Below are 54,820 nucleotides of genomic sequence, written 5' to 3' on the forward strand. Positions count from 1 at the left end.
TCTAACCGCTCCACTCTTCCATTCTGACACACACCCATGTCCACAACTCACACTTGTGCACTGACACAATTCCTTGTCACTTAAGCAGCACACTCAGTTTATAAGTCAGTTTCACATCCTTTATATATTTAAGCCTTATGAAAATCCTATAAGGCCCTAGCCAGTTTGGCTCAGTGGATAGAGCGTCAGCCTGCGGACTAAAGGGTCCCAGGTTTGATTCCAGCCAAAGGCACAAGCCCGGGTTGTGGGCTCGATCCCCGATGGGGGGCGTGCGGGGGGCAGCCGATCAATGGTTCTCTCCCATCATTGTGTTTCTGTCTCTCTCTCCCTTCCTCTCTGAAATCAATAAAGAAATATATTAAAAAAAAAAAGAAAGAAAGAAAGAAAAAGAAAATCCTACAGGGCTGGTATGACAGGATCAAGATGAGCATTTCCGGTTTATAGACCAGAAATGGAATTCACAGAGGTCATATTGGTTGCCCAAGGTTGTAAGTGCTGGGGTCCAGACTGGCCCAGACTGCTTGACCCCTAGTTCTATGGCTGTTCCTTGAACACAGAACAAATACCACACATATCTCTGCAGCTGGCTAGTCACAGATGCTCAGTATGCACCTGAGGATTCACAGGAGCACCTCGGGGAGGGCCTGCCTCAGAGAGGTCAGAACAGGGAGGAGGGCCGTCCTGCCCAAAATCCTTCATCACCTGCTGGAGGCAGAATCCTGTTACCAGAGGACAAGGCCTTCAGCTCTCCTAGTCAGAGCGCAGGCTGGGAGCAGAGTACCCAGTGACCCACCACGCACCCTGTGCAGAACCTTCTGGAAGGTGAGCCTTGCCAGGGGGGGGCAGGCACTGGGGAGGAGTGAACCCACTGAGAGGACTTCCTGGGAAGGGTGATAGTGCTGGGCTTCAGTCCCCCTGCCTTACATGGCTCAGCTCCTTCATCCTCCCGCCCCAAACCATTCAGGATACAGGAGAATTAAGGTGACACGAATTCTTCCTCTTCTTAATTCAGTTCTCTCAGGATCCCTAGCCTGCTCTGCCTCTCCGTCCAGTCTTTTCTCACCATCTCCCTCGGTCCCTATGCCCTTCCCTTTCCCCTTCCCTTCCAGCCTGCCTCTTCCAAGAAGCACACCTAGTTGCTGCCAGAGCTCCCATTGCTTGCTTTGTATTCCTGCCCATTCCCCATCCCTACCTCCCTGAGCTGACAGAAAACACAGTAAACGTACTGTAAAGAAGATGCTCTTCTTCATTTGTGTGTGTGTGTGTGTGTGTGTGTGTGAGAGAGAGAGAGAGAGAGAGAGAGAGAGAGAGAGAGAGAGAGAGAGAGAGGTGAACTCAGGAGACCCAGAATCTGCTGATCTGTGGGGTCAGACCCAGAGCAGAGGCTGGCAGGCTTGCCCCATAGATGAGGTTTCTCCTGGCAGGGACAAATTATTTGGAGACTGGTTACCACCTACCCACCCTCAAACGGGGCCTGCATGTGTGTGTGCGGCTCAGACTTTGTAGTCACGCGTGTGTGATGGATGCACTGAGGGGGAGAGTCTGCAAGGGTGTGTGTGTGTGCGTTCCTTCCACACATGCATGTGTGTGTGGTGGAGAGCAAGGGCCATGAGAAACTGGAATGTGTGCCTGCAAATTGTGTGTATCCCACAAGGCGTGTGAGCGTGTGTTCCAGGAGGGGTGTGTGTGTGTGTGTGTGTGTCTCCCTGCATCCTTTTAGACCTGTGCACCCCCACCCCACGAGCAGCCCAGCTTCAGCACCGCCACCCTCACCGCCCCCAGCCCCCAGCACATGCCCGCTGAGCTGCAGCCCTCACACGGATACACAGTGACACACGGTGACACACGCTTCCTGCTCCCGGAACAGCCCGCTCCTCAGCCCCGAACACCACCAGCTGCCTCCTGGAGCTGGTGTTCGTGTGGAAACCGGGATGGGGTGGGGGTAGGACACGAACCGTTTCACCAATGGAGTCGGTTCCCCTCCATCCTCCTCGCCCCCTCCCTCCCGGCGCCTTCCTCGCCCCTCCTCCCGCAAGTCACCGCCGTCCAGCTCCCCGCCCCACACTTGTTCCCCTTCCCCCGAAAAGCTCTCCCTCGGTCCTCAACGTGGGGCTCCCCGGCTGGAGGACTCGGGGACACTGGGGCTGGGGGAGCCCCCGGGGGCAGAGACCAGTGCGCGGCCGGCCGAGCGGAGAGGCTGGGGCCGGGGGAGGAGGGAGGCCAGGAGGGGGTGGGGGAGGGAGGAGGGCGGGCGAGCGGGAGCGGGCGGGCCGCGGGAGCCCGGCGAGCGGTGCCGGGAGTGCGGTCTCCATGGCAGTGCTGGGCGCAGCCGGAGGTAAGCCGACCCCTGCCCCGTCCCCCGCGGTCTCCTCCCCTCCCTCCCCCGCCCCCCAGCAGCTTCCTCTCCCCTCCGGCCCGCCCCTCCTCCCCAGCCACCTGCTGTGTCTGCCCTGGAGAACCTGGTGGGCGGCGGGAGGGAGGAGCCGCGTGACCTTACCCCTTCACCCCGAAGGGCGAGGGGCCCCGTATCCCCCACTGGAGTCCCCAGATCTCCCGTCCCACCTTCCTCTCTGATTTTTCTCTGCCCTTCACCTCCCTCTCTGTCCTTCAGATCCTTCCTGTCTTCCTCCCTCTCTGACTTCCCATCTCTTTTCTTCCTGAGCCCACCGGCTGGGCCTGGGCGGGCGTGGGTGGGTAAGGGGTCCGAGGTTGTCCGAGAGGAAAATCGGGGAGGCGCTCCTGACCAATTCTCCCCACCTCCCTCTGGCTGGCCATTGCCATAGCAACTAGGGTGTACCGGGCTCCAGAGAGAAGACAAAGGTTGGTGGACTAGGACCTCTTGAGAAGGGCAAGGGTCTGAGGTTCTTCCATAGGAATGGACCCTCCCACTGCTGTGCCCCCTTTTCCTCCCATTTACCCCAAAGCCATTATGCCCATCCTTCCTGCCTCCACTCCGTTTGGGGTTGCACCTGATTTACTCTTAGCCCCCTCCCCGGGGCTTACGGAAGCTCAGTGTTGAGCGTCATGAAATTCAGAACTCTCCTCCCTCCCATCAGAAGGAAACCGAGGCCGGGGCAGGGGAGGAAAGACTCGGTGTCTGCTGGAGGGAATCAGCACCTTGGCACATTGAGCTTTTCTTCCCAGCCTCTCCATTCCCTGTGGCCTCCCTCCCTCCCTCCAGCCCTCCCTCCTCCAGCCTCCTCTCCAGGGGTCTCTGGGCTTTTCCTTCTATTTTCAGATACTATCACTTTGCCCCTCCTTTCTCTTCTGCTGAAACTCTCCTCCTTCCCCCTAGTTCCCCCTCTTTCCATTTCTGGATGCTTCTGATGTCAGTGGTTTCCCCGCCTTCAGGTTCCCTAGGCCCCCCCTCGGTCCCAGCCTCCTTTCTCCCATCTTCCCAGACTCCTGGTGAGCTGGAGGGTGATCATGCAGACGTGGGGAAATGGGGCTGAGCACCAAGACCATGGGCCCGGGAGCCTGGATGGTGGGGGGCGGGGGGCGGGCTGTAATACCATATCCCAGTTTACCGTGAACCCTCAGGAAGTCATGCATCTGCCATCAGCAGCTCTAAAGAGAGACTCTGGGGCATGAAGATAGTGGTTGAGGCATACTGAGCAGGGGATATGAGAAGAAGGAACCAGGGAGTGCCAGAGGGAGGAAAGGGGGCTGAAAAGGGGGTGGGACACAGGAGGTCAGAATACCTTCTTTTCTGGAGGTCTGAAACAGGGCTCTTATCTGTGTGGGGTGGTTGAACAGCTGTCTGATGTAAGACAGCAGAGTGACCCCTAGCAATCAGGCATTTCTGTGGTTGCCTGAGAAGGGGAGCACAAGAAGCCAGTGGGGGACCAGCCTGGGCCTGACCTTTGCCCTCCCCCCTTCCACATCGCATCTCTCCCTTGCAGTTTGTGCAGGTGGCTGAGCCTCACCCCCACACGCCTTGGGGCATCCAGAAGATCCCCGACGGGTCAAGAACCAGAGGAAGAAGAGATCTGCAAGTCTGGGCATGGGGGCCAGAGCTCCCCAGCCAACCTCATAGTTGGCAAAGCAGCCAGCTTGCCTCCCCAAGTCAACGACAGGGGTACTTCAGGAAGGGCCCCACTCAGTATGGAGGTTGAGGACCACTTCTGCTGAGCCCCAACCTCTTCCCCTGCCCTCCACACCTGACCTTAGCTGGGTCAGTTATGCAATGCTGAGCCTCAGGGTGGGCCGAGGGGCTGCCTGCCTCGCTACAGGGCAAGGACTGTGGGCATCATGGCGGTGTGTGTGAGTGGGGCTCCTGGGTGAGGCCCAGCCCCCACCCCCAGGAGTTCAAAGGGGGTGGGGGGCTGAGAACAGGATGGCTCGGGGCGGGGCGGGGGCAGAAGAAGCCTCCCTGCGCTCCAATGCGCTGTCCTGGCTGGCCTGTGGGCTCCTGGCCCTGCTGGCCAACGCCTGGATAATCCTCAGCATCTCTGCCAAGCAGCAGAAGCACAAGCCACTGGAGTTGCTGCTCTGCTTCCTGGCGGGCACGCACATACTCATGGCGGCTGTGCCCCTCACCACCTTCGCTGTGGTGCAGCTCAGGCGCCAGGCTTCCTCTGACTATGACTGGAATGAGAGCATCTGCAAGGTCTTTGTGTCCACCTACTACACCCTGGCCCTGGCCACCTGCTTCACAGTTGCCTCCCTCTCCTACCATCGCATGTGGATGGTGCGTTGGCCTGTCAACTACCGCCTCAGCAATGCCAAGAAGCAGGCGCTGCATGCTGTCATGGGCATCTGGATGGTCAGCTTCATCCTCTCCACACTGCCCTCCATTGGCTGGCACAACAACGGTGAGCGCTACTACGCCCGAGGCTGCCAGTTCATAGTCTCCAAGATTGGCCTCGGCTTTGGCGTCTGCTTCAGCCTCTTGCTACTTGGGGGCATTGTCATGGGGTTGGTCTGTGTGGCCATTACCTTCTACCAGACGCTGTGGGCCAGGCCCCGGAGGGCAAGGCAGGCCCGGAGAGCAGGGGGTATTGGTGGGGCCAAGGGGAGTGGGCCAGGGGGCTTGGTGACACGGCCAGCCTTTGAGGTGCCAGCCATTGTGGTGGAAGATGCCCAAGGGAAGCGGCGGTCCTCGCTGGATGGCTCCGAATCGGCCAAGACATCCCTGCAGGTCACCAACTTGGTCAGCGCCATCGTCTTTCTCTATGACTCACTCACAGGGGTGCCCATCTTGGTGAGATTGGGGTCCCCCCCCCTGTTCTCCCCAAACCAGCCCCAGCACGATCACCTGACCTCCAACTCCATCATCCATCTTCCTCTCCTCTATCCATCCCCACTCCATCATCCATCTCTATCATCCATCTTCCAGTTCCCATTACCCCCAGCTCCATCATGTTTTCCAGTTCCCACTACTGAACTCCATCATCCATCCATCCTTCAGCCCCACTACCTATCCTCCTGCTCCATCATCTGTCCCGAGGCCCCACTACTCAGCCCCCCAGACCTATTATCCAGCAGCTGAGCTCCGTTTTCCATTCCCTAATTCCTTCTGGATATCACAGGGTCTCTGAATACTCCTGGGTGGAAACCCCAGAGAGCTCACCCCATCACCCCAACCTTCTGCATCCCCATCTGGTCCCTACTCCTGAAAGTTCCTCTGTCTTCAGGTTTCCTGTACCACCACCTCTGCTCCTCTCCCTCTGGACCCAGGGCTTTGCTCTGGAACTCTCCCCTGACCTTCCTCTGAGTCAGTCCCTTCCCCTCTATCCATTCTGTCTCCACCTCCAACTTTGCTTCTGTCACGATCCGGTGTGACCCCGGCCATCCCTTCCTGACCCTGACTTCTTTCCCACCAGCTGCACTAGGATATCGGATCTGGGGTGAAGTGGGCCCCCTGGGCTCTGGGCCCTGACCCGGCGCCGTTCCCCATCCTCCCACCAGGTGGTGAGCTTCTTCTCCCTGAAGTCGGACTCGGCTCCGCCGTGGATGGTGCTGGCCGTGCTGTGGTGCTCCATGGCACAGACGCTGCTGCTGCCCTCCTTCATCTGGTCCTGCGAGCGCTACCGCGCGGACGTGCGCACGGTGTGGGAGCAGTGCGTGGCTATCATGTCCGAGGAGGATGGCGAAGACGGTCAGAAGAGGGACAGGGCTTTTTCCCTGGGCGTCGGCTCCCTTTTCTGCTCCTTTCTACCAGCTCTTCTCCGTGCGGGGACGGGCTGCCTGGAGGGCCCCCTGCTGGACGGAATCTGCCCTGCCCCTGGGCTGACTCCACGCTCCCCTTTCCCCAACCATACACCGTGACCACGGCCACCGCTTCGCTTTGCGCTAAGGGCTCCCTCCACGGGGCGCCGGTTCCCCTCTGGAGGCCCACCTATCCAGCTGTGCCTCCGCGGGGCAGAGGGCCTGAGAAACAGCCCAGAGCCCTAACCACCGTAAAGGGAGGGTGTGGAACTAAAGGGAGGCTAAGCTTCCTAAAAGGGACCCCAGCTATAGGGACAGCTTTTTTTTTTTTTTTTTTTTTTTTGGGGGGGGGACGTACCCTTGTTTCAATAAGCATGTGTATATGTTTGACGCACTAGGGATTCAGCATTGAACCAATCTGAACTATCCAGCCACAAACCGATCTCACCTCCCTCTTGGAGCTTACAGAGTAGTGGGAACAGAGAGCTTCTCTGGGGAACTTAACAAAAGGGGGTGGGAGGTTTTCAAGGGGAGCCGGGCATTCCCTGCCTGTAACCACTCTGCCCCTTTTCTTTCCTAGATGGGGGCTGTGATGACTATGCAGATGGCCGAGTGTGCAAAGTTCGATTTGATGCTAATGGGGCCACAGGACCAGGGGACCCCACCCAGGTGAAGTTGCTGCCTGGGAGGCACATGCTCTTTCCCCCTCTTGAGAGGGTCCACTACTTACAGGTATGGGACTAGGGAATATACCTCCTATTCTGGGTGTCCCCTAATTACTTTTCTCCAGTCTCTGTTACCCATCCCCAACCCCCCATTCCCTAGCCCTGCAGGGCGCATAAAGAGTAGGGGAAAGAAAGGTATGGCAAGAGAAGCTCCCCTTCAGACCTCTCAGAGCCAGGTTTGCCCATCAGAGGATGTTTTCCGTTTAAGGGGGGGGGCGGTGTAGAGCCATCTTGCAGAGTCCCCACTTTGGCCCCTTCAGCACCTCTGGGTCTACTTGCTCCTCTCCCCAGGTCCCTCTGTCCCGCCGTCTGTCCCACGACGAGACCAATATCTTCTCTACTCCGCGGGCACCGGGTTCCTTCCTGCACAAGTGGTCATCCTCGGATGACATCCGGATCCTCCCAGCCCACAGCCATGCCCTGGGAGGCCCTCCTGTGTACCTGGGACAAAGACAAAGGCTGGAGGATGAGGAGGACGAGGAGGAGGCTGACGGTGGAGGGCTAGCCAGCCTTCGACAGTTCCTGGAGGGTGGCATTCTGGGGTCAGGTGGGGGACCCCCACAGGGGCCTGGCTTCTTCCGGGAGGAGATCACCACCTTCATTGATGAGACACCTCTGCCTTCTCCCACTGCCTCTCCTCCCTGGCCTCGGCCACTGAGCCTCTCACCCCGCCGACTCTCCCTTGGGTCCCCTGATAATAGAGCCATTGGACTTCCTTTGGGGCTGAGTGCGGGGAGACGCTGCTCCCTGACAGGAGGGGAGGAGAGTGGAAGAGCTTGGGGAGGCTCCTGGGGTCCAGGTAACCCCATCTTCCCCCAGCTGACCCTGTGAGCCCAAGTGGGCCTGTTGGACTCAAGAGGAGGGGGCCTGGGTAGGTAACGCCTCCTTCCTGCCCTGAGCCTAGGGCAGCTGCCTCCAGACTCCAGGGAGATGGGCACTGGATCTGGGGTCCTGGGGCCCCTGCTGTCTCCCATCCAGGTAACCAGATGCCCTACTCACCTTCTATCACCCCTAGTGAAATCTATTAAAGTCTGAAGTGTTACCATGGAAACCTCTGTGTGCCGTGTACTGTGGTGGTAAAGGGTATGGCCAGTGGTTTGGGGGGTGGAGCGGCTTATAGAGGACAAAATAGAACAGGGGGAGTGGACAGAGGCACAGAAATACCCATGGAGAAAGACAAACAAATCTAAACATGAAAACATACACAGAGAAGGGCTTATAAGAGCATCTCATACTGGGGGGCATGGGGAGTCACTGGTTTGGGGAGTGAAGGATCTTTGTTCAGATCTGTGGAGGTGTTTTAGAATGTCATCCTGTCCTCCATGCCTCTTTCCCCGAAATCCATGGAGGGGCCCAGTTACTGGGCAGGAAAGGGTTTGGGCCTGACTTGTGCAACAGGCCTGGAGTTTCCCCTCCTCCGGGCTGCACTCTGAAGCTCTTTTCCCGGGAGCTGGGTGGGGAGGGCTTGGGACTCCCTTGCCTGGCCCCAAGAGTGGAAGGGACCCATGGGCCTCAGGTTCTGGCGTCAGTGGTCCTAGTTCTGGCCCTCACCTTCTTCTGTCCATGACTTGTTTCTTGGTCTCTCATCCCACACTACCCAACTCTTCTTTTAAAAAAAATATTTTTATTAATTTCAGAGAGGAAGGGAGAGGATGAGATAGAAAATCAATGAGAGAGAATCAATGATCAGCTGCCTCCTGCCTCACTTTGGAGATTGAGACCGGAACCCAGGCATGTGCCCTGACTGGGAAATGAACCGTCCTCTTGGTTCATAGGATGCTGGACTACCCAACTCTTCTTTTTTAAAAAAATATTTTGTATTGATTTCAGAGAGGAAGAGATAGAAACATCAATGAGAGAGAACTCTTCTTTTTAATATATTTTTATTGATTTCAGAGAGGAAAGGAGAGGGAGAAATAGAAACATCCATATGAGAGAGAATCTCTGATTGGCTGCCTCCTGCGCGCCCCCTACTGGGAATTCCGGGCATGTGCCCTTGATCAGAATTGAACCCGGGACCCTTCAGTCCGCAGGCCTCTGCTCTATCCACTGAGCCAAACCGGTGAGGGCTACCCAATTCTTCTAAAGACTGCTTTCTCCACTTATCTTTTAAAAATTTTGATTGCTTTTAGAGACAGAGAGGAAGGTTAAGGGAGAGAGAAACATGGATCTGTTGTTCCACCTATTCATGCACTCATTGGTTGTTTCTTGTATGTGCCCTGACCCAGGATGGAGCCTCTAAACCATGGAGTATCCGGGATACTCTAACCAACCGAACTGCCAGGACTTTCTCCACTTTCTGCCAGGCTCCCTCTGACTTCTCTCTCTCTCACACTGGGCTCTCCAGGTCTCCTTGGCTCCGCTCATTCATTCCTTCTCCCTTCCTCCCCTCCTCTCTATCTCTCCTTCCTTTCCCCTCCCTCTTCCTGCCCCCTTTCCTCTCTCTCCTCCGCTCCCGCATTTCCCTTAGGCAGCCGCCGGAGGCTCGGGCACCATGCTCCGGCTCCTCCACTTGCTGCTGCTCCTGCTCCTGCTGCCTCCCCCGGGGTCCCCCGAGCCCCCGGGCCTGGCCACGCTGTCCCCCGGGGCGCCCCCCCAGGCTCCCGACTTGCTCTACGCCGACGGGCTACGCGCCTACTCGGCGGGGGCCTGGGCACCGGCCGTGGCGCTACTGCGGGAGGCGCTGCGGAGCCTCGAAGAGCTGGGCCGCACGCGGCGGGACTGCGGGGCGCGCTGTGCGGCCGAGGCTGCGCTCCCCGACGCCCCGGGCCCCGACTCCCCGGGCCCCGACTCCCCGCCCGGCCCGGCTCCCGGGGCCTGGGAGCGGCTGCTGCTCCGCGCCGCGCTGCGCCGCGCCGAGTGCCTGAGCCAGTGCGCGGCGCGGAGGCTGGGGCCCGGGGGCGCGGCGCGGCTCCGCGTGGGGGGCGCCCTGCGGGACGCCTTCCGCCGCCGGGAGCCCTACAACTACCTGCAGAGGGCCTACTACCAGGTGCGCCCGCCGCCCCGGCGGGTGGCGGGGTCCGGCCCGACCCACGCCGCTGTCCTGCGGGCACTCGCCAGGAGAGGGCGGGCTCCGAGCGCCGGGGCTCGGGTGGGGCTGCAGGGGGCGGGCTGATGGACCTCCGACCTCTGAAGGGGTCCTTCACCGTCGCACCCCGGACCCGCTCAGGGGGCAGCCTAAGGGAGAGTGCGAGCAAAGTTGGCGTGGGGCGGGGTCGTGAAGCGGGTGCAAGGAGATCGAAGGTGGAGGGAAGGGGCCTGAAATCTTAGGAGGTCTTTGACCTCCGTGGGGGTGAGCGCTGCTTCTTCCTGGGGGTGCGGCGGAGAGGGTTGGGGCGAAAGCCGCCGCTGGGTGGGAAGTGAGGGGAGGAGGGTGAGAGTGAGCCTTCCCTTGAGGCAGGAGGGAGCTTCGGGGAGGTCAGAGGAGAGGGGCCGGGCTGGGGGCCCGTGAGGACGGACGTCTAGGGGTGCGGTGAGTGTGTGTGTGTGTGTGTTAGGGGGGCGGGGGGAGGGGGGGCGTGGACACTGCGCAGCTCCTGGACGGTAGCTGTAGTCTACGTGGCTCGGGGGAGAGAGGGGGCTGGTCACATACCTCAGCTCAGGGTCCTAGAGACCTCCGGGTTTCGCTGGTCCATCAGGTCTCTGCCCCTTACCACTGTATTTAGCCCTCACTTACACCTTGTCTCCCAAACTGAGGCCCCTCTGCCCATAGCTCACCGGCTCCAAAGTGTTTAGTCCCCTTTCCTTAGCTGCCAGACTCCTGAGAGGGCCAACATACTGATGTCCCGGGGCCTGGAGCTTGGGGGTGGGCAGTTCGCACTGACAAGTTTCCCGAAGGCTCTGGGGCAGCCCAGGTGTGTGTCTGGGATGGGGAGGCTGGTGAGAGGCGGAGGTCTGACACCCGCCCCTCAGGGCACTGACTCCCTCTTCCTCCCCAATTCAGCTGAAGAAGCTGGACCTGGCAGCAGCCGCAGCTCACACCTTCTTTGTAGCAAACCCCACGCACCTGCAGATGCGGGAGGACATGGCTAAGTACAGACGGATGTCTGGGGTTCGGCCGCAGAGCTTCCGGGACCTGGAGACGCCCCCACACTGGGTGAGACCCTCAGCAGGACGCCTGTCCCTCCCCCAGCCCTTGACTAACAGGATACACAAGGCTCCCTGGACTGTGCCCCCGTGTGTCTTGGGCATCAGGAGATCCGAGTACCGTTCTCAGTGACCTTGGGCGGGGAGTCCTTATCTGGGACTTCATTTTCTTCCTGAGGATCACTAAAGCCCATGTTCTAACGCTCCAATCCTGAGGCCAAGGCGAGGTGGGACCTGGAGTCCATGCCCCCAAGGAGAGCAACACCCCTCCCCTTCTTTCTACCTCCCAATCTCATTGGGGCACCCCCTCCCCCAGGGTCTCAGGTGACTGACCACTCCCCTCTCCAACAGGCAGCCTACGACTCGGGCCTAGAGCTCCTGGGGCGCCAGGAGGCCGGACTGGCACTGCCCAGGCTCGAGGAGGCCCTGCAGGAGAGCCTGGCTCAGATGGAGAGCTGCCGGGCTGGCTGCGAGGGGCCTGAGGAACACCAGAGAGAGGAAGAGGAGGAAGGAACTGGGAGCCAGGGGGGTCTCTATGAGGCCATTGCCGGTAAGGCGCTGGGAGGATGGCGGAGCCGCAGCGCCAGGGGGAGAAGCATGCCAAGCTGAATAGCTTGTGTGCGTGTCCTCCGCAGGGCACTGGATTCGGGTCCTGCAGTGCCGGCAGCGCTGTGTGGAGGAAACAGCCACCCGCCCTGGTCGGAGCTTCCCTGTCCCCGACTTCCTTCCCAGCCAGCTGAGGCGGCTGCATGAGGCCCATGCTCAGGGTCAGCGGGGGAAGGGAGCCCCGGGGGTGATGGATGGGAAACAGGTCTAGGGAAGGCTGGTCTTCGATGGTGTCCTGAGCCCTGTCTCTTCATCCCTCCCATCTGTCTCTGGGTCTGTCGTCGGTCAGGGCTCCGCGGGGACCGTCACCTCTGGAGGACTCTAACTGGCTTTGCTTTGGCGCCAAGGTCCCAGGGCCCCTCCTGCCCTTGCTGCTTCTCACCTTCCTTTATTCTCTCCTCTCTTCCTCCCCTTGAATTCTGCCCCTTCAGCTCAGGTAGGTTTGAGTTAGGCTTTGACAAGAAGCAGTGGAGGAGCATGTGGGAGGGGGTGGGGCCTCGGCGTTGGTTGGCCTTGGATCACCTTTCTGTGCACCTGTCGTCGCTGCCTCTGCCCGGGATCATGGCCATCCTCAGTCTGTGTGCCCACCCCACCCTGTTGCTCTCTCTCTCCAGTGGGGAATCTGTCCCAGGCTGTGGAAAATGTCCTGAGTGTCCTGCTCTTTTATCCGGAGGATGAGGCTGCCAAGGAAGCTCTGAACCAGTACCAGACGCAGCTGGGAGAGCCGAGACCCGGCCTGGGGCCCAGACAGGTACCTCCCCACCCCCCCTTACCCTGTGAGGCTCTAAATCACACATGCCTGAGCAGTTACCTGCACTCTGCCCCCTTCTCCCATCCTGGCCCAAGCACTCTAGTCCCCAGAGGCAACCCCACATCCAGCACTGACTTGTCTCCATGCCCTGCTCCCAACACTTCAGATTCCAAGTCCAAGTGCCAGCCCATCTCTCTTCCCTTAACCTCACCCCTGCCTGCCCCCACCCTATACACAGACTTCTCCCCCAGTTTGAGTCCAGGTGTCCTGAAGCGGCTGAGGGAGGAAAGCTGAGCGAGAGGCATGGTGAAGTGTTTATGGAGCAGGCAGGCTGTCCCCTGGAACCTGGGGCTGCCCTGCCTTCACTTCCCTGCTCCACTTAACTTCTCCTTGTTTCCCCCCCCTCCCCCCGCTGTCCACCCGCCTCAGGACATCCAGCGCTTTGTCCTTCGGTCCCTGGGCGAGAAGAGGCAGCTCTATTATGCCATGGAGCACCTGGGGACCAGCTTCAAGGATCCTGTGAGTAACTCCTCTTCTCTCCATCCCACTTCCACGTATAAAGCTCTCAGCACCTGACAGAGTGCTGCGGAAGTTGTTGTTACAGAGTTTGGCCAGCACCAGGGCTTTCCCCACCTCCGCCCCGCCCGCTGGAAGCAGAGCCTTAATGTGGTAGTTCAGAGTCTAGTATCAGGGATCGGGGCTGGACTTGGTGGGTGATGGCGCTTTTCTGGACTGTTCCAGGATCCCTGGACTCCAGCAGCTTTCATCCCCGAGACACTAAGAGAAAAGCTCAGGTAGGAGATGCCGGTGGTGGGAGGGGCCTGCCCTGAGCTGGAAGGTGACAGGAGGGGTCCTGCGAGGCTGGGTCTGGGTAAAATGGATCTGGACTGGTCTGTGCGTCCACTGAGCATGTCTCTCACCCCTGAGAGAGGATCAAGAGCAGCGACCTTGGGACCATGAGCCTCCACAGCCGAAGCCCTTGACTGACTGGAAGGGTAAGTTCCTGGGAGAGCAGGGGGCAGGATCCTGGAGGGTCTGGGGCCTGCCAGCTGGGACTACTGCTGGGCCAGCTTTCAGGGGACCCTCAGTGTCTTCTTCCTCATCCCTTCCCCTGCAGATGTCCTCCTCCTGGAGGGAGTAACCCTGACCCAGGATGCAAGACAGCTGAATGGGTCGGAGCGAGCGGTGCTGGACGGTCTGCTCACCCCAGCTGAGTGTGGGGTGCTGCTGCAGCTGGCCAAGGTAAGAAGACCTATGAAAGAAAACCAGGCCGGCGTGGCTCTGTGGTGGCTCAGAAGGTCACGGGTTCAATTCCCAGTCAGGGCACATGCCCGGATTGTGGGCTCAATCCCCAGTGTGGGGTGTGCAGGAGGTAGCCGTTCAGTGATTCTCTCTCATTGATGTTTCTGTCTCTCTCTCCTTCTCCATTCCTTTCTGAAATCAATAAAAATATACTTTAAAAAAAGAAGACCCCTAGGTAGGTGGCACCGTTGGCTAGTAAGGCACCCCAGGCAGGGCTGCCTGCCCCTGTTCTGACTTCTCTGACTCTCCAGCCGGGACTGGGCTTGCCGCTGCCTCACTGCTGTGGACAAGTTCCTTTTCCTCTCAACTTAGAGGGCTTGGCGGGGACATCCTTTCCTTTTTTTCCTTACATTCTTCACATGTGGATTTTGCTAGAAGTTAATAGGAAGAACAAAAGAAAATAAAGAATATAAAGGCGTAGGACATTGGGAATATGCGGGTGAGGGTTCCTCGGAGTTTCATTACCGGCTCGGCTGATGGCTCAGTGGACACACAGGCTTGTTTTCCCACCCATTGAATTCCCTCCGAGTTTTGGTTGAATGATCCATATTCCCCAGGCTGAGCCTGCCATTTTATGAAGCATCGGCCTTCATTCTAGGCTAGTGTTCCTTCAGCACACACGCTCTGAGTCCCTGCTGTGTACTCGGAGCTTCCAGGTTCCAGGGAGAGCTAGGTGAACACAGCCTCTGCGTCCTGGGGCTCACTGTAGAGAGGAGTCGGATGTAGAGACACACTTAGAGCGGTGGTAAGTTTGATCAAAGAAGTACGTACTCCTTCAAACAGAAGCGCCAAAATGCAAGGTCATAGAAAGCTTGGGGTGGAGGGTGGCATTTGGACTCAGTGTAAGGACGAGACCGAGAAAAGGAGAGTCAGGCTTCGAGGGAGAAGGCCAAGGCATTCTGGGAATTGCGGTGGAGTATAGGGGCTAACTAAGCACCTAGGGCAGACCCCACCATGACTACCTGTGTGGCGTTGGGCCATGTATTTCAGCATCTCTGAGCCTCGCTTCCTCATCTATAAAGTGGGGCTAAATACAGTGGTTTTGTGAGCATTAAGTGAGTTAGTACATGGTCAAGATCTCAGAAGAAAGCGCTCAGTATTTAGTAGCTGTCACTATGATCACCAGGCTGTGTGTTATTCAGAGGGGTTACAGGGGAGAGACCCAGAGCTGGAATTAGAGGAGAGACGGTGAAGGGCCTTCTGTACCCTACCAAGGATGGTAGGACGGCTTCTTCAAGTCTTTAAGGAGCAGTGACTTTCTTGTTCCTGTAGAACCTCCCAGTGCAGGGTCCGGAGTCACCACCATCCCAGAGGGCTGGTAGATCCCTCTAGGGCAGTGTGGAGAAATGAGGTGGGAGAGGACAGTAAGGGGGAGACCCTGGGGTGATGCAAGGATCAGACCTTTCTGTTGCTTGATCACACTAAACACTCTGGCCTCAGGCCCTTTGCACTTGCTCTTTCTGCTGCCTGGAACACTTTTCTCTCAATTATTCAAGGGACTCCTTCATAACATTGGGTTTCAATTCAGATGTCACCTCATCAAGTAGCTGTCCCCCAACCCCTGCCCGGCACTCTCAAAGTTGTAGCTCTATTTTTATTTTCTTCATAACATTTATCTGAATTAATCTGGTTTGTTTTGTTTGTTATCTGAAAATATAAGCCCCATGAGAGCAGGGGCCTTTTCGTGTTCACAATTGTGTCCCCAGTGCCTAGAACAGTGCCTGGCACCTAGTAGATGCTCAGTACAAATTGGTGGAATGAGTGAGTGAATGAATGAATGAATCTAAGAATAGAAGGTTAGATGGCTTGGGTGATAAGGTGGTTTCTCAGAGATGAGGTTTACATATGGAATAATTAGGTGGTGGCATTTTTTAAAAATATATTTTATTGATTTTTTACAGAGAGGAAGAGAGAGGGATAGAGAGTTAGAAACATCGATGAGAGAGAAACATCGATCAGCTGCCTCTTGCACACCCCCTACTGGGGATGTGCCCGCAACCAAGGTACATGCCCTTGACCAGAATCGAACCTGGGACCCTTCAGTCCACAGGCCGACGCTCTATCCACTGAGCCAAACCGGTTTCAGCTAGGTGGTGGCATTTTAACTGAGCTTCACAAAGCAGACAGGAGAATAGGTGTCAGGAAAGGACAGCCAAATACCAGGAGACCCCCCACACGATGTAGGGGTTCACATCAAGGGTTCGCACGTTCTCCAAGAGCGTGTCAAGTGGAAAGAGGTCAGAGAGCGATACCTCGCCTGGACCTGGCCTGACTGCCGAGCTTCCTGCCGGAAGAAGTTCTGCTTCCCGAGGGGCCCCTCTATTCTTAGCTCATCGGGGAATGATCAAACCCTTCCTGCACCCCTTCCCCAGCTGTGCTTGCCCTCAGAGGCCCTTTGTCGGGTGCTCTCCAGAGTTCTGTGCACAGGCCCTCCGCCGGTGGGATGCCCGATCTTTACGAGGGAGCAACGATACAGATGGAAAAGGGCGGCAGCTCCGGAAAAGGAGCCAGCAGAGGTCTCTGGGAGCTTCCAGCCTCTTCCAGGGAGCGGGAGGGTTGGAGAGAAAGTCTTGTAGTCCGTGGGCAGTGCGGCGGGCAAAAGTCCGGGGCTGGACAGTGACCCCACAGTCAACTCTCCCTGTTTAGGACGCAGCGGAGGCTGGAGCCAGGTCTGGCTATCGGGGCCGCCGATCCCCTCACACCGCCCACGAACACTTCGAGGGGCTCACGGTGCTAAAGGCTGCGCAGGTGAGCGAAGAGGTGCCCATGCCCTCGCCTGGTGCTCAGGTCTGGAAGAGAGGGCACGCCGGAGGCTGGCGCCAGGGCCTGGGCTTCTCCAATGGAGGGGCTCTCCCGGACGGAGAGACCTTGAGTTCTCTGCCCGGGGTCGAGGAGGGGTTGTCATGGAGCCACTGGAAGGAGCAGCTGGGGCTGATGGGCAGAGCTGGCCACCGAGGGACTCCAAACTCACCCTTCCATGGCCTCCCTCCTTTCTTGTCCTCCCTCCCGCTGCCCACAGCTGGCCCGGGCTGGGGCTGTGAGCACGCAGGGTGCTAAGCTGCTCCTGGAAGTGAGTGAGCGTGTGCGGACCTTGACTCAGGCCTACTTCTCCCCGGAACGGCCCCTGCATCTCTCCTTCACGCACCTGGTGTGCCGGACTGCCATCAAAGGTAACTGCCATACCCCACTGTCCCCCACCCCCACCCCCGCCCTCGGGGCCCTGAGGGGGCTGCATAGCCTCAGCACCCCCTACTGTGTGGGTTTATCTTCACTCCTAAAAGACCGACTCCCCTGCCCACGTCGGGGCCTGGCCTCTCTGCTCAGCTGTGACCCCCAAGCTCCAGGGGTGTGTGGATGGTGGAGGATGGGCACAGGGCACAGAGGCGTTCACCAGGCCGCTTTGCTTCCCAGGGGAGCAAGAGCAACGCATGGACCTGAGTCACCCAGTGCATGCCGACAACTGCGTTCTGGACCCTGACACGGGAGAGTGCTGGCGGGAGCCCCCAGCCTACACGTATCGAGACTACAGGTGGGCAGCCCCTCCTGCGGGTGTCAGGGCAAGAGGGAGGGGACCCACAGGAGGCACTGGATAGAACCAAGGCTGGGATCTCACTGCCGCCTGTCTTCCTCCTCCAGTGGACTCCTCTACCTCAACGATGACTTCCAGGGCGGGGACCTATTCTTCACAGAGCCCAACGCCCTCACCGTCAGGGTAAGGGGGGCGGGTGGTGGTTTGGAGCAGGGAGCACAGCTGTGGGCTCAGGATTCAAAACAGAAGGATCCCAGAAGCAAATGCAGGGAAATGGCTGGGGCCACCTGAACCCTTTCCTGGCCTCCCAGCTCTTTCCACCACGTCTCTGTTCAGGAGCTCTCCTAGCTGATTAGTTGATTAGTCCCTGCCCCCCGCAGGAGATCATGGTGACTCCTGCAGACTTGCCTTCCGTGTTTGCCTCACCTCCTAACGAAGGGTGGGTGAGCACAGGACCCCAAGTCCCTATGCCAGGTAGAAACTAGGGGCTGGAAATAGGTAGAAGGAGAGGGACAGTGATTTCTCATCACCGGTAGCTTTGTCTTCCTTCCTTGCCTGTTGACCATCACCAGCACCTGTAATCCACGCCCTCCGTGGGGTGGAAGGGTCCCCAAGATCCTTATGCCCAGTGCCCACAGCCTGGTCCTGCCTCATGCCGCAGATTACTTCACACCCAGTTCGAAGCGTTGGACGAGTGTCAGGGCGAGAGGGAGGGGACCCACAGGAGGCACTGGATGGAGCCCCTTCTCCCTCTGGCTCCAGCTCCTTTAGCCTGTCTGGCGTCTGTGCTCCCCAAGGGGAGGCCAATCTCCCCTTGGCCGCAAACAGCCCCTGAATTAAGGAGTGGGTGAGGGGCCAGGGAGCTGATCTTTCCGTGCCCGCCGCCCTGTCCTAATTAGGAGTCAGGGCCGTGTGCTCTGAGGGCCTGTCCCTGGAGCTGAACCTGCCCTCACCCCCCAGGCGCAGGTTCGTCCTCGCTGCGGACGCCTTGTGGCCTTCAGCTCTGGTGGGGAGAATCCCCACGGTGTGTGGGCCGTGACCCGGGGCCGGCGCTGCGCCCTGGCACTGTGGCACACGTGGGCACCTGAGCACAGGGAGCAGGTGTGTGAAGCGTGGGCTGGTTGCTGGGTGAGGGGCAGGGGCTGACATGACCGGGGGAGGGTCCTTGGGGAGGGTGGATGCCGGGATTGGGCCCGACTCTCCTCCCACCTCTCAGGAGTGGACAGAAGCTAAGGAGCTGCTTCAGGAGCTGGAAGAGGAGGAGGGGGAGGAGGAGGGTGACGAGGAGGAGGAAGAAATGCCCAGCAGAGACCCTTCTCCAGAACCCCCCGGCCGCAGGCCTCAGCGGGTCCAGGACAAGACTGGGAAGCCGCCTCGGGTCCGAGAGGAGCTGTGAGGGGCTGAGCTACTTGACTCATGAAGGGCTGCCTCGGTGCCAGGACCCACACGAAGGCCCCTGTGACAGGAGCAGCACAGCGAGCTCTCTGTCCCTGCACCCCCACTGTCTTGGGGGTCACAAGGGCCATCCAGCCCTGGGCTCAGAGGACACTGCACAGACCAGCCCAGAACTCGCCCGGTCTGAGGAGTCAGGCCTGGCCCCGGTGATGGACCTGCAGCCCTGGGACAGACAGCGGGCACGATGCCTCCCTGGGAAGAAATGGCCGGGGGCAGGGCCTGACTGCTTCAAATGAGGAGGATGAGCGGGAGCGTAAGCCCCCTGCCCTCTCCCGGCCTGTCAATAAAGAACGTGAGGATCCTCAGCCGGGGCCCATCATTCCTTTCAGTTTCTGTGGTGGCTGGAGGTGGGAGCGGCTCTGGCTGGCCTGGGAGGAGACAGGTGTCTCCTGGAGGCGGGGCCACTCAGGCCTGTGATTTGTCAGGGAAATCTCAGCCACCTGCTGCCCTCATGCAAATAAGCCCAAACCCCTGACAGCTGCTCCTTGGGCCTCCAACGCTAAGACCTGTCTCCCCTCCGAGCTTGGCCAAGACTTAGGGCAGCTTGAGCCCTAAGACTCCTGCTTTCCCAGCCCAGCAGGACCTCGTGAGTCATGGGGGCAAGGAGTGGGCCCAACCCCAGACAGGAGCAGGGGAGGGGGCTGCGCTCTGCTTGCAATCCTTAATGCACCCGGAGCCGGAGCCGGGGCAGGCCTGTCCATCCCTCTTTCTGAATCCCTGTCCCCTCCCCCTGTCCCCATCCCCCAGAATCAGATCCTGGGGCAGCTGGTTGGGGTTTGTCTGGAAGAAGGATTATCCAGATCAGTCCCTTCTAAGCTCAGCTCTGGCCTGCGCCCTCCCCACAGTCACCAGAACCCTCTCCCCCACTACCTGAGCTAAGGAACACCGTTTTGGGTATTGACAATGGGCCATTTCTGACCCTTGTATCCTAGCTCTGGAGCTGGGTGCTAGGTAGGTCCTGACAGCCAAGATTATCACCACTGGTGGGGCCGGGCCTGAGGGGGGGGGGCTGCTGGAGCCGTGGTGGCTACTGCTCCTTTGCACCCTTCCAAACGTCAACCTTTAATCCTCACAGCTTTGCTCTAATCCCACGGGGCCTAATGCTCTTCTCTCTGCCTGCAGAGAGACCGATCGGGAAGCATCTCCCCCCCAGAGCTTGTTGTGGGGGGCTGCTCCTCCCCTCCCCCAGGCTGGGCCCAAGTCTCTGGAAGCCACACACCTCCTGTCCTCCTCCCCACCCCTGCCCGCTGATTTAATTTGCCTGATGTCGTCCTTGGCCCTACCCTCCCCTGTCCGTGCCCACACCCCCCTCCCCAGAGTGGGGCCAGGCCAGGCCAGCTCCTCTGGCAGCAGAGCCGGGGCAGGTGACGGCTGGCGTTGCAGTTGAGGGAGTGAGGAGGCGCCTGGGAACCGGAGCTGGAAACCTGGGAGAGGTCCAGTCACAGCCCAAGTAAGAGGGAGCTGGCCTGGCTCTGCCTCTGGGCCTGGGGCTGCGGGGAAGGCGGGCAGGGCTGGGCCGGCTGCACAGGACTCCAAACATGGAGGGGCTCCTAGGGGAGGTGGTGTAGGCCACCTGTCAGTTCCCTGTTCCTTGGAGTGGCCTCCAGCCCCCTTGAAGAGTCTGGTGTGGGGTGCGAGGCAGAGGGATCCCCTATACCTACCGCATGTTCCTGGCAGGAGCCGGAGCTACCTCTCAACCTGTCAGCCATGGGGGAGATGGAGCAGCTGCGGCAGGAAGCGGAACAGCTCAAGAAACAGATTGCAGTAACTCCAGCACCTTCCCACTGGGGACCCCAGAAAACGTGGAATGGGGACATGAGGGAGTGTGGCCTGGGGGGAGGAGGCTGGGTTCCCTCCTAGTGACACCTTAGAGACCCCTGACCTGGAAGTCACCAGAGACTTTCTGCATCTCATATTTGAGAAGTCCCCAAACTGTAGATCCCCACGCCTACCTACCTCAGAGGCCCATGCACCCCCCTCCCTGCCCCTCCCTAATGTCTGCTTCCCCCACAGGATGCCAGGAAGGCCTGTGCTGACATCACTCTGGCAGAGGTGAGACTTCTGTCCCCCTGAGCAGGGCCTGAGGGGAGGAGAGGGGATGGGAGCTCCCTGATCAGCCCAAGCTTTAGTACAAGTCCCTGGAGTGAGCAATAACACTAATTAGTTCAGTCAACAAACATGTAGTGAAGTCTGCTCTGGGCCGGGGCCGTATTGGAGGCTAAGGACAGGATGCTGCCCTACATCCGTAAAACAAAGGTGATCACACCCGCTCACACTGCAGGGCGGTGAGGGTGAAGGGAGGGACGGCACTCGGTAAGTCACGCACCCTTATAGGCTGCAGTTACTAGTTGTCTAATGCTGCACTTCATCAGTTCTAAGACGCACACTTTTCCACATTTTCACATTTTTGAAATCAAGATGCATCCAACACTAGATGACGCCTTACAATGAAAGTTGGCAGTGTTTTTTCTTAGTGATACATAAAAAGAAAGGTGCTTCCTAGAGTTATTTGCACCTTAGATAGGATTAACTATCTTAGTAAGTATTTACTGAACACTTACCCTGAGCCAGACACTGGGCTAAGCTGCTTCAATACCTAATTCCATGACAACCCCACAAGGTTAGGTGCTGTAAACATTAATTTATAGATGAGGAAACAGGCTCAGAGAGGTCAAGTAACTTGATCACGATAATAAAGCAGGTAAATGGCGAGTCAAATCTATTGGCCTTAAAGCCTCAGACCAAGTCCAGAAGCCGGATAGACTTAGGGGGCACAGGACCACACATTTCAGGAGCTGCAGTTCAAGGTCATGGTGATACCTGGACACCCAGTTAAAGAGCTGGCTGTGCTACGGTGGTGTGTGCGGGCAGGCTCCTAGCGGTTTGGAAATGCGTACGTATCTTCCTAAGTACGCGTTCCGTGACTTCACGTTTTGAAATTGGTCAAGGTGGGAGAATTACAGGATAGAAATCACCCTCCCTCCCCGCCCCACCCTGGAGAGGGACTTGCTAAACACTTAACAACATGCCACTGGTTGTCTGTCATCAACCTAAGCCACTCCACAGCGGGGACTTATTTCCCTAAGGCTGGGGCCTGACCCAGAACAGAAACCCGTTCAGATCGGTGGCTGTGACACTGACACCTGGTCAGGGACCCTGCTCACCCTGGTTTCCTGTGCCCCCCTTTTCTGCAGCTTGTGTCTGGCCTAGAAGTCGTGGGACGAGTCCAGATGCGGACGAGACGGACGCTAAGGGGTCACCTGGCCAAGATCTATGCCATGCACTGGGCCACTGACTCCAAGTGAGAACTGAGAGGTGCCAGAGGGGCGGGGAGGCGGGAAGGACAGGCTTGGGTGACACGGAGGGCCCTCTCCCCAGGTTGCTAGTAAGTGCCTCGCAAGATGGGAAGCTGATCGTGTGGGACACCTACACCACCAATAAGGTACCAGCACTGCCTCCCGCCCTCCATCACTCCGTCCTTTCTTGGGGACACTATGCCTACCCTCCTCTGCTCTCCCCCCGCACCCCCGCACCCCGGGAGCTCAGCCCAGGTCCTGCCTCTGCTCCCCTTGCCCTCCCGCAGGTACACGCCATTCCTCTGCGCTCCTCCTGGGTCATGACCTGTGCCTACGCCCCATCAGGGAACTTTGTGGCATGTGGGGGGCTGGACAACATGTGTTCCATCTACAGCCTCAAATCCCGTGAGGGCAATGTCAAGGTCAGCCGGGAACTCTCTGGTCATACAGGTGAGAGGCCCTCTCTTCCCGTCCCACCCCGAGGGGTCCAGGGAAGTCCCCGGCTGGCTGGCTGGCTGGCTGGCTGGCTGGCGGGTCGTGGCTCTGCAGCCAGGGCACTGTCCTAACCTCCCCCAGGTTATCTCTCCTGCTGCCGCTTTCTGGATGACAACAACATTGTGACCAGCTCCGGGGACACCACGTGGTGAGGACTGACACCGGGTGCCGGGCTGGGAGGCCGCTCTGGCCTGGCCTTTCTCGGTGACAGCCTCCTCTCCTCCCTGCAGTGCTCTGTGGGATATTGAGACCGGGCAACAGAAGACTGTGTTTGTGGGACACACAGGGGACTGCATGAGCCTGGCTGTGTCTCCCGACTTCAAACTCTTCATTTCGGGGGCCTGCGATGCCAGCGCCAAGCTCTGGGACGTGCGGGAGGGGACTTGCCGGCAGACGTTCACGGGCCATGAGTCGGACATCAACGCCATCTGTGTGAGCCCCCGCTGTGCGCCCGCTCCTGGGACCGCCTCACCATCCAACACGCATCCTTCACCCCCCGCCAGAGCGCCCCACCCCTGCTTTTTAACTTCCCACTTTAACATAATTTCACCTTACAGAAAAGGTGTAACAAAAAGAGCTCCCACTTAGCCTTCCCCCATATTCACTGTTAACAGTTTACCACATTTGTTTTATTCTTCTCTGTAGAGGAAGGGATGGAGGAATGGATGGATAAATGATTGACAGCTAGCTAGACACACACACACATCCCAATGTAGATATACATTTTGTTGTGTTTTTTTGTTGTTGTTGTTAATCCTCACCCAAGGATATTTTTCCATTGATCTTTTTAGAGAGAGTGGGAGAGGGAAAGACAGAAATATCTATGTGAGAGAAACACATCGATTGGTTGCCTCCTGCACGAGCCCTGACCAGGGCCCGGTCCAGGGAGGAGCCTACAACTAAGGTACGTGCCCCTGACTGGAATCAAACCCAGGACCCTTGGTCTGTAGGCCGACGCTCTATCCACTGAGCCAAACCGGCCAGGGCTTTCCCTGGGTTTTTTTAGAGTAAGTTGCAGACATCATACCTCTTTACCCATTCAATACTTCAGTGAGTATTTCCTAAACACAAGGCCATTCTCTTACACAGCTACAGTATAGTTCTTAAAATCAGGAAATTTAATATTAATGTAGACACAATAATATAGTCTGCAGTCTGTATTCACATCTCTCCAATTCTCTCAAAAAATATCCCTAACCGCAGTGGGGTTTTTTCCCTGCCAGGAACACGTATTGCATTTTCTTGCCACATCTTGGTTTCCTTTAAACTGGAACTGTTTTTCCTACCTTTGTCTTGTGTGACATTGACATTTTAAAAGGGTACAGTACAAACCAGTTTTCTGTAGACTTCCCCTCGGTGTGAGTCGGTCTGACATTTCCTCATGATGAGATTCAGGTTATGCATTTGTACTTGGCCCTGCTCCTACACTCTGATCCACTGAGTGTAGTGGAAAGAGTCAGAGACAACCTTCCCCCGCCAACCCCCCCTTCTAGCCCTGTGATCCTGGGCAGGCCGCAGGCGCTCCCTCAGCCTCATGGGAATAATGCCAGTCTGTGTTGAGGAGCCAGTGAAGGGTGTCGGGAGCCACCAGCGTGCTCGAAGAGCGATGCCATGGCCTGTCTCACCGAAGGCCAGGGGAGGGACAGCCAGGGAGGCTGAGGGGAGCAGCTTGCCCTGGAGCCACCGGGGCAGGAGCCAGGGAGAAGGCAGGAGAGGCAGCGGCTGCCCAGGTCTGAGTCCTGACCCCCTTGCCACCGGTGCCCTCAGTTCTTCCCCAGTGGAGAGGCCATCTGCACGGGCTCAGACGACGCCTCCTGCCGCCTGTTTGACCTGCGGGCAGACCAGGAGCTGACGGTCTACTCCCACGAGAGCATCATCTGCGGCATCACATCCGTGGCCTTCTCCCTCAGCGGCCGCCTGCTCTTCGCAGGCTACGACGACTTCAACTGCAACGTCTGGGACTCCATGAAGGGCGAGCGAGTGGGTAAGGGTCCCCCTCCTGCCACCTCAGCTGGAAGTGCCCTCCCGCCAGCTCCCCTTGTTGGGAACTTACTGCTGTTCCCTGATCATTAGATAACGCTGAGCTCTGCCCCTGGAATCGTGTCCCTTTGGCTCCCAATGTAGGATCATCTTCCCCGAAAGTGCTCTGAGGGCCTTCCCTACCGCCCAGGGCCCGAGCTGCTCCCTCCAACGCGGCTCCTTCAGGTTGTGCCCAGACCTGAGGACCTGAGTGTCCCGTCAGGTCTGGGTTTCAGGGGCGGCCTCATTGCCAGGAAAGGGCGGCCTCGGGGAACTAGGCCTCGGGGAACTATGCGATGAGCCGGATCAAGGTCCAGAGTGATCTGAGGGCCCTGACCCCAAGCGAGGGGCTTATGGGACCAGCCTGGTCTGCAGTTGAGTCAGGGTGGCTTCTTCTCTTGGGACAGGTCAGGTGCTCAATGAAAATCACACTGGCCAGAAAGTCAGGGTCCGAACCCCAATTCTGTGGCTTGTTTTCCGAGTGCCCTTGGGCAAGTCACTTCTCTCTGGGCCTCAGTCTCTTGGTTTGGAAACAAAGAAACAGCACAAAAGGGTTCCTCCCCACGTTTTTCCAGCGCCCGTCAAATGCCCCTTTTTTCTCACAGCACACGGACACTGCCGACCCTTTGCCATCCCTCTCTGCCCCTCCCCCACCCCAGGTTCTTGGCAGGGATTGGCCTCAAGAGAAGCCGCACTGCTTAGGGCCAATCCTCTTTGGGTCTCCACCAGGGGGGCTGAAGTCGAAGCCCAGCCCCCCTAACCCGGGATTCCTGTGCCTGCACACACACTCCCTGCCGAGTCAGCACGTGCAGACCCGCTGACTCCTCCCTTTTCCTCAGGCATCCTCTCTGGGCATGACAACAGGGTCAGCTGCCTGGGGGTCACAGCTGATGGGATGGCGGTGGCCACTGGCTCCTGGGACAGCTTCCTGAAAATCTGGAACTGAGGAGGCTGGAGGGGAGGTCAAAGGCCATGAAGACGCTCAGCTGCCCCTTCCTCCGCTCAGTTTCTTTAAGGTTCCTTATAGGCTTTCTCTTCTACACCCCAGCTGCCACTCCCACAAGCTTTCTCCTTCGAGAGCCGAGGGGAACACAGGGTGTGCCTCTGGGAGACAGCAGCCGGGCTGGGCAGAGAACCGCCCCATCTCCTCCCATGGTCTCCCCTCTCTGTGGTCCTGATAGTTTCTCCCTTAATAAGTAAGGGCAGCAGACCCCTCCCCAGCTCTTGGCAGCCCAGCAGGCTTTCAGTCTGAGGCCCCAGGCCCTAGGATTCCTCCTCCAGAGCTACTACCTTTGTCCAGGGTAAAGACCTGTGTGGCCAGGGTGCTCGGCCCCGTGACTACGGCTCTGGCACCACCAGGGTCCTGGCCCCCGTCTCCTTCATGCTTTCCCCTTTTTCTACCTTCTTTGTTTTTTTCTCTCTTCAAATCACCTGCAATAAAGTATAGCACCCTGGTATATCTGTGATGTTTGGTTTCCACCCTACTTCAGGCTTGTGGGGAAGGCCGGAGATGGATTAGGAGAGAAGGTATTCACCAGGTGGCTTGGGTGTGCGTGCACAACAGCTCACCATAGCCTGCCTGTGGTGCCTACATGTGTGTTTGTATAGGATTACGTTGAGAAAGAATCTATACTAATAATAGCCTAGGTGGTCGTCACGCCCTCACGCCGTGATGCCTTCATGCCATCACAATCCCACAATCCATCACCAGGAGGCTGTGTGCGCAACGGGTGCATGTGGGTGGGTGGGGACTTGACAATGTGCGAGCAGCGTGGAGGCGGGCCCCCACAACCACTCCGCACGGCCAGGCCTGGGGGTCCCAGGACCCCCGGCCCCGCCTACCTCTTTGGGGCAATCCATCGAGGAGCCCCAGATGGGTGGGCAGAGCCTACCTCTTTGGGGCAATCGATTGTGGGGCTCCCACACTGTGAGAGGGCACAAGCCAGGCTGGGGGACCCCCCTACCCCCAGTGCACGAATTTCTTGCACCGGGTAGTCCTATATAATAAAACCCTAATATGCAAATCGCCTGAACAGTGGAATGACTGGTCGCTATGATGCACAATGACCACCAGGGGGCTTGGGGCAGCTCCTGCGTTGAGCGTGTGCCCCTCCTCACACACACACACACACACACACACAGAGGGAGGTGATTGGAGGCCAGTGGACAGTGCCAGGCCACCAGCCAAGGCGGGTGCCAGTGGGAGGGGGGGGGGGCCCAATCACCCTGCCTGCCGTTCGCCCCACAGATCAGCCCTGATCACCAGCCAGGCCTAGGGATCCTACCCTATATATTGGGAATAGTCTCTTAGATTTAAAAATTAAAACCTGGCAATGCTACTCTAACACTGAAAAAACAGGACAATGCAGCGACGACATGCATGGACTCTGCCTTGCACATTTGGTGGTCAGCTCTGATTCTGACACTTATAACAGTGTGACAAAGCCAAGTACTTAACTTCTCTCTGCTTCAGTTTTTCCACCCATAAGATGGGGAAAAGGGTACTACTGCTTCAGAAGGATCATGTTATGTACTGCTTTTTATAATCAGGGCAAAAAAATGTAGCTGCCCATACAACAGCAAGGTGCCTTTCACCTGTATGAAAAGTATGGTCATTGGTGCATGCAGCATCCAGGATTGCGAGAGGGATGTCTGACTGCTGGTGCCCTGATTGCCTAAACCGCAGTCGGACATCCCCCGAGGGCACAGGCTAGGCTGAGGACACACAAATGTCATGCACCGGGCCTCTAGTCAGATTATAAAAGGCCTTGAGTGTAAGGCTAGTCTAGACTTTATCTGAAGGCCAATGGAAAACCATTGAAGAGCTTTGAGCAGAGTAATAATGTGATCAGCTAGGCTTCTCAGAAAGATGAACCAAGCAGCGGTGTAGGTTGATGAAATGGAAGGAGGAGAGACAGGAGGGAATAAAGGCAACAGTAGGAGCCAGGTGGCAAGAAATTACAAGAGCAATAGGACAGGGGCACAAGAAAAGGGATGGGAAAGAGATTCAAGATACAGAATCCCCAGGATTTAGTGACCAAGTGCTTGGATATGAGATTTTAAGAGGGAAGGATTCAAAATGATGGGCAAGCCCTGGCTGGTGTGGCTCAGTTGGTTGGAGCACAGTCCCATACACCAAAAGGTGGCGGGTATGAGGAGGCTGGAGGAGGGGCGGTAAAAGGCCATGAAGACACTCAGCTGCCCTTTCCCCTGCACATACCCAGGTTGCTGGTTTGATCCCTGGTCCTGATGGGGAACATGCTGTCAGGCATGTGCAAGAGGCAACTGATTGATGTTTTTTGCTTTCTCTTTCTCTCCCTTCCTCTCTAAAATCAATTAAAAAAATTTTAAAAATGTTTTAAGAAGCTGGGCCCGTATGGCTCAGTAGTTGAGCATAGAGCTATGAACCATGTCATGGTCCGATACCTGGTCAGGGCATATGCCTGTATTGCACTCGATCCCCAGTAGGGGGCATGCAGGAGGCAGCCAATCAATGATTCTCTCTCATCATTGATGTTTTTATCTCTCTCTCCCGCTCCCTTCCTCTCTGAAATCAATAAAAATATGTTTAAAAAAAAAAAAAAAAAAGAGGGGAAGAGAAATAGCTTTTTGGGGAAAGATCACAAATTCAATTTTAAGACAAACTGACTTTGGAGTGCCTATGGGGCAGATGGATAAGGTCAGGGTTAGACAGAGAGACTTGGAAGTAACCAGAATAGAGGTAAGTAGAAGTTAATCTCTAGAAATGAAGAGCGAGAGGAAAGAGCCAAGGACAGAGTCCCGGTGAACACCAGAGTTTAAGGGAGGTGCGTTGAGGACATTGGAGGCACCAGTGCCGGGGCAGTCAGGCCAGGGAACGCAAGCTCCCCAGCTGCCTTTCTACATGAAGACGACCCAGTGCGAGGTTTAAGTATAACAGTTAACAACATCACTTAAAATCACTTCCTTTAATATATAAGAAACACATAATACACAAAGAAAGCCCAAGAAAGCTATCCGTTCCAGAGCTGGTAGTTTAGGGGGAGTCGAAGAAAATGAGTCTTTCCAGTCTCCCAGGGAAAGAAGGGGCGGGAGGACTCGGAATGTCGCTAGACCCTGGTGAACCCAGGGCTGGGGCCACCCAGGGCCTAGTTCTCTACCAACGCAAAGTGCTGGTTTTCCTTGTCATGGTCCTGACCCTGCTCCCACGCTTGTCCTCCGGTTCTCAGAAGTCGTCCAGTTCCCAGAATGGCCCCTTCCTTCAGTTCCCTGACATTTTCACTCAGGGGAGAAGGCCGCTTACCCTACAAAAGGCAGTATGCAAGTTGGGGGAGGGAGGGAGGTTGTTCAGGAGAGGGAAGATAGGGTAAAGGGCCTCCCACCTCTATGTTGGACATCCTAGGAACAGCCCTCACCCTGTCCCTTTACCTGTCGTAGCGTCAGAGTCCCAGGGGAGTTGTCATCCTGCAGGATGGTGAGGGGAGATCTCCCTAGTGCCTTGCCCCTTGGTTTCCGTCTATTTCGCTTAGAACCTAGGTGGGTAAAGAGTTAAAGACAGAGCCAAAATTAGGGGCTTACAGGTTATTCCTCCTAAACTATCTGTAGACATCAGGACATCATTCCAATTTCTCTTCCTTATACCTTAGATTCTTTACCTGAAGATCTAGGCGTCTCAGGGTCTCTCATGGGCTTGTCTGAGCCCTGGCTGGTCATAAGGGTTTCTGAGGGCTGTCCTGTTTCTTCCTCGGAAAACACCTGCTTGGAGGGGAGCTCAGTCTGGCTCCCATGAGGCATCTGGTCCTCAAGGGAACACTGGGTGCCCAGAGGCAAGTCCAAGTCAGAAGATGAAGGTACCTCTGGGGGCAGAACAGGCTCTGGGGGAAGATTTGATTTGGGGGCTTCCGTCTCAAATTCTTCACTCAGCTCTTTCACCAGTGGGGTTGTGAGCTCTAGGAGAGAGACATGAAGTGAGATAGTGACTCCCTGATACAAATGGTTCAGCAAAGAGGAAAAAATATAGAAGCCTTAGGATTCATGCCTTGGTGGGAGAGAAATTGAGAAGAGGGAAATCAAGGCGAGAGGGAGCAAAATGTTGAGAAAAGAGTGAGATGGGTTCACAGGAGAGGAGGGTAGAGGCTCCTTTAAGAAGGAGCCCTGAGAGGATGGCTTCATTGACCCAAGAATGCTAGCTGACAACCTCATCAGAATTCCCTGGGCCCAACACTCACCTCCGCTGCTGGTCTTCATAGGTGTCCGTGCAATGCCAAGGGTAGGAGAGCGGGGATCTGAGTCCTGGGCCTGATTAGGATCCTCCAGCTGTTCCCTCGATGTTACGTTTGGCTGTGGAGAGCTCTCCACCTGTCAAGACCAAAGGCCATTAAAGTATGGCCCCCGACTCTTCTTCCCTCCCAGGTCTCCAGCCTTAGGCCAGTGTTTCAGGCAGGAATTGCCAAGGCCTTCCGACATTCTGGGGAATGTAGAGGTGGGGAGTGGGGGCTCTCTTAAAATCAGATGAGGCAGAGGCCAAAGAAGGCGGAGTTTCTCTTCCTACCCCTCACGCGACCCAGAGTACCTGGATGGGAGTGCGCACGATGCCGGCACTAGGAGAACGCGGGTCCGCCACTCGAGCCAGAAGCTTGTTGTGCGGCGGAGGCCGCGCTGGCGTGACTGGAACGCTCTTGGCTGAGCCCATCTCAATCCGGAGGAAGAGGGTGGGGCAGGGCCCGGCCCGGGGCGAGGAGGGTATGCCTGTGTGAAGTGACTCAGGTCTCAGCCCTCACCGCGACCATGTTCAACCTCGGACTCCAGACCACCCGATCTCCCCAGATCCCAGCTAAGGAATCTCCTGGCCGCTGGGCCAGAGGCCTCTGTGGGAACGGTGGCTGGTGCAGCTGACTAGGCGGCTCATTCCGGGCCTGCGGGGCCCTCTAACTAACTCACTAATTTATTTAAATCACTTACCGGGCCCCAACTCCACTTTGGTGCACAACAGCTGCAGCCTCAATTCCCGAAGCTGAGTTTCAAACCTCCCGCCACGCCCCCTGCCGTGACGCTATTGGCTGAGCTGACACGGGCTCCTATAGGCCCGCTATGTGAGATCCGCCCACAGGGAGGGAAGCCATTGGGCTGAGAGGACGTCTATCATGGGAACCACGGGGTCAATGGGCAGCGGCTTGGCTCACCCAGGGGTGACGCCTCCTGGATAAAAGGGGCATTTTGTTCCTATTAGGGTGCAAATTGTCCATCGTGGAACTTGAAGGAGAGCCAGTCTTCGCTTTTGAGACCTTCAGCTTCAAAACCAAGTTATTTTATTTTAAAAAATAGAAAAAAAGGTAGAATTAGTATGCTATTATGTAGATTCAGGCGGCGACAGAGTTATGAAGGTTTTTTTGAGGCAAGAGGAATAGTAATCCGTAGAGGCTGACGGCGTCATCAATCACTTGACTCTAACCCTCTCACACTCCGGGCCATTAGGTAGGCCCTTTCCAAACACCAAGTCTCCGGGAAAGTCTCAGATTGATTTACACAACCGTCAGTTTCTGCTCTTCAATAGGAGGCACGCGAAGGGACCGTAGGGGGGGTCCCAGAGTGCGAGCAGCGCAAACTCTGGGGCCCACCTCGCTGCTCGGCCCTGGAAGAGTGGGATTGGTTCTTCCGGCCATCGATTGCATTGGAGGCGCTTTTCATTGGCTTTAGTCAAGAGTAGGGCAGAGGGCGGAGCACTAAAAGGCAGGCTCCGTCCAACTGCCATTCTCGCGCGTCTTCCCTGGAGCGCATGCACCTAACGAGTAGTGCTCATTGGACCGCCAGAGTACGGGGAGGGGGACTAGGAAAGGTGGGAGCTGCTCTGTGTGAAGGAGCTATTGCCGGTGTCATGGCGGAGCTGAGTGAGGAGGCGCTGCTGTCAGTATTACCGACGATCCGGGTCCCTAAGGCTGGAGACCGGGTCCACAAAGACGAGTGCGCCTTCTCCTTCGACACACCGGTAAGCCCATTCCCCACGTCCGCAGCGAGCACGACTTCCTTCCATAGCCCTGGTCATTCTGCCGGGGCCTGCAAGGCTTGGGCTACCGCCTCCTTGCGATGCACCATGGGACGTGTAGTCTCCCATGCTACTCCCTGCCATTGCTTTTAATTAGCTGGAGCTGTCGTGTGACTACCGCCCCCGGAAGCCACCGCGCCCACTTCATCCGCTCCCCGTCTCGTGAAGCACTGTGGGGATTGTAGTCGCTCTCTTCCCTCTGCCGTTCTAAGCTAGGGGCGCAACCCGATCATCGGACTACATCTCCCAAGTGGATACCTGCGAAAGCCTGGGAGTTGGCCTTGCCTATCGCGCATGGTTCTCCGGGGTTTGTAGTCTCGTGTAGGAAGGATGGGGCGACCCCCCCACTGTTCTGGGCCACGGTTGAGGTTGGAGGGTGCATACTGCGGTTCCCAGGCGCCTAGTAGTCTGGAAGTGGCTGTGAGGAAGGCGGTTTCTGAGAAAGGCCGAGCTACAGAGCCTCCACCCATGATTAATATGGACAGGGGGCGGGGAGGTGGGTCATTGGTGGTAGGGAGGGGAGGAAAGCTCTAGTCGTTTCTTCTTTAAGATGAACCATTCCCTCGGCCCCCTCTTTCCCGCGCATCACAGAAAGCAGAGGGGACCCTTTTCAAAGTATTTTTGGAGAGACGGTTTCTTTCTTACAGGATACTAAGGCCTCTTTCCCATCCCATTGGCACTCTTGACTAGTTAGACAAAGCCACCACCCACACCATGCTTCACGTTATGCAGGCTCCACCCGGTACCTCCCTTCCTGCACTTCTCCCTTCTGTGTCACCCTCAAGCAGAGACAAGGCTCTGGCCAGGGCAGAGCCTGAGCTGAGAGGGCAGCAGCCTGGTTGGGATCCGCCCCACCCTCAGCAGCCCTCCCCTCAAGCCTCTGGGCCCTGCCCTGGGTGTTCAGCCAGACCAGCTCATGGCCAGGAAAACTGCAAGTCAGAGTGGAAAGGATCATTAATGCAGTGCTGAGTATGGGAGCATGATCTAAAGCCAAGTGTAGGCTCACCACTGATTTGTGGTTTGCTTGGTTTGCTAGGCTTTGAGCTTGACCTCAAACAGTGTGCTGCTTCTCTCAAGTCTGGCTTTGGTAAAGCTAAAGCTAAAAGAGGACTGCTCAGAGCAGAGCTCCAGGGTTCCCAATCCTTGGTGAAACCAGCGTTTTTCATTTCCAACAGAGGAGTTTAATCCCTGCAGTTTCCTCATGCCCCCAGTTACCAGAGGCATGGCTCGGCGAAGCACCATCTTTCTCAGGAGGAAAAGGTTTTTCTTAATTACCAACTGATGGTAGAAGTCAGTGGATTCCTCTTTAAACTCCTGTCTTTCTCCTAGTAACTGCTTTGAATAATCCAAAAGGGATTTTGGTCATCTTATTCCACTTTACTCCTCTCACCCCAAGTCAAGAGAACTCCAGTGTGGCTGAGTTGCTTTGCTAACGAACTTCCAGCACATTTGATTATCTTCAAATTGGGTTCCTGGTAGAAAGAGAGCTTACGTGGCCTGCCTGATGAGAAATGCTCTATTTGTTTACGACTATTATAATCCACACTGTCCTAGGGAGTGGAACACAATCTGTGGGATCAAGAACTGCCTTAGATGATGCCCTATTTTTACTATGACAGCAGAGAATTTTTCAAGGCCACTGGGGCTTTTATCCCGGGAAGAAGATGCCTGCTGTTGCTCAAAACCTTGGATCTGGGGGGTCTAAGGGAAGACTCTGTTGTCCCAATTTCCTCCTCCACCTTCTCCATCACTTGAGTCACAAAGGCCCTGGGAGACTTGCTCAGTGTGGGGGAAGCCCATCCCTCTCCCGTCAGCCCTGGTTTAGAGTGGACACCTGTCTTTCCTTGGTTTCTGCCTGGGGTATATGTGTTCTGCCTATCTCAGCAAGTGTTGCTAGGTTGTTCTAGAAAGGGGCTGGCTCTGAGGTTGGAGGTTGATGGGACTTCATTGGGGAATTAGTTATTGGTCAGAGGGGAGGTGACAGGGTGGCAGGCTGGGTCCACGTTTAGCTGTGAGCTGCACACAAGGCATTGTTCCCCTGGAGTCAGGCTTCAGCAGGAGAGGAGGGAGAAGACTCACTGTGGACCGGGTTCTACCACCTTGCAGAGTATGGTAGAGGAAAGGTCTGGTCTTGCTGGCAAGCTCTGGGGTTAGATATACTAGAAGAATCTGTTTGTCCAGTCTGGTAGGTTTTCTTTCTTTCTTTCTTTCTTTTTTTTTTTAATCTTTATTGTTGAAAGTATTACATATGTCCCCCTTTTTCTCCTGTTGACCCTCTCCAGCCCATCCCCGCCCCCTGCCCCAGGCTTTCACCACCCTGTTGTCTGTGTCCATGGGTTATGCATATTGGTAGGTTTTCTTAATCCTGGAGATCAGGTGGGGTTTGTCATGTTGTCCTTGGTTTAGGTTCAGTGTCTGACATACAGGTCTTGCCTCTCCAAGGAAGGACCCTGTTCCCCTCTGAATGTTATTTCTGGTCCTGGAAGTCTGTGGTGTTTGCTCCCCTTTTATTTTCTGGGTCTCTTGGCTCCAGAGAAGAGGTGGAGAGAGTTCTCTGCAGTTGATTGGAGGGCTCCAAAGAAGGAGCAAGGAGGAAGAGGAATGGTGACTGATAGGTGTTTGCTCCTGGTGTCCTTGTTGGTTGTTATCAAAGGATGGGGAGAACCTTAGCCATGTACTAAGTATTAAGCAGGTAAATGACTTGCCAAGAGCCACACCTTGTTAGAGAACAGAACCTTTCTGTGGAAACCAGAAGTTTTCGAGCCTGGGTCTTGTCTCCCCACCTGGCCAGGCTTAATCCCCCGTGTTTCCTCCCCTGCTTCTTGTCCTGCAGGAGTCTGAGGGTGGCCTCTACATTTGCATGAACACATTCCTGGGTTTCGGGAAACAGTATGTGGAGAGACATTTCAACAAGACGGGCCAGCGCGTCTACCTGCACCTCCGGCGGACCCGGCGCCCGGTAGGGACGGGGTGGGCCTGGGGACATCCTGGCATGTCCCACTGGGCCCCCATTTTGAATCTCTTCCGTTCTGACTTCTGTAGGCCTCAATTCCCCTCTCACCTGTTTCTGTTGGTATCGTTAAAACCCAGCACACAACCCAGCACACATGTTTTTTAGCTCCATTCTCTTCTGAGATTAACTCATTGCATCCCGTCCATTCCCCCCATTTGTCCCTTATCTGGGCTCATTGCTGATCCTGCCCTTCCTGCCTCGTTGCAGAAAGAGGAGGACACCACTACAGGCACTGGAGACCCCCCACGAAAGAAGCCCACCCGGCTTGCTATTGGTGAGCACCACTACTGTCTTATTCTTCTCCCTGAGCTGGTCTTCCCTGCTCTCGGAAGTACTAGGAAAGCCCCGAAGGAATGAGCCTGATCAGAGGGCCTTGAACTCTGGAAGGGACGAAGTCAAGTGCTGTATCAGAGAAGGGACATTTACCTGTGGCCGTTGTCCTACTATTCTTCTTCCCTGTCTCGCCAGGTGTCGAAGGCGGGTTTGACATCAACGAGGACAAGTTTGAGTACGATGAGGATGTGAAGATTGTCATTTTGCCGGATTACTTGGAGATCGCCCGGGATGGGTTGGGGGGACTGCCTGAGTTTGTCAGAGATCGGGTATGAACATTTTCCCGCCCTCCCCCAGATTTTAGGGCAAGCACTGAGAAGGCTAAAGGCCAAGTGCTAGCGGGGCGTGTGGGGCTGGGGGCCGTGCACTGTCTCTGACCCTCTGCTTTCCCCAGGTGACCAGTGCAGTGGAGGCTCTGCTGTCGGCCGACTCGGCCTCCCGCAAGCAGGAGGTGCAGGCCTGGGATGGGGAAGTACGGCAGGTGTCTAAGCATGCCTTCAACCTCAAGCAGCTGGACAACCCTGCTCGAATCCCTCCCTGGTGAGACCTGGCCCCCTCGGCCTCGAGGCACAACCCCCAGAGCAGAGCAAAGAGGCCACCCTCCTGGGGACCTGGTGGGAGAGAGGGCCGGGAGCAGGACAGTAGGGAGACTTGGGGAAGAGCTAAACGGGGGGAGGACAGAGAGCTCATGGATTACAGGGCCCGGGAGTCCCCTTTCTCCTCCACTCTGAAATACCCCTGGCCCGTATTGCAGCCCGTATTTTTCTCCTGGGTTAGTGGCTGGAAGTGCTCCAAGTGTGACATGAGAGAAAACTTATGGCTCAACCTGACCGATGGCTCCATCCTCTGTGGCCGACGCTACTTCGATGGCAGTGGGGGCAACAACCATGCTGCGGAGCACTACAGGGAGACAGGCTACCCGTTAGCCGTCAAACTGGGCACCATCACACCTGACGGCGCTGGTACTCCTCCCTCCTCAGCCACCTCCATGCCAAAATGTCTTTTAATGGTTACTCGTTTTATTGGCACAGATAATACATGAGTACATTCTCCTGACAAACAATGAAAATATTGCAGATAAGACTAAATCTCCAGTCACCCTGCAAACCTCAGTCCTCTTTCTAGAAGTTATTATTATTATCCGATAAGTAAGCAACCCTCCCAACTCATCTGACACTAGACCCTTATCCCTCGGGGTCACAATGAATTCCAACCCTCACCCTGTTTCACCCCATCTTTCCTGACAGCCATCCCCAGAAGGTTCAAGGGTGCCAAGAGGGTTATCCTACAGGCTCATCCTTCTATCCCATCAAGGCCCCTCAGGGCAGGGCGTGACATTGGTGGTCAGGCCAGGCCTGAGCCACCCCTGTGACTGCCTCCGCCTCCTATCCTAGATGTGTTCTCGTATGATGAGGACGACATGGTCCTGGACCCCAACCTGGCTGAGCACCTGTCCCACTTTGGCATCAACATGCTGAGAATGCAAAAGGTACGATCCCTTCAGCTTCAGATTCTTCTTATCCCTGCCCATTAGGCCCTTCTTCCTTGCCTGAGGCAGAATACTGGAGAGAGTTGCATTTGCCAAAGTTATTCCAGTCCCATGGTATGTGGGCTTTGAAGAACTTTCTAGAATCATTTGTTCATTCATTGAATACTCCTGAGTACCTACTATGTGCTAGTCACTAATAAGGCAGGTGTAGTCCTTCCTTTCTTCCTTTCATCGACTAATATTATATATGGAAAGGCAGACGTTAATCATATGCTCACACAAATAACTGAATGATTGCAAACTGTGCAGGGTACTATGAAAGAGATTGGAGGGGGCGGCCGTAGTTTACAGCAGGGACCTGGCCTAGCCTAGGGCACCAGGGAAGTTTCTCTGAGGAAGCTGTTGCTTGAGTGGAGACCTGAGGGGTGAGGAGGGGTAACTTTGGAATGGGAAAAATGCTTCAGGCAGAGGATGTTTCGTTCATTCATTCCCTCATTCAAGCCTGCTGACTGTCCTCTGGGACAGTTGCTTGTGGCCACCTAGACTTAGACTGGACGATACCCAGTGTGCCTCCACCGTTCAGCAAATCTAGGCTCCAGCCGGGTTTCGTCCTAGATCTGTGACAGATCAATGGGAAAAATCCAGGGCTGAGTCCCGCCCCTCGTCTGAAGTGCCCCTTCCCTGCAGACGGACAAGACGATGACCGAGTTGGAGATAGATATGAACCAGCGCATTGGTGAATGGGAGCTGATCCAGGAGTCGGGTGTGTCACTGAAGCCCCTGTTCGGGCCCGGCTACACCGGCATCCGAAACTTGGGTAACAGCTGCTACCTCAACTCAGTGGTCCAGGTGCTCTTCAGCATCCCCGACTTCCAGAGGAAGTGAGTGGTGCCTTCCCCCCTGGCCCGGGGCTCTGCACCCCCTACACCCCAGCTCCTCTCTGGGTCACCAGCCTCTGGGCACACAGCTTTCAGCTGCCCTCAGCACCTCTGTTCTGGAGTTAGTTCCTCTTACACTGGCTGGTGTGCTGTGAAGGGAGTGAGTTGTAGAACTGCACCATCGTTACCCAGTCACACACAAGCCCCACTGAGAGAGCAGAACACCAAATCCCAGGGCTCTCTGAGGCCTCCTGACCGACTCAAGGGTGAGCAGGTGGTCTTTATTTTAGGCCCATGACATCAGATAAGCATCTAACATGGACATGTAACCCTGGGGGAGAGGGGGGGACTGGGGACACTAAGGTAGAAGGAAGGCACATTCTTTCTCGGGTGGGGGGGGTGCTGGGAAGAACTGCCTCAGTGCACTGCCTACTGACGTAGCTGAGAGGGAAGAAGGGCAGGCCGATGGGAAGAAATGGACTCCAAGGTTCATCCACATAACTCCCCACTGTGGAGAGAGCCTGTTCTCTGAGCTGGTAGATTTCTCTCTTGGCTTTTCGGCTGAGCCCAGACCAAAGCCCCTCCAACTCTCCTTCCCTTGACTCTTAGGTATGTGGATAAGCTGGAGAAGATCTTCCAGAATGCCCCGACGGACCCGACCCAGGACTTCAGCACCCAGGTGTATGTAGCCAGGTCCTATGTACGAAGGCTGTGACCGCCTCGCAGCCTGTCTGCCTCCTCTCTCCTCCGGGACCGCCTGGAGGGGGCAGCAGTTTGGCCCTGGCCAGTTAGACTCTGTCAGATGATTGCCTTCTCGGCATGCTTACTGCCTTGAGATGGGAACCTGAGGTTTTCCACATTTTACAGAGTTGTCTAAGGAGGGCTTTCAGCCAGGATTGAGTTGGGGAGGAAGAGGTATAGCAGATGTCAGATTATCATTGGTTGACTAAAGCCAGTGGTTCTCTTGGATGTTAACATAGGGCCAAGCTGGGCCATGGCCTTGTCTCTGGAGAGTATTCCAAGCTGGCACCGGAGTCTGGCAATGGGGAGCAGGTGTCAGAACACAAGGTGAGTCAAGGACTCGATCCCTTTCAGGCTCTGGAATTATGGGGAAACTGAGGTCTGGGAGATGTCTCACTTGTTGGCCTCTTGAGCCCCAGCTAATTTGCTGCCCTGGCTCTGCCTAGGAAGTTCAAGATGGCATTGCCCCTCGGATGTTCAAGGCCCTCGTTGGCAAGGGTCACCCCGAGTTCTCCACCAACCGACAGCAGGATGCCCAAGAGTTCTTCCTTCACCTTATCAACATGGTGGAGGTAAGGGCTGAGAAGATGACAAGGGAGGGCACTCTTCCAAGTCCTCCCATCCACCTGCAAGTCACTCCCTCTCCCTCCTGCCCCTTCCTGCCTGTCAGTCCCACCCAGCCCCACCCCTGCACCTGGCAGTCTGCATGCACTGTGCCTTCCCTGTGGTAGCAGTGACACCCAAGGAGAATAGTAGAGCCCAGCAGTGGTCCTTACACTTGATGGGCTTGCTGCCTCATGAGGGATACACCCAAAGAAAATGCAATCGGGATACTTCCTACTTACCAGGAGGACTACAAGCACACTCCATCACAGTCCCACAGGCTGTGACCGGGCCAGAGTCAGGGAGGGCTGGGAACTAGGGAAGGCCTCCGCTCTGTTCCTGCATCCCTGCGCTCTCAGGGGTAGAATCCCTTCCCTTCCCCTCTGCTGCCTCCCTAACCACCAAGGACCCTCTTAGGCCCCCATTCAGTCCCTGGCTACCCAGACCTCCCCACCTGCCTCTTTCCCATAGAGGAATTGCCGGAGTTCTGAAAATCCTAATGAGGTGTTCCGCTTCCTGGTGGAGGAAAAAATCAAGTGCCTGGCCACAGAAAAGGTGAAGTACACGCAGAGAGTGGACTACATCATGCAGCTGCCTGTGCCCATGGACGCGGCCCTTAACAAAGGTAGGGGCTCTCAGCCAGGCCTGGGTGCGGGTGCAGTCTGAGGGCTGTGAAGAGCATTGGGCATCTAATAGGAGCAGAGCCCATGGGATGCCCTGCTCCCCCGCCGTGGTCCTAAGCTAGGCCATAGGGGGAAGTAGGATTAACCTCGCCCACAGCTTATGCGCAGAGCTATGTTAAAAAGTAGCAAGATCATATACAGATGCTTGTCGGGCGTGACGCAGAGCCAGCAGGGCCAGGCTAGGAGGGAAAGAGCATCACCCTCTGAAGGATCCACCCACCAATTCTGTCACCAGAGGAGCTTCTGGAGTATGAGGAGAAGAAGCGGCAAGCCGAGGAGGAGAAGCTGCCACTGCCAGAGCTGGTTCGGGCCCAGGTGCCCTTCAGCTCCTGCCTGGAAGCGTACGGGGCCCCTGAGCAGGTGGACGACTTCTGGAGCACGGCTCTGCAGGCCAAATCAGTAGCTGTCAAGTAAGTCCTGTTGGTCTGGGCTGAGGGCTTCGGGCCTGTGTCAGGGTGGTCCCTGAGATACTATCTGCCTCTTTCTCATTCTGTCCCTTTTTTGGGTGGAACCTCAGAATTGCACCAGTTGAGGCTGGTAACTTTGGAATGGGAAACCAAGAGGCCCTGGTGGGAACCAAGAGGCTCCAGCAGGAGCAGACGCAGACGATTACTACATATTCCTTGTCCTGGCCAAACCCCTCCCTCTTCTCTCATGGCACAGGGTCACTTTAGTGCAGCTTCTCTCCACTCCCTCGATCCTGGCAGGGCAGACACTGAGTATCACTGGTGAACAGAGTGTGGGTTTCCAGCAAATGCTTTTACTTTTTGCCTTCCTGTGTTGGCATGATCTTGAGATCGGTAAGAGTGCTGTGGTCTCCAGAGACGTTAGCCATCCACCCCTGTGCTGCTCCTGTCAACAAGCCAGCCCTTGTCCTGGCTTCCGCCGCTCCTTGTTTGCACATGCTCTGATGCCTGCCCAGGGCGAGATGAGAATATGGGGTATCTTCTGGGCTGTTAGAATATGGGGTATCTTCTACCCATGAGAGGCTGAACCCCAGGGTGGGGCTTTCAGGATAGGAGAAGCTTGGGATTGTCTGGGTACCAGGACATTCTCTCTTCCCTAGGACCACACGATTTGCCTCATTCCCTGACTACCTGGTCATCCAGATCAAGAAGTTCACCTTCGGCTTAGACTGGGTACCCAAGAAACTGGGTATGATGGCTGGGACAAGTGAGGGAGGTTAAGCAGAAAATGTAGACAAAGAAGAGGCCTTGATATATGTAAACTGATGTTTCTCTAACTTCCCTCTGAAAGAAGAAAGAATTACCTTAGATATTTCAAAATGTGTCTAGTTTGAAAAGCACTGACTAAAAATATTAGAAGACTTCTTTGTTTTTTGTTTTTTTTAATGTATTGATTTAAGAGAGAGAAACATTGCTTTGTTGTTTCACTTATTTATGCATTCATTGGTTGCTTCTTGTAGATGCCCTGATCAGGGATCGAACCCACAACCTTGGCATATGGGGACGACACTCTAACCAACTGAGCCACCTGGCCAGAGCCAAGACTTCTTTGATTTTAGTTATAATTTACAACCAACAATGATCTTCGTAGTTTTACAATTTTTATTTTTACAGTTGTTAAGATGTTTTCATTTTAATAATCTGGAAATAATTAGTTCTCATGGGCCTTACAGGCCCCTGCTGATTTTGAGAAGTCTGATTTAACTTCATTTCCTAGATAAGCTGAGACTCACAGAAGTATAACATCATCCTGTCCCACAAGTTGGAGGCCCCCCTTCCTTGCCCATAGCCCATTTGTGGTAGATCTAGGACTAGATCAGGTCTCCTGACTCCCAGGCCACAATTATTTTTATTAACCGGATCCCTAAGATTGGATTCTCTAAACAGCTTGATATTCCAGGGCAGTGCTAAGATATGGTGCCTGGGCGTGAGATTCCCAAAGTGCTTTTTCAGGGAGGGCCCCAGGGAGCTCCTGAGTGACCTTTTCCTGCCATTCCCTTTGCAGATGTGTCCATCGAGATGCCGGATGAGCTAGACATCTCCCAGTTGAGGGGTACAGGGCTGCAGCCTGGAGAGGAGGAGCTGCCTGACATTGCCCCACCCCTGGTCACTCCGGATGAGCCCAAAGGTAGCCTTGGTTTCTATGGCAACGAAGACGAAGACTCCTTCTGCTCCCCTCACTTCTCCTCTCCGACATGTTAGTGATTCTTTTTCCTGCCTGTCTCTCTCCCTTGCTGATGGGGGTCTTCTCTGCCTGCCTCCCCACAAGCCTGTCCTCTGTGTTTCTCCTGTCCTCCCTTTCCAATTCCCTCCGCCCTCTTTGGGTGAACTGAGGCCCGACTGAAGCACGCCCAGCCACATTCTCTGTGTGGATGGCAGTAGCGTGGGCTAATTGCCTCCCTACCCTTGTCATCTATTGGTTAGGGGTGGGGGCTGCGTATCATATTCCAGGGAAAGGGCCCATTCTGTGAGACTGGGCAAGGAAGGGGATCCATGGGGGATCTTTAGCTTTGGTCTGTGCCTTTAGGATATTGGACCCACTTTGTATTGTCTGTCGTTTCAGTTCTGGGATAAGGTGCCAGGCTGTGGAAGAAAAATGCATGGAATGGAGTGGTTGGGAGAGGGCTGGGGGCTGGCCTGTGGGGAAGAGGAGAAGGTGGAGCAAATAGTGGCCCAAGGAATCGGTCACCGTGCCCACACTTCTCCCACCACAGCCCCCATGTTGGATGAGTCAGTCATCATCCAGCTGGTGGAGATGGGCTTCCCTATGGATGCCTGCCGCAAAGCTGTCTACTACACCGGCAACAGCGGCGCCGAGGCTGCCATGAACTGGGTCATGTCTCACATGGATGATCCAGGTAGGTAGGGATGGGTAGCAGGGCCTGGCAGGGCCACCATCCTCCCCCAAACACTTCAACCCCTTCGCACCCACAGATTTTGCAAACCCCCTCGTCCTGCCTGGCTCCAGCGGGCCTGGCTCCACAAGTGCGGCTGCGGACCCCCCGCCAGAGGACTGCGTGACCACCATTGTCTCCATGGGCTTCTCCCGGGACCAGGCCCTCAAAGCTCTGCGGGCCACGGTAGGGGGCTGCCCTCAGCTCAGGACTGGGGCCTCTGGGGACAAAGGGGGTGGGAATGAGGTTCCATCCTTCATAAGCAAGACGGAGGACAGCCGCTGTGGTACGGCCACGGCTGGGCTCCGCCCTTTTGTGGCTGTGATGAAGGAGCTGAGGCTTTCCCTGGGGGTTTTCTTGCCCCTGAACTTGTTGGAAATGTAATGCCTTCCTCCTCTCCAAGAACAACAGTTTAGAACGGGCTGTGGACTGGATCTTCAGCCACATTGACGACCTAGACGCAGAAGCTGCCATGGACATCTCGGAGGGTCGCTCAGCCGCCGACTCCATCTCTGAGTCTGTGCCGGTGGGACCTAAAGTCCGGGATGGTTCTGGAAGTGAGTGTCCCCGGGAAAGAGGACAGGCCTGGTAGAATCTAGCCAGTCTGCTCTACCAGAGCCTCATTCCAAGGCGGCTCTGCTTCCCTCGGGGCAGCGGGTGCAGGAGCTTTTTCCCGAGACATGACTCCTGGCGGTGGGATTCTAGGAGGCGGAGATAGACTTTTGACCCAGTACACGCCTACACTCCCTGAATTGGAGCTGTTAGATATATCTTTGGGCTGTCAGTCACTCAAGGGTCCCTTTCTCATTGTCTTCTCTGCCCTCCCCTTCACTCCATCCCTAGAGTACCAGCTCTTTGCCTTCATTAGTCACATGGGCACCTCCACCATGTGTGGTCACTACGTCTGCCACATCAAGAAGGAAGGCAGGTGAGGGGCCACGGTGTGCATTGGGAATGGGGGAGTGGTGGTAGAAGCGAGCAGGGCCATTCTGGAGACCCTTAGAGGATGTGTGGAGAAGGTGAAGGACTGCCTGGTGGGGCCACAAATCCACCGGGGATGAGAGAGTGCCTGACCGCAAACAGGCAAACTACAGCCCTCTGGGCTGGGTCGGGCCTCTTGCTTTTGTAAGTAGTTTTAATGAGCATAACTATACTTACTCATGTATGTATTATCTGTGCTGTTTTCACTCTGCAAGGGGAAAGTAGAGTAGTTACATCTTTTCAATGGCCTGCCAAACCTTCTGGCCCTTTACAGAAAAAGCTTGCCGATCCCTGCCTTATAGGAATGGGTGGGGGGGATGGCTGTAAAGATGCTGGAGGATCTGCAGACACCGAGTAGGGGAAATGGTCTTTGTCAGACAGATAGCAGCTGGACTAGGTTTGGGGAGCTTCCCCCACAGTCACCAGGATTGACTCCAGAGGCTGGGTCAGAGAAACCTAGTTGAAGCATGTGGACTGCTCGGTTTGTTCATCCTTTTCCACCTCTCCCACCTTTCCCAGATGGGTGATCTACAATGACCAGAAAGTGTGTGCCTCTGAGAAGCCGCCCAAGGACCTGGGCTACATCTACTTCTACCAGAGAACGGCCAGCTAAGAGCCTGTCCTGACCCTTACCACGGAGGGCAGGGGCAGGCCACCGGGCATGCGGGAGAGGGGCTGGGAGTGGACGGCAGCCGCAGGCTCTGCACCCTTTTCCTTTTCGTCCCCTGCAGCAGGGAAGAAGCTAGAGGCGCTAGGAGGATGGCTGAGCAGAGTGGAGGGACACGAGAGACTTTGGGACAGAGCAGGAAGGGGACGGGAGGGTGGCTGCCTGTCTGTGAGGAGACTACGCTGCTTCCCCTCCCCCTGGGCCCTCCTTCCTCTGCTTCTCTAGTCCTGCAGCTCCCGGTGTGGAAGGGGCTTATCTGTGTGTGAGTGTGTGTGTGTGTGTGTCTGTGTGTGTCGCTTTGTGCAGCCTCTTCCACCGAAGGGGGTGTCCCTGCTCCCCCTTCCCCTTGGTGTTTGCTCCCTGTGTGGTCAGGTCAGGAGGGATATGAGGGAAATGGGGACCCCCTCGCCCTCCTGCCTCAGTCTTTCCTCCACCCTGTCTCTTCCCTGTCCTCTGGAAAATGCCAAAATACATGATGTGAATAAAAGTACAATGGGTTAAATTGTGTCCTGTTTGGTATGGTGGAAGTTGTCTTCCCTGGGGCTAGCAGGAAGGCCCGTGGCCCAAAACTCCCAGCCTTGCCCCTTCTGTAGGCAAATCTCTACTTTTCAGTAGTTTTTGGAGCTCTTGGGAAACTGAGGGTGAGGTGAGTGCTAGAGGCGGTCAGATCTGGGGAACTGGCGTGGGGTGACAGAGCAAAAATGGGGGCAAAAGCCCTTCCTTCCGGCAGCCCCACACACTTCCTCCAGGGGCCCAAGTGGGTGCTCCCCGATGTCCCTAGTGGCCAAGGAGCCCTGGGCCCAGGCCTGCAGTCTCTCTTCAGGCCTTGGCCAACTGGAGCAAGGAGTGGGATACTCCTGGGGGCCCCAGGGCTTCCGACGGCCTCTTCCTTAGCTGGGCAGTTTCTGTGCCAATGTGGGCCGTCCCTCCCTCTGAGCCCTGTCACTTGTCCAGTAACTGGGCTAGGCTCTGCCTGCCTGGGTCAAAGGTACCCGCTCGGCAGTCAGGTGTGGAGCTGCTTGGAGGGGCGGGGTCCCTCTTCCCAGAGTTGGGAGGATGGCCCTCGGAGCCCCCTCAATCCCGAGGGCCTGGTCTAGCCCAGCAGGGGAGTGGGTGGACGTGCCCTGGGAACCACTCTACCCCCTGCCCCCCCCTCCCCAGCTGTCGTCTTGACGTGAGGCGCCCCCCCCCCCCCCCCCCCAGCGCAGGGGTTCACAGGTCTCTTCTGAGGCGACTGAGCCCCAAGCCCTAGAACGTTGCTACAAGAAAGGGGGTCACGTCAGAACATAGAACCTCGCCTCACGGGCAGCGGGCGGGCGCGGCAGGGCCGGGGGCAGGACCGCGGGCAGGACCGGGGGCAGGACCGCGGGCAGGACCGGGGCAGGGGCGGGCTCACCATGGCGGAGGAGGCGGAGTTCTGCTTCTCGGCGCTCTACATAAGCAGCCAGTGGCCGCGGCTGCGCCGTGAAACTGACCTTCAGTGTGTCGGCTTCAGCGACATGGCGCCCTCCAGGAAGTTTTTCGTCGGGGGAAACTGGAAGATGAATGGGAGGAAGACGACCCTGGCGGAACTCATCACCACCCTGAACGCCGCCAAGGTGCCGGCCGACACAGGTGAGCCCCGCCGGGAGGGGAGGGCACGGCGGGCGGGCAGCGCCCTCTCCGAGCTGCCGGGAGGCCGCGTGGACCGGGGTGCGGGGCTGAGGACCAGGGCTCCCGGGACCCGGACATGGACCCCGCAGCGCCGGGGCCCACAGCCGCAGTGTCGGGGCGTGTCGAGGGGGAGTCGGGGCCGTTTTTCATGGTGCCCTCGGACAGCGGGGCCGGAAGGGCTTGGTGGGTGTTCGGGAGGAAGGCGGCCCTTTGGGGGGACGGGGCTGCACCGCCGGGAGCCGGGCCTGGGGGCGATCGGGAGCGGCTGGCGACCGCGGAGGCGGGGAGGCGGGGGTGGAGGCGGCGGAGTGGGCGTGCGGGCCTCCCGCTACCGGCCCCCTCGGCTCGGCTCGTGCGCCGCCGCACGTAGCCCCAGACTCCGCCCCGCGCCCGCCGAGCGGCCGAGTGCCCCCGGGGCCGCCCGCTCTGAGCCTCTGCCCCCGGCGGCCTGGGTGAGCCCTGCCTTCGCAGATGCGGCTGAGCAGGGGCCCAACCGCCCGGGCCATTCGTGAATGAGGAGCGATCCTGCTGCTTTCTCCAGCCTGGGACCGGGGGAGGCGCGGAGTCTCCGGGAGCGGGTCCGCGCCCCGCTCTCCCACCCGCAGAGTGCGGTCCTCAGCCCTTCCCGTCCACCGAAACCACAGAACCACGGGCCCGATCAGCAGGGGCCGCGCCTTCTGGCTTACTCCCCAGAGGCCCCGGTACCAACCCCGACCTGGCCCTCTCTGCTTTTGCTAAAAATCCTTGCCTTGCCTGTGAGAGCTATTTTAGAAGGGAGGCCGGATTGGCCCCCAGAGAATGCTGAGTCTAGGTGCTCGGGCCCAGAATAGCCCCAGGAAATCAGAGCCACAGCTGTTAAAAGAGCAGAGGGCAGGGCCATGGCCTCAGGGGCACCTGGGAGGCTCTAGGAATTGGAACCGGGCCCAACCCGGGATGTGGACAAAGATCACCTCGTTGGGGTGAAGAGGGGAGGAAAGCAGAACTCAGACAGCTGGTGGAGGCTAGGGGTTCCAGAGCTCTGGATGGAGTCTGGAGAATGCAGGCTTCCTTGTGATCTCATCCGCAGAGGTGGTTTGTGCACCCCCCGCCGCCTACATTGACTTCGCCAGGCAGAAGCTGGATCCCAAGATTGCCGTGGCTGCCCAGAACTGCTACAAAGTGCCTAACGGGGCTTTTACTGGAGAGATCAGGTGAGATGCAGGTGGGAGAAGGGTGTGTGGGGACCCTCCCCTCATTTTCCTCATTGAGGGGGAAGCCACAGGTGGACCCCCTGTGGAACTGTGAACTGTGGCTTCACCTCTCCCCACAGCCCTTGCATGATCAAAGACTGTGGAGCCACGTGGGTAGTCCTGGGGCACTCGGAGAGAAGGCACGTCTTTGGGGAGTCGGATGAGGTTAGTAACTAGGAGAAGAGGTAGGAGATGCCTTGTCTCAAGAGCGGTCGGTGTTTCACCAAGTCTGTTCCTCAACAGCTGATTGGGCAGAAAGTGGCCCATGCCCTGGCGGAGGGACTTGGAGTGATCGCCTGCATTGGGGAGAAGCTAGATGAGAGGGAAGCTGGTATCACTGAGAAGGTCGTGTTTGAACAAACCAAGGCCATCGCAGGTATTTCTGAAGGGAACCTATGAGCCTAGCCAAGTCCATGAAGGCACCGAGGGTGGGGTCTGATGCCCTGCAGCCGGACTTGATCCCCATGCTCATACAGCAAAGGGAAGGGGAAGGTGGGAACCCTTGCTTCCTCTCCATCACTTCTGCTCCTGCCCCATGGTATTGATGCCTCTTGGAGTTTCTTAAACAGCCACTAGGGGGCAGCAGACCACCCTCTTTATTTCCTTGCTACCAAGCTCCATCCTCCCTCCTATTTACCCTGCCATCTGTGATCTCTGTCCCACAGATAACGTGAAGGACTGGAACAAGGTTGTTCTGGCCTATGAGCCTGTGTGGGCCATTGGTACAGGGAAGACTGCAACACCCCAACAGGTAACCACGCCCAGGAGCCCCACCCTGTCCTACCCTGCTTGGGTAGAACTGACAGCAGAGACCATCTGGGACAACCCTTCATTTTAAAGCAGGATCCCCCAAGCCCAGAGAAGGAGAATGATTTGCCCAAGGACATCCATTCCAGGGCCTGGTGTGTGTGTGTGTGTGTGTGTGTGTGTGTGTGTGTGTGTGAAGAGCCCTGGTGTTGTCACTGGGATCTCAGGGTTTCTAGGATTCCCTGAAGCAACACTGCCTCGCCACTGGTGCCCAGGGTGTATTTCCCCTTGGAGGGAAAGGCAGAAAGAGTCTTAACTTAGTCTGGCTTCTTGTTCTAGGCCCAGGAAGTACACGAAAAGCTCCGGGGATGGCTTAAGTCCAATGTCTCTGATGCAGTGGCTCAGTGCACCCGCATCATTTATGGAGGTGAGTGGGTTTGGCTCCAGCCTGCGGTGGGGTGGGCTGGGAACAAGACTGAGCCTTCCTTAGACATTGAGGTGGGGATGGAGTATGCCCACCCCATCCCTGACCATTCGCCCTCACTTCTCCCTTCCCAGGTTCTGTGACTGGGGCCAACTGCAAGGAGCTGGCGTGCCAGCCTGACGTCGATGGCTTCCTCGTGGGGGGCGCATCCCTCAAGCCTGAATTCGTGGACATCATCTGTGCCAAACAATAAGCCCCAAATCCACCTCCCTGCCCTTCCTGCTATGCCAAGGACTGTGACGCTCAGAAGCCCAATAACTGCCCCTCCCTCTCCCCACCCCCACACATACTTCTGATGGTATCACCTGCCCCTTCTTGTGGCCTAATGCAAACTGTAGCTCTCCTTTACCATGTACACCTGTAATGGTTGGGACTATCCCTTCTCTGCTTACTGTAATAATTGGAACAAAACGTGTCACCAAGATGGCTTCTCCTTGGCGAGAGGTAGAAGGGTGGGGTTTGCTCGTGAGCCCCTCAGTCCGCACTGAAGGCAGGAAAGAGAAGCCATCCTCCTCTCCCATCTCGTACATGAGGCCCAGGGCTGGGAAAGAGCCCTGTCCTCCCCGGAGGCTACGGGTGCTGTTTTCCTCCCTGGTGCCATCGCCTGTGTGTTGTGTATGTGAGCAGTCCCACTTGGGGGTGGGAATAAACATCTGGCATTAAGCTTTGTGGTTTGTCCTTCATTGTACTTGTTTCCACATCATTTCTCTTCACTTTTTTGAGGCAGCCACGGGACCCTTGTGGGGAAAAAAAGCCACAAACAGGTTTTTGCAACAGCAGGTCTCATTATTTTTACTTGGGAAGAAAACTGTCTTGTGTACCAGGCGCCACAGCCTTGAATAACAGCTCCTTCTCTTCACCCGCTGGGTGGCTCGGGCTGTTCAGCTCCCCAGAGCTTGGGTTGGGGCTAGGGGCCCAGCCTCACTGGTTTTAAGTGGCTGGTCAAGCCAGCAGTACCCCCGGGAGGGGCAGCATCCAGGCCCCCCAATCTGTGGTATCACCGGGTCACTGGTAGAGCAGGTAGCGCTTCATGGCAGGCGGCACGGGCAGAGCAGATACCTGGCCCAGCCGGGTAGCCCCCAGAGCTTGGCGCACGCACAGGCGGCTCAGGTGCAGAAGGGAGTGTGGCTCCGCTGGGGGAGAGAAGGAGGGGAAGGTAAGTAGGGGTGGTGCGGCCACCAGCTAGACATCCTCAAGTTACAGGGATCCCTCCCACTCCTGCTCCGAGTCTGCTCCTACCTTGGCTGAGAGATCTAATGCCCCCTGAAGTTCTGCTTCTGCTCTCAGGGTCGGAGGCATCACCCCCCCCCACCCCCCCGTCAGAGCTGGGGGTGAAGCTCTAGCTAAGGCCCTCTAAGCAACAGGGCGAGGTGGCTCTGACGGGTGCAGCTGGCCCGGGCTTTGATTCCAGAGAGGCCTTGGGAATGGGGCTGATGAGGTGAAAGGAAGGATAGCCCTCCACTCTACAGCTCACCATGGGTGATGGGAGGAGAGGTGGCCAGCCTCTGCTAAGACTACAACTGCAGAGAACAGTTACAGTCCATCAGCTCTAAAGCCAGGCCCCATTGGTTCCCCAAGGAGGTCCTTCCCCTGCAGCCCCACCCCAAACCCTGCCCCTGCTGCTCTCCTTCCAGGTGGGGGGAGGGAGGGCTCAGTGGCTTCTCCCTGGGGTTTGACTGAGGAAGTAGGCATGTATGTGTCACAGGTCAGAGCCCAGGGAATCTAGTACACACCCTGGGTGCCTGGCACTGCCTGGCCTCTTCCTTTTGAAATTGTACACCTAGCCCAGCACCCATTTAACCCTTGGCACCTGTGCTCCAGGAGCTGCTCGCTCCGGCACAGCCCTAATCCCTGGAGGGCCTCCCTCCATTCTGGGGGCTCACCACTGAATGGCAAGTTGCGTACCCAAGCCTCACCTTGACCTCTATCGCTGTTGGGAGGGTTACATTAGGTAAGAGCTGTGAAGACCCTTAGCCATTCCTGGCACTGAGTAAGGGGTAGGGAAGCAGGTTCGATGAAGGCTCCTTCCCGCCCCGCCTTGTAAAGGCGTAGAGTTTCCAACCCAAACCACAGCCACCAGTGACAGAACCCTCTCCCACACCTACCCCAGGCCTCACCTCTCCTTTTGCCCAGGTAGCTGATGCGGACCTGGCACTGGCCCCAGACAGCGCTTACTGCTGGGTAGAGGGTCCTGCCCTTCAGTCCGCGGAAGGCTGGCCCCAGGTAGGTGCCCCCAATAGCGTAGCCCAGAGTCCCCTCCTCCATGTCCAGAATCACCAGCAGCCTCTCCGGCACCTCCAGCTGCTCACCCTGAGGTCCGGGTGGATATTGGGGGGCCCCGGGCCCTTTGCTCTGATGGTACAGCTTCCCCCGCCCAATGTCCCAGCCCCACGACTCGCTGTTGCTGCCCAGCAGCGCCGCGTAGTGGTCAGCCTGCAGCGGGGCGAGGGCCGTGGCCACCCCCACCACGGCGTGGGTGCCCCTCTGCTCCCGGGGCCAGCGGATCTCCCAGGCGTGCAGGCCGCTCGAGTAGCCCCTCTTGCCCCGGGCCCCGTCCGTGCTCTGGGCCACGGGCCGCCGCTCGAAGCACAAGCCCCCCTCCTGGACCTCGATGTTCTCGGAGCAGTCCTCGGGGTTCCAGCCGTGGCACCGTTGAGTTCCCAGGTCGGGAGGGGGAGCAGAGAGCAGTTCCTCCAAGCCTTTGGGACAAGAGTGGTCGGGGTACAGGGCCTGTGGGGTGGGGGAGCTGCTGCCGCCCCCTGCCAGGGCCGTCTGGCCCATGGGGTGAGGAGCTGGAGGGTTCCCCCAAAGAGCCTTGCTGGGGCGTCTCTCTCCTGCAAGTTGCGCTCCGGCTCGGGACTGACCTGGAAAGGAGTGGGGAGAGAAGAGACGGTCAAGTGAGGGGACCTGGCGGGGGCTCCTCGCCCCTGCGCCCCATCCTTGCCCCCCCGTTTGCCCACTGCCCCGCTCCCCCCTCCTCGTTCCCCCCAAGCTCCTCAGCCCGTCGCCCTACCCTCACCCGAGACCGGCGAGGTCGCCCGCTTCGGGCCTCTCCAGGGGCCGCCCCCCTCGCCCGCCCCGTGCCCGCGTCACCCGTGGCCCCCGAACCTCGCTGGGCTCCCCAAGCCGGGAGGTCGCCGGGCCCGAGGAGGAACCCGGCGTTCAGTCACCGAGGGGCGCCGGGCGCAGAAGGCCGCCGCTTCCGCCTCCAAGCGCCGCCCCCAGGCTCGGCCCCGCCCAAGTCCCCGCCCCACGGGCGCCCTCGCGCGGCGGCGAGGGGGGTGTCATCCCGTCGCTGCCCCAAGTCGCGCCCCGCCTCGAGGCCCCGCCCCCGTGGGAGGCCCTCCGGGGCCGTTAATCTCTCTCTGGCATCGCTCTGGGGTCTCTGGGGCTCGGTTCTCCTTTGAGCCACCTGGGCAGCCAAGTCCTGAGCCCTTAGGTACGAGGGGCCTGGGGTCCAGGGGATTCTTCCGTCGTGCTGCCCTCTATGTCCCTGGTCCTGGACGCGGGGCCACCGTTTCTGGGCAGGTCTCTCTGATTCAGTTGTGAGTCAGCCCGTTCTAAGCCTGAGGTTCTGAACCCTGTGTTTCCGGCTCTGAGCGGCAGGAGTCATAGGTCCCCATGCTGTGCTGTCCATTCCTGAACTGTAGGTCTCATTGGGAGAGGGTAGTGGTTAAGATCTTGGTTGTGAGCGAAGCTATGCCACTGATTAGCTGTGTGATGTGAGAAACATCCATCTGTTGCCTCCCTATGCGCCCTGACCCATGGATGGAACCCGCAACCTAGGTATGTGCCCTGACTGGGAATCTAACCAGCAACATTTTTGTGTACCAGATGAGTATCCAACCAATTGAGCCACCGGGCCAGGGCAAAATTTTATAATATAGTAGAGGCCCAGTGCACGGATTCGTGCACCGGTGGGGTACCTCAGCCTGGCCTGCACCCTCTCGCAATCCGGGACCCCTTGGGGGATGTTCAACTGCCAGTTTGGCCGGATCCCCGGGGATTGTAGGGTTTAAACAGGCAGTCCGACATTGCCCGAGGGATGTAGTAGTGCACGAAGCAGCAGGCGGCCGGGGAGGAGCCTGAGCCTGGGCCAGGCACCGCACCACTCCCGCTCATGCTGGCCCCGCTGCTGCTCAGTAGCACTGCCGTGGAGACAGGAGAGGCTCACGCAGCCACAGCTGCGCTTTACAGCTGTGACCCAGCGGCTGCTGCCGCTGTGGGAGCTCACTGACCACCAGGGGTCAGCTCTTGCATTGAGCATCTTCTCCCTGGTGGTCAGTGTTCGTCATAGTGACCAGTCGACCTGCCGTTCGGTCGTTCAGTTGTTTGGTTGCTTAGGCTTTTATATATATAGGTTAATTAAAGAGAAAAAATAAAGCATATTAATAAGAAAGATGAAGACCTGAACACTTGTCATCCATCAACCTGGGTATTCTTGCCAGTGTGACAACAAAAATACTGACTGTGGATGGTGGACTGTGGATAGTGCAGGACCTGTGTGATAATGAAGTGGATGAAGCGAGCCTAAACCATAGCCGACTCCCGTTCAGCTTGAGAAGTAGCTGACTGTTTAAAACATGGTATTCGCCAGTTGTTGCCACTGGACCTTGAACTGCTCAAACATTTGTTGATAATAGCTCAAATATTCCATAATGCTACAAGCAATATTAACTTTTTATTTTATTATTTTTTATTTTTTAAAATATATTTTATTGATTTTTTACAGAGAGGAAGGGAGAGGGATAGAGAGCTAGAAACATCGATCAGCCGCCTCCTGCACACCCCCCACTGGGGATGTGCCCGCAACCAAGGTACATGCCCTTGGCCGGAATCGAACCTGGGACCCTTCAGTCCGCAGGCCGACGCTCTATCCACTGAGCCAAACCGGTTTCGGCAACTTGTTATTTTTTATTGATATGTAACACATGTAAAGTTCACTAATTGTAAATTTCTCAATGAATTTTTCCATATTTATATGTTATGTGACCACCATTTCCAGCCTCAAGATCAAGTGTATCTCCAGCGTTCCAGTAGGCTCCTTTCTTGCCCTTTCCCTAACACTGCACCCCTAGAGGTCCCCACTAATTGGCCTCTATCAGTATAGATTAGCTTTGCCTCTTCTTCAATGAAACCATAAAGTATGTATTCTTTTGTATCTGGCTTATTTTTCTCAATATTATGTCTGTGAGTCATCCATGTTACATGAAACAGTAGCTCCTTATGTTCATTGTTTTACAGTATTCCATTGTATGTATGTACTACAATGTATCTATTCTACTCTTGATGGGCATTTGAATTGTTTCCAGTTCTTAGCTAGGATAGAGAAAGCTATGTACAGTATTGTACAAGTCTTCTGGTGGGCCTAAGCACTCATTTTATTGGTTGTGAGTGAAGCTATGCCACTAATTCGCTGTGTGATGTGCGAAACATTGATCTCTGTTTATGAGCACACTCATGAATTCTGTATTCTTATGTGCATAATTGCTGGTTTATAAAAATTTACAATGTATAGATTTAGCCACATGTAATTTTTTCAGGTTTCTCTCCATAGAGCACTTTTATTCAGCAAGTAAGTCATTTAGGTATTTGGCAGTATGGAACACTTCAACATATCCTTGTAGATTTGAACTGGTCTTTTCTTCCTGTTCATCATATCTTCGTCTTTTGGGGATTTTATCAGTTCCTCAAGCTTTTTTTTTTTTTCTTCTCCATTTTAAACAAGAAATTTATTTAAACAACAAGACTCTTGACTTGAAGGAAAAAATATCTAGGATTCTTTTTTGTGTGTAGAGTAATTTATCCCTGTTTAAGGACAGATTACCCTACATGTAACAGCTACATACAAAACAGTTATAAAATTGTCCTTGATTTTACAATGATAAATGAAAAACATTAAAATTTTCCAATCAAACAAGGTATATAAGGATTTTTATGTTGTCGTCTTTGTTTTGTTTTGTTTTTGTTAAACAGTGAGAGCGAAAACTTACTGGAATATAAAGATAGGAGCTGAGTGAGCATGCCAGAATGGAGAAAGGGGTGTTTTCACAGAACCAGTGTTTTCCCTCCACCCATCTCCATTTGATGTCAATCAAAACATACCATTGGCCATTTATTTTTTATTTTTTTAAATGCAAATGCTTGTGCACATACCTCAGTTACTTTTTAAAAATATATACTTTATTGATTTTTTTACAGTGAGGAAGGGAGAGGAATAGAGAGTTAGAAAATCAATGAGAGAGAAACATCAATCAGCTGCCTCCTGCACCCCCCCTACTGGGGATGTGCCCACAACCAAGTTACATGCCCTTGACTGGAATTGAACCTGGGACCTTTCAGTCCTCAGGCTGACGCTCTATCCACTGAGCCAAACCGGTTAGGGATACCTCAGTTACTTTATGTACAATAAAGGAATGGGGAAGGGGAAAATGAAAGAATAGAGACAACTATATGTAGTAGTCAGATGTGTTGAAACCAAATTGCAGTTTTCTAATTGAGAATGTCTTCTTGGTCTGGAGAACAGAGTTCTGGAGTAAAGTAGCAGGTTCCCTTTTAGTAGACACCTCTGGTCTGCTGCTAGAACACATCAATTGTATTTTTATCCTCCATTTCCCACTGTGCAGGTGTTCTCTTTCTTTTTTTAGAGAGAGTGGCAGGAGGGGGAGAGACAGAGAGAGAAACATTGATGTGAGAGAGACACATCGATTGGTTGCCCCCACATGTGGCCCTGGCACATGTCCAACCAGGGCCAGGGATCAAGCCTGCAATAGAGGTACGCGCCCTTGACCAGAACTGATCTGGGACCCTTCAGTCCCTGGGCCAACGCTCTATCCATTGAGCCATACCGGCTAGGGCAGGTGTGTCTGTTTCATTGAATCAAATCAAAATCTGATCTGCCTCATTGACAAACCCTGTTGTTCACAATAGGTTTACTAAGTGGTGTATGCCCCTTAATCTTAAACTGCACCACAGAACCATCCTGCCCCACCACCTTCAAAATCACATCATCATTGTTCTCAGT

The 54,820-nt window shown here is 56.2% G+C and overlaps 7 protein-coding genes across 12 annotated transcripts; 5 read left to right on the forward strand and 2 right to left on the reverse strand.

Annotated features, from left to right (window-relative positions):
• Window positions 1-2,224: 2,224 nt before the first annotated feature.
• GPR162 (G protein-coupled receptor 162) lies at window positions 2,225-7,913 on the forward strand. 3 transcript variants are annotated; one of them, XM_079775209.1, is made up of 5 exons: window positions 2,225-2,335; window positions 3,903-5,203; window positions 5,911-6,100; window positions 6,731-6,882; window positions 7,167-7,913. In XM_079775209.1, the coding sequence occupies exons 2-5, from the start codon at window positions 4,337-4,339 to the stop codon at window positions 7,704-7,706; spliced, it is 1,749 nt and encodes a 582-aa protein (XP_079631335.1). In that variant the 5' UTR covers window positions 2,225-2,335; window positions 3,903-4,336; the 3' UTR covers window positions 7,707-7,913. The 3 variants fall into 3 exon arrangements, with proteins under 3 accessions (XP_079631335.1, XP_079631336.1, XP_079631337.1); XM_079775210.1 differs by having other exon boundaries at window positions 6,731-6,819; XM_079775211.1 differs by lacking the exon at window positions 2,225-2,335 and having other exon boundaries at window positions 4,689-4,814.
• A 987-nt stretch (window positions 7,914-8,900) lies between these two features.
• Window positions 8,901-18,906, forward strand: P3H3 (prolyl 3-hydroxylase 3). 2 transcript variants are annotated; one of them, XM_079774450.1, is made up of 15 exons: window positions 8,906-9,864; window positions 10,819-10,971; window positions 11,313-11,511; window positions 11,597-11,728; window positions 12,182-12,318; window positions 12,748-12,837; window positions 13,060-13,112; window positions 13,246-13,313; window positions 13,436-13,560; window positions 16,267-16,368; window positions 16,640-16,790; window positions 17,032-17,149; window positions 17,257-17,332; window positions 18,110-18,250; window positions 18,366-18,906. In XM_079774450.1, the coding sequence occupies exons 1-15, from the start codon at window positions 9,370-9,372 to the stop codon at window positions 18,543-18,545; spliced, it is 2,220 nt and encodes a 739-aa protein (XP_079630576.1). In that variant the 5' UTR covers window positions 8,906-9,369; the 3' UTR covers window positions 18,546-18,906. The 2 variants fall into 2 exon arrangements, with proteins under 2 accessions (XP_079630577.1, XP_079630576.1); XM_079774451.1 differs by lacking the exons at window positions 17,257-17,332; window positions 18,110-18,250; window positions 18,366-18,906 and adding an exon at window positions 17,203-17,228 and having other exon boundaries at window positions 8,901-9,864; window positions 17,032-17,169.
• Window positions 18,907-19,915: 1,009 nt separating this feature from the next.
• GNB3 (G protein subunit beta 3) lies at window positions 19,916-25,861 on the forward strand. Of its 2 annotated transcripts, XM_079774453.1 has the most exons (10): window positions 19,916-20,054; window positions 20,282-20,368; window positions 20,618-20,656; window positions 21,799-21,905; window positions 21,983-22,046; window positions 22,188-22,350; window positions 22,477-22,543; window positions 22,626-22,827; window positions 24,163-24,379; window positions 25,254-25,861. In XM_079774453.1, the coding sequence occupies exons 2-10, from the start codon at window positions 20,312-20,314 to the stop codon at window positions 25,358-25,360; spliced, it is 1,023 nt and encodes a 340-aa protein (XP_079630579.1). In that variant the 5' UTR covers window positions 19,916-20,054; window positions 20,282-20,311; the 3' UTR covers window positions 25,361-25,861. The 2 variants fall into 2 exon arrangements, with proteins under 2 accessions (XP_079630579.1, XP_079630578.1); XM_079774452.1 differs by having other exon boundaries at window positions 21,983-22,350.
• A 2,502-nt stretch (window positions 25,862-28,363) lies between these two features.
• CDCA3 (cell division cycle associated 3) lies at window positions 28,364-30,400 on the reverse strand. The gene is made up of 5 exons (XM_079774454.1): window positions 29,966-30,400; window positions 29,622-29,751; window positions 29,049-29,342; window positions 28,822-28,925; window positions 28,364-28,697 (listed from the first exon to the last, which is right to left on the reverse strand). Exons 1-5 carry the CDS (start codon window positions 30,083-30,085, stop codon window positions 28,542-28,544), a joined length of 804 nt encoding a protein of 267 aa, XP_079630580.1. The 5' UTR covers window positions 30,086-30,400; the 3' UTR covers window positions 28,364-28,541.
• Window positions 30,401-30,634: 234 nt separating this feature from the next.
• USP5 (ubiquitin specific peptidase 5) lies at window positions 30,635-44,255 on the forward strand. 2 transcript variants are annotated; one of them, XM_079774625.1, is made up of 20 exons: window positions 30,635-31,378; window positions 34,269-34,394; window positions 34,656-34,722; window positions 34,917-35,050; window positions 35,176-35,321; window positions 35,559-35,743; window positions 36,176-36,270; window positions 36,958-37,151; window positions 37,758-37,829; window positions 38,129-38,216; window positions 38,336-38,461; window positions 38,964-39,117; window positions 39,411-39,585; window positions 40,242-40,330; window positions 41,147-41,269; window positions 41,856-41,999; window positions 42,076-42,221; window positions 42,439-42,592; window positions 42,879-42,959; window positions 43,536-44,255. In XM_079774625.1, the coding sequence occupies exons 1-20, from the start codon at window positions 31,169-31,171 to the stop codon at window positions 43,541-43,543; spliced, it is 2,517 nt and encodes an 838-aa protein (XP_079630751.1). In that variant the 5' UTR covers window positions 30,635-31,168; the 3' UTR covers window positions 43,544-44,255. The 2 variants fall into 2 exon arrangements, with proteins under 2 accessions (XP_079630751.1, XP_079630750.1); XM_079774624.1 differs by having other exon boundaries at window positions 30,642-31,378; window positions 42,879-42,963; window positions 43,536-44,247.
• An 878-nt stretch (window positions 44,256-45,133) lies between these two features.
• On the forward strand, window positions 45,134-48,459 carry TPI1 (triosephosphate isomerase 1). Its single transcript, XM_079774780.1, has 7 exons — window positions 45,134-45,297; window positions 46,403-46,526; window positions 46,646-46,730; window positions 46,809-46,941; window positions 47,231-47,316; window positions 47,652-47,739; window positions 47,871-48,459. Exons 1-7 carry the CDS (start codon window positions 45,183-45,185, stop codon window positions 47,987-47,989), a joined length of 750 nt encoding a protein of 249 aa, XP_079630906.1. The 5' UTR covers window positions 45,134-45,182; the 3' UTR covers window positions 47,990-48,459.
• Window positions 48,460-48,589: 130 nt separating this feature from the next.
• Window positions 48,590-51,015, reverse strand: SPSB2 (splA/ryanodine receptor domain and SOCS box containing 2). The gene is made up of 3 exons (XM_079774781.1): window positions 50,905-51,015; window positions 49,914-50,660; window positions 48,590-48,929 (listed from the first exon to the last, which is right to left on the reverse strand). The coding sequence occupies exons 2-3, from the start codon at window positions 50,575-50,577 to the stop codon at window positions 48,802-48,804; spliced, it is 792 nt and encodes a 263-aa protein (XP_079630907.1). The 5' UTR covers window positions 50,578-50,660; window positions 50,905-51,015; the 3' UTR covers window positions 48,590-48,801.
• Between the last annotated feature and the right edge of the window lie 3,805 nt (window positions 51,016-54,820).

This window comes from Cnephaeus nilssonii (assembly GCF_951640355.1).
Source record: "Cnephaeus nilssonii genome assembly, chromosome: 6".
Taxonomy (NCBI): domain Eukaryota; kingdom Metazoa; phylum Chordata; class Mammalia; order Chiroptera; family Vespertilionidae; genus Cnephaeus; species Cnephaeus nilssonii.

Bases quoted from the DNA above. Each gene is read 5' to 3' on its own strand.
- GPR162 (XM_079775209.1), top strand. From the start codon at position 4,337: ATGGCTCGGGGCGGGGCGGGGGCAGAAGAAGCCTCCCTGCGCTCCAAT. The intron at 5,204-5,910 runs GTGAGATTGGGG...TCCTCCCACCAG, and splicing joins TCACAGGGGTGCCCATCTTG to GTGGTGAGCTTCTTCTCCCT. The intron at 6,883-7,166 runs GTATGGGACTAG...TCCTCTCCCCAG, and splicing joins AGAGGGTCCACTACTTACAG to GTCCCTCTGTCCCGCCGTCT.
- P3H3 (XM_079774450.1), top strand. From the start codon at position 9,370: ATGCTCCGGCTCCTCCACTTGCTGCTGCTCCTGCTCCTGCTGCCTCCC. The intron at 13,113-13,245 runs GTAGGAGATGCC...CTCACCCCTGAG, and splicing joins ACACTAAGAGAAAAGCTCAG to AGAGGATCAAGAGCAGCGAC. The intron at 18,251-18,365 runs GTGTGTGAAGCG...CCCACCTCTCAG, and splicing joins CACCTGAGCACAGGGAGCAG to GAGTGGACAGAAGCTAAGGA.
- GNB3 (XM_079774452.1), top strand. From the start codon at position 20,312: ATGGGGGAGATGGAGCAGCTGCGGCAGGAAGCGGAACAGCTCAAGAAA. The intron at 21,906-21,982 runs GTGAGAACTGAG...CCCTCTCCCCAG, and splicing joins CACTGGGCCACTGACTCCAA to GTTGCTAGTAAGTGCCTCGC. The intron at 22,544-22,625 runs GTGAGGACTGAC...TCCTCCCTGCAG, and splicing joins AGCTCCGGGGACACCACGTG to TGCTCTGTGGGATATTGAGA.
- CDCA3 (XM_079774454.1), bottom strand. From the start codon at position 30,085: ATGGGCTCAGCCAAGAGCGTTCCAGTCACGCCAGCGCGGCCTCCGCCG. The intron at 29,343-29,621 runs GTGAGTGTTGGG...TCTCTCTCCTAG, and splicing joins TATGAAGACCAGCAGCGGAG to AGCTCACAACCCCACTGGTG. The intron at 28,926-29,048 runs GTAAAGAATCTA...TTACCCACCTAG, and splicing joins TGAGACGCCTAGATCTTCAG to GTTCTAAGCGAAATAGACGG.
- USP5 (XM_079774624.1), top strand. From the start codon at position 31,169: ATGCACCTAACGAGTAGTGCTCATTGGACCGCCAGAGTACGGGGAGGG. The intron at 37,152-37,757 runs GTGAGTGGTGCC...CTTGACTCTTAG, and splicing joins ATCCCCGACTTCCAGAGGAA to GTATGTGGATAAGCTGGAGA. The intron at 38,217-38,335 runs GTGAGTCAAGGA...GGCTCTGCCTAG, and splicing joins AGCAGGTGTCAGAACACAAG to GAAGTTCAAGATGGCATTGC.
- TPI1 (XM_079774780.1), top strand. From the start codon at position 45,183: ATGGCGCCCTCCAGGAAGTTTTTCGTCGGGGGAAACTGGAAGATGAAT. The intron at 46,731-46,808 runs GTTAGTAACTAG...GTTCCTCAACAG, and splicing joins TCTTTGGGGAGTCGGATGAG to CTGATTGGGCAGAAAGTGGC. The intron at 47,317-47,651 runs GTAACCACGCCC...TTCTTGTTCTAG, and splicing joins AGACTGCAACACCCCAACAG to GCCCAGGAAGTACACGAAAA.
- SPSB2 (XM_079774781.1), bottom strand. From the start codon at position 50,577: ATGGGCCAGACGGCCCTGGCAGGGGGCGGCAGCAGCTCCCCCACCCCA. The intron at 48,930-49,913 runs GTGAGGCCTGGG...TCTCTCCCCCAG, and splicing joins CTACCTGGGCAAAAGGAGAG to CGGAGCCACACTCCCTTCTG.